This window comes from Teleopsis dalmanni, chromosome X (assembly GCF_002237135.1).
Source record: "Teleopsis dalmanni isolate 2A chromosome X, ASM223713v2, whole genome shotgun sequence".
In the NCBI taxonomy this organism is placed as follows: Eukaryota; Metazoa; Arthropoda; class Insecta; order Diptera; family Diopsidae; genus Teleopsis; species Teleopsis dalmanni.
The window spans coordinates 1,192,398-1,262,339 of record NC_051848.1 but is presented as its reverse complement, the minus strand read 5'-3'; the positions used below and the strand labels follow the sequence as shown (position 1 = coordinate 1,262,339).

At 32.6% G+C, this 69,942-nt stretch overlaps 3 protein-coding genes across 3 annotated transcripts; all 3 read left to right on the top strand.

Annotated features, from left to right (window-relative positions):
* Window positions 1-32,722: 32,722 nt before the first annotated feature.
* LOC119687323 lies at window positions 32,723-33,835 on the top strand. The gene has a single exon (XM_038101602.1). It carries the CDS (start codon window positions 32,723-32,725, stop codon window positions 33,833-33,835), a length of 1,113 nt encoding a protein of 370 aa, XP_037957530.1.
* Window positions 33,836-55,846: 22,011 nt separating this feature from the next.
* On the top strand, window positions 55,847-59,923 carry LOC119687322. The gene has a single exon (XM_038101600.1). It carries the CDS (start codon window positions 55,847-55,849, stop codon window positions 59,921-59,923), a length of 4,077 nt encoding a protein of 1,358 aa, XP_037957528.1.
* A 61-nt stretch (window positions 59,924-59,984) lies between these two features.
* On the top strand, window positions 59,985-60,941 carry LOC119687320. Its single transcript, XM_038101598.1, has one exon. It carries the CDS (start codon window positions 59,985-59,987, stop codon window positions 60,939-60,941), a length of 957 nt encoding a protein of 318 aa, XP_037957526.1.
* Window positions 60,942-69,942: the final 9,001 nt, after the last annotated feature.

Below are 69,942 nucleotides of genomic sequence, written 5' to 3'. Positions count from 1 at the left end.
TCGAATTTGGTATCCCAGCAAAACTTATACGGCTATGTAAAATGACGTTGAGCAACACCACCAGCTCCGTTAGAATTGGAAAGAACCTCTCCGAGCCGTTTGATACTAAACGAGGTTTCAGACAGGGTGACTACTTGTCGCGTGATTACTTTAACCTAATGTTGGAAACGATAATTCGAGCAGCAGATTTAAACCGTACTGGCACAATATTCTACAAAAGTGTAATGCTGCTTGCGTATGCCGACGATATTGATATCATTGGTCTGAACACCCGCGTCGTCAGTGTGGCATTTTCCAACTTAGAGAAACAAGCAAAGCAAATGGGTCTTGTGGTAAATGAGGACAAAACAAAGTACTTTCTGTCAACAAACAAATCTCCTGAGCGTCTTGGGACCTACGTCACTGTTGACAATTATAAGTTCGAAATTGTGAAAGACTTTATTTATTTAGGAACCAGCTTAAACACCAAAAATGACGTCAGCCTAGAGATTCAACGAAGAATTACTCTTACCAACAAATGTTACTTCGGGCTAAGTAAGCAATTGTTATTTCTCAATTGCCTCTCTCGACAAACAAAAATCACGCTCTACAAATCCCTTATCATACCTGTCCTGTTGTATGGTGCAGAAGCTTGGACAATTACCAACAGTGATGAGAAGGCGTTGAGAGTATTCGAGAGAAAAATTCTTCGGACTATGGTCCCTTACGCGTTGACGACGAGTATGGAATTAAATGGAACGATGAGCTGTATGAGCTATACCGCGACATTGACATAGTTAAGCGCATAAAAATTCAGCGGCTACGCTGGCTTGGTCATGTCGTGCCAATGGAAGAAAGTGCTCCGGCTAGAAAGGTATTTGATTTGGTACCCGCAGGTGGAAAACGCGGTAGAGGACGTCCGCATCTTCGGTGGAAGGACCAGGTGACAAACGATTTGGGGGCGCTCGGTACTACCAGCTGGCGTCAGAAAGCAACTAATCGGGCTGACTGGCGGAGGCTACTCGACGCGACCAAGGACGACCCACATTTGTAATGGCCAACTAAGTAAGTAAGTAAGTTGATTTTTGTTTAGCTTATTATATTTATTTCAGTACGATAGCTTTTCCGGTTCTTTTTTTTCGATTTTTCAAAAATATTTATCTGTTGAAATTTTCATTTAATTTCCATTGCTAATAATTAATATATCTTATAGAACACAAGAGTCATGATCGAATTATTAGCGATGGAAATTAAATGGAAATTTCAACAGATAAATATTTTTGAAAAATCGTAAAAAAAAAACTGGATAAGCTATCGAAATGAAATAAATGTAGGAATGTTCTTTTGGATTTTTAATCAAAAATGAACAATTTTTGAAAAAATAATATGGATAAACTGGATTTTTTTTATCAAAAATGAACAATTTTTGAAAAATAAATATTGAAAAATTTTGCATCTTGATTTTGATCATTTTAAAAAGGTGATATATTTGTCTTTAAACGAAAAATATCTAAGGTTAATTTTTTCTTCCCGATAATGGCGTGTCTTTTTATGACGAAAGAAACTATTTAAAAGTTAGACGGATTCGAATAGCAAAGAAAGGACAAAGACAAAAATTTTTTATTTTTTAATTTATTGAAATTTATTGAAAATATCTGAAAAATATCTTTATTGCCACCGGACTTTTGCATACGATGATATATATATAAGAGTAAAATAAGGTTAAAAAAGGGTTATTTTTTATAGGTTTTTTATGATAAATATAAAATAATCGGTTTCGAGTTTAAATTGTATTTCGTGATATATTTCTGATCATTTTACGTTTTCACTTTTTTCAATTGTGTGATCTGGAGGGAGTTAAGACATTGATTTTTAACATGATTTTGTGTGAATTCCACGTATATGATTTTTCAGATTTTTACTTTATTTAAGAGCTTGTTTTATTGCCTTTCAAACGCATGTGCGTGCAGGTCCATCGAACACTTAGTTGTTTCTTAATAATTTTTTTAGTAAAAAAATTAGTTTTTTAAAAAATTTGGTTTTTTTATTTTGTGAATATATTTTATGAAGTAAATACCAAATGAAAGATTATTGATTTTTCTATCTAAATCACATATTTCTTATTTCAAGAGAAAGCTTTAATTTAGCTAATATTGACAAATTAATAAACTTTGAAAAATTTCGTGTTCCAATTCCGGTTTGAACCTCCCAGCATCGTCGCTATCTTGGCGCTGGTCTATTTTTCCTTAATTTGAACCGGCAGTTGTTTAAATTTCATTTTGTTTCTCACAGTGTTGTAAAAAGGTTCATTCTTAACAGTTATGTAATTAACATTTGTTTTACAGTTACTAAAGGTTTATAAAACGTTTATGTATAAGGTACATTATAAAGCCATTATAAAGTTAAAATAAAAGCATTTTAAGAAATTTTTATGAATAAGGCCGTAAATATATAACTTACAATATATCAAATATAAAAAATATTAATTATTCTTTTATTTGTTTACTTATTTTATTTTTTACTTTTTTGATTTTTCTAATAGGTTCTTGAAGTCTAAAATAATTTTCTTAATATAATCACCATACTTAAGCTTTAGGGTGTTTTCAGCCGTTTGTTCCTCACACATTAAAATTAACTCCTTATTGAATGTGCACCAGTTTTTGTCTATCTTGGTTGCATCATTTTTAACATACACTTTGTACTTACGGTCTTCGTTCAGGATATCCACTTTTAACTGCAGTAGCGCTTTCTTGCATTGTAATCTTTTCTTGTCTAAGTCCATCTCTATTGTCTCTATCTCTATATGTCCTGATAAAGTTTTGGATTTTTAAAAACTTCTGTTGCCATGTCTTCAGAACCCATTTCTGCTACTCTACTTATTGGTAAGCCAAAGTTGGGAAAAACCAATTAAGAAGTTATTGGACTTTATCTATATATTTTACATTTCTACATCTACAGTAGTACATATGTATTACTCTTAATAATTTAATCGGAATTGTTTCTTAAGAAACCTCAATAAGTTTGAAGTTATTTGACACGATTTTTTTTCAAAACTCTGAAGTGTTGGCAAGCTACTTATTTTGTTTTTTCGTGATGTCTTCTAAATTCATTTCAGTATTTGATTTTTTAGTCAAACTCGTCAATATTTGGTTTTATTTAAAAGATTTCTTTTTGAATGCGAGTACTATATCTTAAGTAGTTTAGCAATATTATATGGAAAGATTAATGCAACTTTTAGTCCTTCCGTTTTGTAGAGAGTCCGTAGTCCGTAGTTTTTTTACGTGGTTTCTTGCCGAAGCAGTTTAGTTTAGGATTCCGGTATTTTGAACACATGTATCAAAATAAAGCCCCATTGAAAACAACTTTGCTAGTCTCAATTGAAATTATATATGGATAACTTCCACTTTTAACTAATTCTTTGATTTTTTTGAATTCGTGATCTACTGAACTGCAAAGTGAAAATAGAACCACCCAAAAAAGTAACAAGTATTCCATAACGTACTAACTGTCAGCAATTGGGGCATACTGAAAGCTATTGCAACTGAGATTCGAAATGCGTCAAATGTGCTATTGAAAACCACACAACACAATGTCAAAAACCACGTAACAATGAAGCTACGTGCGCACTATGTCATGAAAAGGGACACACAGTTAATTATAAAGGTTGCTCAGTGTACCAAAAGAAATTAAAAGCACAATAGCTTATCAAACCTGAAGTTGTCCAATGACAATCTCTACAATCTGTTAAGTTGCAAGATCATCATAATTGTGCAAATCCTCCACTAAGTTATGTACAGACTGCAAAAATGTCTATGGAGACACATAAAGGGATAAAAACACAAACTGCAATAATAAGTGATAATGAACCAACTAACGCCGATATAATGGTATTGCTTAAAACAATACAAAATAGCATTAACAAGTTAAATGAAAGGGTGAACAAGCTAGAAAGCCAGTCTCCGCCAAACAAGAAAATCAAAACGATTCACCATGAGTAATAAATTCCTCAGAATAATAATATGGAATGCAAATTGGCTCAATCAAAGAACTCATGAGCACGTATTATTCTTGAGAATAAATAATATAGATATTGCTTTGATATCCGAAACCCACTTTTCACAATTAAATCATACTAATGTTAGGGGTTATTGCGCTTACTGGACTACACGTCCAAGCGGCAGAGCCCGTGGAGGTACTGCTCTATTTATTTAAGAAAATGCATAGCATTTCCAAAAGATGAAAGAAAAGAGCATTATATACAAGCCACAGTTATCACAAATCAACACAACGGAGCTGAATTAAATATTGGAGCTGTATATTGTACGCCACGTCATACCATTAGCAAAAAGCAATACTTAACCATATTCAGAAACCTTGGACCAAGATTCATTATTAGAGGAGACTACAATGTCAAACATACTGCCTGGAGGTCTCGGCTGATTACTTCTGGTAAAAGCAATGAACTGCTCAATGCCATAAATGAAGTAAAATGCAATTATCACTCATTATGTTCCCTTATATACTGGCTTACAGATAGCAACAAAATTCCTGATCTGATAGACTTTTTCATTTTGAAAGGGATATCATCGAATTTTATAGCAACAGAAGGGTTGGAACATCTAGCATCCGACCATACTCCCGTTTTACTAACCTTAAGTTTAAATGTTATTAAAAAGAAGAGAAAACCAAACCTTTCCAATAAACACAAAATTTGGGCTCCATTTAGAGAAAACTTAGATAACTATATTAACTTGAAGGTAAGACTCAAGACACTAAAGCAGGCCTTGAGAAGCACTTGTATTTAAAGAGTTATCACGCAAATCAATTATCATGATGACATGTTTATTCAACGCCTGTCTTCGGTTGCAATACGTATCAAAATGTTTAAAAATAGGAAAAACTATCAGGTTAAGAAAACCAGATAAGCCACCAGAACAAGTCAATTCTTTTCTACCGATATCTCTGTTACCAACAATTTCAAAACTATTCGAGAAGCAAGATAATGTCCTACTAGGTCCTATTCCCTATATTCTCTACACTGCTGCTGATGATACTGTAAAAATGGCATATGAAAACACACAAGAAGCAGCCACAAATTAACTGCAGGCAGCACTCAACAATATCAGCCGTTGGACCGCTGATTGAAAGATTAAACTAAACCAAACTAAATTCACTCATGTAACATTCTCACTGCGGCGTACAAGCAACAATTTGAATACATATCTAAATGGCATACAAGTTCCGCAGGCAAAGTCAGCAAAATATCTTAGGTAACATCTTGATAATAAACTTAATTGGAAACATCATGTCAAACAGTAATCCGACCAAATCAAGAACAAATGTCGACAAATGTATTGGCTAATTGGACATCGTTCTCAACTCAATGTATATTGTAAAAGACTGATTTATCTATCTGTCGTGAAACCGATTTGGATGTATGGCATACAGCTATGGGGCTGTACGAAACAATCGAACCGAGATATCATACAGCGAAGTCAAAACAAATGTTTAAGGATGATTACAAATGCTTATCGATATGTAACAAACCAAGAAATACATGAAGACTTGAAAGTTTCAAGAGTCAAAGAAAGCATACAAAAAGTAGCTGCTAGGCATGAAAAACGATTACTCACTCCCATCAATGTAGAAGCTATTTGACTGCTAGATATTACCAATGAACTAGAAGATTAAAGCGAACAAAACCTCATGAATTAATATAGATAATGTTGTACTATAAATTATGTTATAAATTATTGTATTATTATTATAAATTATTGTATTATTGTAATATTATTTGTATTATAAATTATAAAACATTGTATCATAAATTATTTGTATGGGAGCTGAACACAGGTTCAGTAAACCCACGGCCATAATGACTCTAATTTACGTGGCGATAACAGTTCAGGTGTGGCAAGTGAAAGTCCACCTGGTATCAGTTGTGCTCCAAAACAATACAGAGTGGTGGCTTATCAATTTTAATGGCCTTTTACGATAAACATGCTTTAACTCAGGAACATTATAAGCTATATCCCAAAGGTGAAGTAAGGCCGAAGCCGTAAGACAAGAAAATAATAAATGTAAAACCAAAGAAAGATATCAATGAACGATAAATATTGTATAAACAGAACATGTTTAAGAAAAATTAGAGAAAATAAGAAATAGTTGTTAACAAGTGAGTGACACTTAGAAGATACTCGTAAAAAAAAAAATACAAAATAGAAGAAAATTTGTTGAAATAATTTCTAAAGATACTTTGTGTAGAAAAGTGGAAATTCTCTTTTCATATGTTTTACTTATTATCTATTTTACTATATTAACTTTTCGATTTTGATTTCTATTTTCACTCTCTCACTTTACTATTTTTGTTTTAATATTAGTATCGATATTTCATTCATTCCGTCAATAAAATTTTAGCGCTCATGTCAATGCATACTTAATTTATTCCTGCCAAAATTATGTTTTTACTGAATTATAATCTTAAACAAAATCTTTTTTTATTTAATTCTCCAAAGCACACAAAAGTCCTGCTGCGACCATCGTGTTTGCATTGTTTGCATTTATGATGTTCAGAGTTGCTCATATGAAATGACATGTTGAATTTGAAACAAATGTGGATGTATCCAAGCTGACTACACAACACTTGCACACGCATTATCTTTCAGGTGTACGAATCCATTTGAAATAATCTCTGAATTTCTTGGCTCGTGGCGCCTTATATTAAATCTCGCCCGCTTTCCACGCGTCTGCATTCGAGTGTGTATGCATAACAGATTATTTTTATTATTATTTAAGAAAATTGGAATTCTGTTGATTGAGAAAAATTGAAAATTTCCTTTAAAATTCAATGCCGCAGGTAATAACTGTGCTGATAGGTTTGTACTTTTGCGCCCATAAGTATCTTATGCATCCGCATTTGCCATACAGCACACACATCAGTTCCTTGCGCACATTACGTTACGTTGTCTTGTAACGTTACGTTGGAGTGACTCAATGTTACTGCGGGTAACTTGGGGTAACTAAATAATATCTTTTAAGCTGCCTAAATTGTTGTTTACGCGGATACGCAGATACGTAGATACTCGTAAAAAATTCCATTGAGGAGCACATATTGTATCAGAATAATGACTACATGTGGGGTTCCGTGGGTGTAACTTTTGTTTGCATCACTTCAAATAGACTAGGTGGGAGCTTTTAAAAATCATTTAAGCATAATATTCCCGATACACATTTCTACATGTGAATAAACAAATATGTACAAAATTTATATCAAATGGAAACAATCTTTAATTTGAGTACATTATTACTTTGGCACTGGGGTTGAATACCGGTAATGAGAATCGCAATGAGTGCTCAATTTAAAGGAAGACCGAATGCACAAATGCATGCCATAAATTTAATATTACATACTGTGGTAAGATAATATTCATTTTAATTATGGATTAATTAATTATTGCAACCAATGTATTCGAAAAAAAGTTCGTCAATTTACATTGTGATGTATGAGCTCGTTAAGAGATAATGTATCTGCATAAAGGTACCGCACCAGATACGTATATTAATTAAAGCATTATGAGTGAATAGGAGTGGAATACGATGGTAAACAATTAAAAAAAACTCCTGAAATTATTAAAAACTGTTTTATTTTATATTTTATATGCTGCAAACACAAAATTGTTATTTCAATTCAATTATTTGCTATTGACTTGATAAATTTTTTAGTTTCATTTAAAAATTTTTCTTTTGAAAAATCCATAATAAATAAAATAAGTATATAAAAAGCTCATATTAAAAAAATGTTTTGAACTGAAACTACATAATATAGTTAGTTATATGGCAGAATACACTATAACTGCAATTTCACAGTTGTATTCATATTTCTAAATCCTTAAATTGTTTACAGAAGGCGTTTTGATATTTGAGTTAAAATGTCGTTATTTTTAAAAATCACACTTCCAGACTACATGTGACACTATAAACTGAGTTTTTGAGAATGTCTGTTGACCAGGGCATCGAACAGAAATTTTTTCCGTTTCCGTTTTTGTTCCCGTTCAAGCGAAAAAAAATATATTGGTTCCGTTCTGGTTTTCGTTCCAGCAAAAACATGGTTTTTTTTCGGTTTTCCGTTTTCGGTTCGGTTCCGTGTCAATATTAATAGCAAAGCTATTTCTGAAAATCATGCTATCATCTAAATGATCATTAGATTCATTTTCAGCTTCAATAAGAAAATATTCTTCTGTTTCTATTCCTAATGTATTTACGAAAGAAATCATATTCACTCTATTATCTGTAGTAATCGAATAGATTTGCTGGGTATCAATATTATATTTTTCTAAGACTTTTTCGACCATGTTTTTGGTATAAATTCCCATATGTTTATCTTTTAATTCCATCATTCCCGACATAAACAAATTTATTTTACCGTCTAGTATCAACTGTGCATTGATTCCCAAAATTGATTTATTTAGTCAAGTAGCTATGTCAACTTTTAAAGAAATAATTTTTTATCTAAAATTGTACGTATTTTAGTTATAATTTTAGAAGCCATCTCAGATATTAATAATTTAATGTTTTCGGCATTAACTGAAAAACTACTACCCATAGCAGTCACTATTAGGTTCATTATTCGTTTCAATCCTGAACACTCCAACATTTCAAATGAACACCCATTAATGGTAATAAGTTTTAGTCAATTTAAAGTATTTTTCAAAAAAATAAATAAATAAAAAATCAACAACTGAGGAAACAGATGCACAGATACCAAATTTATAGGTTGCTAAACCGAAATAAATCGATACATTTTGTTTGGTTCTGTTCCGGTTCCGGTTTTCGTTCCAGCAAAAATATCGGTTTTTTCGGGTTTTCGGTCCGGTTCCGGTTCGGTTCCGGTTCGATGCCCTGCTTTTGACAGTTATCTGTAGATTTTTACTGCCACACTATTCCAGATCGCCTATTCATGGGGCGCCAGGCCCCATGATGAAGACAGCCTAATGAAGACTTGTAATGATGACTCTGAAGAGGAAGACCATATCACCGAAGACGATGATACACTCTCACTAACGAAGAATTTGGTTTAAGGGAAGACCTCTCCACAAAAGTACAACTGCTGCGAACAGCTCAGATGATACAGTCTGCCCTGAGCAGAAGGGAATCAACGGGTATGATTACTTTTGACATCGCCAAGGCATTTGACAAGGTGTGGCACGACGGCCTTATAGTTAAAATGTCTCGTTTTGGTAAAAATTAACAATGAGAAAACTAAAGCCCTCGTAAACGCAGGCAACATCCACCGAGAGTGAGAGACGGTGACATCGCGATTAATTGGGAAGACAGCATTAAATACTTAGGAATCACATTTGACAAGTGGTTCACTTGACACAAGCACATACAAGTCAAAAGAAGTAGTTGCGCAAAAACACTGCACTGCTTACAACCGCTTTTTAAACACAACAATCTTAGCGTGAAGAATAGAAAGATGATCTACAGCCAGATAATTAGACCAGCACTACTTTATGAGTGTGTCGCGTATAGCAAAGCTGCCGACTCTACTATCAAAAAGCTACAAGTGGCTCAAAGTCAGGCTCTCCGAAGGTTCTTCAAACTACCATGGTACATCCGCACGAATGACATGCTAAGAGACCTTAGAATAGATCCGGTCAAAAAATGCATAAGGGCAGAGCTCTGAAGCTATATGCGAAAACTAACAGGCTGCTCTACTTAGCACTATCTAATCTCAGAGTAATCACTTACTACACGGGATGGTATGCAGATCTTAGATCAATCATTGAATAATCACGAAGATTAACAGGAATGCTCAAATCAGTGAGGTGGGTGGGACTCTGCAGAGTCCCCCTAGCAATCATTGACTAACTCGGATAAGGCTTAACATAACTATCCCAGATATGACATCCTTGGTTTCGGATATATCCATCAAGCGAAAAACGAGGTTCTACATTAAAAAAAGTTAATGCGAGAAATTGTCACCGCTTGTTAGTAGGTGGTCCCAATTTTAAGAAGTGCAACGGTTGTTAAACGATTTGTATTACAAAATGGCAAATATTAGTCCCGTTTGAAAGTAACTGTATTTTTGGTCGTACAAATGTTGTTACAAGCTGGAAAGTTTTTATAACTTCTTGGATATAACTTCTTATAAGTACCTATTTATGTCTTTTACAGACATGTATTTATTTACAATCACTTTTTGTCACAATCCCTAGAAGGATTAAAGTTTGAAGTATAAAAATTGCCCTATACCTACTTTTGTTTTTTCTAAACTAAAGTACTTTTGGAATAAAACTATTATGGAATAATTAATTAAAAATTATCATTCATAGATCTTTTATTTGTTATTTGCAGGGAATAAAAGAATGAAATAAAGATAAATAGACCTGATGTACCAAATTTTGAAAAAGTTGAACATAAATATTTTACAAAGTCCCCGCGTAACTTTTTTGCTTCTCGAAAGCAGTTAGTATGTATTTAGTGTAACTGCTTTCTCTAAATTTTTGCTTAATTTTCTCTTATATGAAATCTTCTCCCTCCCTAGAACAGAACAGCTTGTAACCTTATTTAAGAACTTCATTAACGTGCGATAAATTCAATTTATGTTTATCAACTATTTAATGAATATTCACCCTCAAAAATAACTACTTGTTCAGAGTTACTTCGTAGCCCTGTTTTCCATATAAAAAATTAATTCAAAAATATTTATCATTTTTATTTATGTTGCAATTATTCTGTTTCTACAAATGCATAAAACCATTTTTATACAGAAAATTTATTAATCATATACAGTTACATGGAAAAGAGGAAAAAAGCAAAAAAGACGAAATCAAAATTCAACATGCATTCGCTGAAGTATGAGTACGAGAACAGCAAATGTCATAAAAATAATTTATTTTAATAAAAAATTCTTTAGGGAAAAGTGTCATAACTGTTGGGGGCAGAAACAAATGAATATGATATATAAACTGACAGTAATCAAGGACAAACTGTCATATTTTAAGGACATAATAACCTTAGCCAAGATACAATAAAAACGAAAATGAGAACAATAATGTAAAAATTTCAGACCAAGTCACAATATGAGTAATAAACACAATACCGTCAACCCCTGCAATAAGAGAACACGAAATTTATTTTTATGTAAATTTTTATGGATGATATTATGGCGTTTATGTTGGTCATTTGGTCAATTTGTCAGTCAGCCAGTCAGTTAGTCAGTTGTGAACTATCATAGCCATAGACCAGCATCAGATGAAATGAGAATAGGAATGGCAATGGAATGTATCAAGACAGAATAGCGAATGCAATCAAAAATGATGTAATATTTATGTATATTATTCTTATTAAATATTTAAGCAAATGACATGAGCCACACTTTCACAATATACACAAGCTTCAGTAAAGTGAGTCACTGCAATTTACTATCCGATCATTATCACAATATGTTGTTTCTGAGCAGACATCAGCGAAGACAAAACCATGTAATCATTCATTATTTATAGGTCTCTCCGTAAACGGCTTCAACGGCTTTGAAGAAGAAGTAGTTTCTTATAACTAAACAAAATGTATATTAAATAAAATTATGAGATGAAAAAAAGTGTATTTATCAAAATCATCAGAATGGATATTTATAGTAAAATCCTTTATTAGCAAACTCATACATAGTTTATATAGATTCTTCACTTATATACTGTCAAAGTTTAATTGTAATAAATCAAAGAGAAGCAGAGTTCTTGTGTTTGAAATGAGAGCCTTTTAGGTTGTCGGTACAAGTCTGTTGAGTGACTTTTGCGTTCCCTAAATTATGAGTCTTAATTTTTTTTTTATATACCCGTTTTACCCGTTTTTATAAAAACGGGTATTTTTATATAAAAAAAGCATGGTTATAAAACTTTTCAACCAAATCGGTGATACTGATTGAGATAATATGATCCAAATACTGACTTTACTTGAATCAATAACTTGATGTACGTACCATTAGAGCAGTCTCCCATCGTATAACTATGGTTAACCCGCTGATGGAATTCGAATATGCGTACAATGTCAAAATATGTCAACAATTTTAGGATCGTATTAAGTAATCTAAAATCTTTTACAAATGTTTATGCGATATTTAAGATATTGTTCTACATAAAAAGATTTTTTTTTGTTATTCTTAAATATTATAAGTATTATTTTGGAGAATAAAAATGCCTTCACTTACTTTAAATAATTTAAATAAGCCTAATTTAAATTACAAACAACATTTTTTTGTAGATACATATATTAAATGGAAGTCGTTTTTAAAACAAATTAATAAACTTTTTGGGTTGATCGTATAAACCATATCATATTAGAGCTCTACTGTTTGCTGACGTTTTATATATACAAATTCTGAATTTGGATAGTTGATGTAATATTTAGGGTGTTCACGGAGCACTGGTTATCGGGTTATGTGGTGATCACAAAGAACAAACTGCTGTTCTTTGTTTTTGTCGTCAGTTTAAAGAAATTTCAATTTGAATTTCAAAATCAATTGTACCAAAATGCCTAAAAGAGTAGTAAAAATCAAATTAAAGACTTGTAAATAAAGCTTTTCAAGACCTTCAAGAATTTATCGAAGGTATGTGCTTAAAAGCTTAATAGTTGCAAAAATCAAAGACACAGCACACTTGGATCAATGGCACGCTCTCATGAAAGAATGTATGAACTACTAGGGGATGTTAGAATAATTACATCTTTTCGACAAGGGGATGAACTGAGTGTGCCGAACAGCGCGCGCTTATTTACTGGAGAAGAATGGATTGCAGGTGACTCTGCGTACCAGTTGACTAAACATTTCAATTCGCCCTATCGCACCAATTTTTCTTTAATTAATATTGAACTAAGCAAATTCAATAAAAGACACAGTCATTTCTACTAACCTTTGCAAAATTTAAATGTTTATTTACAAACAAAACCACCTGCAAATGCTAGTGATGCCAATTTGAAATTCACAGTTTGTGGTACCATTCGGTGAAATTAATCTTTTTTGTGATACCATTTGCTTAAATTTTATATTATTTTTCAACACTACAAATAACCACAAAACCACATAAATTTGTAAACATAGACAGGGGTCGCGCAAAGTTGGTTATTTTTATTCAGTGCATTTTGATGTTGCACAAATAAGTACATAAGCACGTAACCCGATATCCAGTGCCCTCAGAAAAAGTTTTACTTGATCCACTAAACTAATTAGTCACATTACTTAAATGTTAAGTATTTTTTATAAAACCAAAGTTGAGGAGGAATTGATGTAATTAATATTTAACTGAGACACCATTTAACAAAATAAAAGTTTTTCAATTTTTCGTTTATGTTAAAAGACTTTTTACTTGGCAATGTCTACTTTAGTTCACCAAAGAAAAGTTTTTGAATAGAACAGCAAAATAGTTGACAGTTGACTAGTTCATTCCTCAACCTTGCCGCCACGTGCGTTTAGAGATGCCAACGCTATTACATTTGCCGCTTCCTTTGCAGCATTATTTGCTCGTATTTTCATTTTTAAACAAAACTTAAAATTGAAGAGAAAAAAAACAGAAACAAAAACAAAAAAGAATTAGTAAGTGCGGATAAAAAGACAAAGCGAAAATAAATGAATAAATAAATAAACTTGACTTATGCCATAAATGACAACAAAAGACAAAACTTCAAAATAAGCAACGCAGCTTTAGTACACCTTGCTGCTTGTAGTAGTAGTACGCTATTTTTTTCACAATAAGGCAATAGCAATGGCAGGGGCAGCAATATATGAACGTAAATAAATTTATGCACGTAAATAAAAAACAACAATGACAGCGTAAAACAACAAAATATAACAACAAAGAATGCAGACAAAACAGTCAGCAAACACGTTATACATAAATAATGTTGACTGATGCATGCAACAACGACGACGTATTCTTTTATATATACATGTGTGTGCATGTGTCTACGTGATTGAATTACTTTTATATTCGCCTGCTTTTGTAGTTGTAGGTATAAACATCCCAGTAGCAGAAATAAGGAGTAAAAAGGCCTTTTTAAAGGTATAAAAGTATACTTACAATTGTTTTGTTACAATTTTTACGTACAATTTTCCACTGTTTTGCACTATTATTTAATATTTATGGTTCAGTTGTCTTTTCATTTATTTTAATTAGTTTATTTAATTATTTAATTAGTTTATATATTTTTATTACTTTTAATAAGCACTATTTATAAATTATTTCACTAGCGATCAGCTTACTTTCGAATTCACGAATGGACTAATTTTGTTAGAATTTCATAACTTGCAATAATTTAACTTAACAAAGAAGAGACAGTAGTCTAGACTACAACGAAATAAAGCAAAGGTAAGCCAAAACGAAAAAAAAAACAGATATACTTAAGTGGCCTTTAGACATCAACGCGCGTTGACAAACACACGAAGTCTTCTCTCTCCATTACACATTAAATTTACCAACAATTTTTTAAACACGCCTCCAGCAAGCAATGCAAAATTTGTTCACTCATCAGTATTAAAGCAATCGCTGAAGTGTCTTCAGCGACTGCTATGCGTAATTTCCTTACGAAAAATGATGTTTTACATTTAATTTATAATTTTAATTTCTATATTCATATATTTATTTTTATGATTTCAATTTATATATTTATTTTTATATATATTATATTTTATATAATTTAATTTTTTTTTTTGGTATTTTTTAATAACAAATTTTCCGTAGGTGCACAATGCAATTAATATTTAAAACAAAATTTTTATTGTAATTTAATGTTTGGTTATTTTTTTTTAGCCCAAGGTTATTAATATTTTAATTCTTCTTAATAAAATGTTTTGGAAATTAAAAAATTTTACCTAGGTAGAAAATACAAATATTTAAAATTAAATTCATTCATATTTGCAAAGCATCGCATCCTAACGACAAATCATGCGTGCATTTAAACGATGTTTACGCTTCCATTTCTCAAAATAAATAAAATTTTGCATGCCGACCAAATCCGACTGTATATGCAAAAACACGAGCATGTTTGAAGAAATATCAAAATGTTTTGATTTTCGTCAACACATTTCTTAAAATTTCAAATGTTACTATTACACAAACAAATTTCGCATTTCACAAAGTAGGAGAAAAGTAGGAGAAAAAAATTCTCTTGTGAGAGCGATTTTTTAGTATATTTGTTGTTTTATCTTGGGCGTGTTTTAAAAATTGTTAAAAAATTGTTTGTGTAATGGCAAGCGCGCGTTGACAACGAACGTTGCTGTCTAATGGGCCCTTAAAAACAAAACATGCAAATATGATTTGAACACCACTTGCGTGTACGCAATGCGCATCAACTCCTTTAGTGATGCCTTCTTAGTAAAAGCCTTTTTAAAGTACTTTAACAAAAGGCATGTGAATTTCATTACACCTTCTGATGGAGTGCTTTTAAAAGGCCTTTTTTTGACAAGGCCTTGAGTATTCTGCTACTGGGTTGTGTTGCAGTGCTTTTTAAAGGCCTTTTCTACACAGCGAGTGTGTAAGGCCTCCGATATTGGCTTATCCAGAACAAAAAAGGAATAGTAAAAAATACAAGTGTGTAAGTACTACTTACTGCAGAAAAAGGCCTTTAAAAAGGCCTTTTTACTCCTTATTTCTGCTACTGGGAGTATTCTCACATTTACTTGTGTAAGTTAAGTTAGTACAATAGCACACATTGTTAAATGCAGTGGAAGAGATGGATTGTAGTTATTGCTGATGTTTCCGCCGCTTTAAGCAGTCACTTGTTATTATATTTGTTTGCGTTTTAATCTATTGTTGTTGTTGTTGTTGCTGTTATTGACAGTGCTGTTGATTTTTTTAGATCTTATTGCATTTCATGTACCTATATGCACATAGCTAGTAAAAAATTCTTTTTTTCCACTTGTTTTTAACTTTTCTGTTGCATTTTAAACAAGGAGACCCACAATAAAGTTGATGCGGCATCATTTGCATCATAAATTTAATATACAAACATCCACATTCATAAATCGCCGTCTCTCCAGCAATTATGTCCACACATATTACAGTCAATGTGCAGCAAAAGGAAAGTTACTACCGATTGTATACATTTGCGTAGGATATTGTCAGCAACAAAAGATCAGTGGGCTTTTATTTGGTTCAATTACGAAACTCGTAAGGAACATAAAATGGAATTGGAGGTTTTGTTGCATTTTTATTTTGCGATTTCGCAGTAAGCAGTATTATTACCTTTAAACACAGATTTATGACTTGGATGAGATAATTCAGAGTACTTTACTTTAAGTTTTGAGTATTTTTATGATTTCGTCAAGAAAATTTGGTTTCCTTGTATCGCAACAAGGCACTAAAAACTTAGAAGAGGGAATGAGTTAAGTGAATATGTCTTCTTGAGATAATCAAGTTTTCTTCATCGCAGAGAAACAAGTACAAAAGTACAAAAAATTGTATAGTATTTAGGAGAAAATAAAGAATGATGACTAAAGAATGTTTGTTCATATTTAGAAAAGAGAACATTGCATTGAAATCGTCACAAATGGGAAATGAAAAATCAAAAAACTTTATAATTTCAAGTTTAACAAAGAATATTTTCCAATTATTTTTTTCACATAATGAGATTTATGTTATGCTCAATGGCTTAAATCAATTTATTTACTTTCTGCTTGAGTGTTAATGTGTAGAACTCACAATGATGATCACTGTGTCCTATGTACTGGGGAGTAAAGATAACTGCACCCAGTGGTTTAATTGTAACGTAATATATTACTTTAATATTGTTTTTTTATCTTTTGGTCTTATTTTTACAAGATCGATCTTTTTCATCTTCTTTACTTAATAAAACATAAATCAGTGTTTGAAGCACTTTTTCTAAATAGTGCCTGAGACTACTTGGAGGATCTGCTGTAACAAGAGCTCCATTAAATTCTGATTTTATAAAATTATAGCTTGAAGCCCAACTACAATATCTTTCATTAATATATAAATGTCTTTGCAGACAATTGAAAAAATAATTGTCAAATGGCTGTCAGTTGCATGTTTCTATTGCTGTTATGAAGTGTATGAAGTGGTTAAAATATGATTAAGTCTAACGACGAATATTATAAAGTGTACTTGGGTAAGAAGTAAGCAAATGGTTATAAGTTTTGTACTAAAAAAATTGGGCAGTACATATATCGCGAGCAAAGATAGCGATTAACACTAACGATGTGGATTAAAAGTTCCACACAGATCCACCATCCTCTTCGAGACAATGCTTGGAGTGCTACAAAGTTTTAACTACACGACCGCCTTATATCTCTTAGGAAGAAGAAATCCTTCCCAATGCATAAAGAACTGTTTTAAGCTTAATTGAGATTAGAATATAGAATGTGCTGAAACAGTTACTTGTCACGCATAAATGCTTAAATTTGCAATGTTTGGGCTATTTGAAACTCTGTTACACAGTTCCTTCTATATAAGTCGAAGGTTGGAATTAAGAATTTGGTTTTACAACTATTTTCGCGTTTTGCAAAAGGGTATGTTCACGTAGTTTATGGTGAATGTAAGCATAAACTCTATTATATGATCGATCCAATCACTTTTGCCAGCACCTACCCAAGAGCAAAAGAACTTGCCGACTAATTTAACTAAAATTAAAATTTAATATTATTTCAAATGTATTGGAAGTAAATTTCCAACTTCTTCAATGCAAGAGATGAAAACTGTTGCCAGCAGTTGCATCAAAACTAATAGGTTTCACAATATTCCCAAAAAATAATTCCCTAGTAATTACAAATGCAGATAAGAAACTTTATAAAAGAAACCATGGTCAACATTTTGGCCCGAAAATTGTTTTTTTTTTAATTTTGAATTTTTAAACTAAAATGAATCAGAATTTTGATTCTCATATTAAAAACTTGTACAGCATATGTATTAAAATTATGAAATATAAGGATAGAGCATAAGCAAAAATAAGAAAGAATAAAAATCTAACATGAAAAAATAAAAAATTAAAAAATAAAAATATAAAGAAATAAAAATAAAGAAATATAAAAGTAAAAAAAAAAAATTAAAAAAATTGTAAAGTCTTTCATCGTTTGCTTTAGGATCGGGGTGTTTTACGTTTGCCGTTTGCTGACAAATGTAAATTCTATATATTCTCAGTTTCGAGTTATTGATTTTTTCTCAGAGCTGGGCCCTGTTGCACCAACACTTTTCACTTTTCACTTTGCAAAATTTATTAGTGACTTTTTTTTGCAAAGTAAAAGTGAAAAGCGTTGCACCAAAGACTTAACATAATTTACTTTGCACTTTGCAAATAAAAATTTCACTGCAAAGTCTTTGCATAAAATGCAAAGCAATGCGTTGCACCAAAAAATTAGATCACTTTCATTTTAGATATTTAAAAATTTCACAATGTTAGCTATTATAGGAAATTTTTTACCCATGTTTTTTCTTAGTTCATAATTCGGAAAATTTGAACGATAACAGACTTATAATAATAATAAACTGATCATTATAATAAATAAGTGTTCATGCTTGAACAATAATTCACAGAAAATATTTATATTAAATGTATTATAAAGTTTTTTTAGAAACTGAAGTCTTTAATTCACAATTTAAAAGTATTGTCCGGTAATATATCCCTTTAATTATTGCAGCTAAATTTATTTCAAAAACAGCAATAATATTTGCTTAAACTAATTTTCTATTTCTATTTTTTTAAAACTATTTTTATTTATTTATTAATGATTTCTTTCATTTTACGCATTTTGTCTTTTATTAATATACATAAGAAACTTTTGTTTTGTGTAAAGCAATCATTTGCAAAATTTGCAGGGTGAATTAATCATTTGCAATTTTTTTGTAAAGTTTTGCATTTTACTTTTGCAAAGCGCAAAGTAAAAAGTATTGGTGCAACAGAAATTGCAAAGAAACCAGTTCTTTGTCAAATATTTCACTTTTCTTTTCATACTTTACTTTTCATTGAAAAGTACATTGGTGCAATGCTTTGCATTTTTAGAGTGTTTTCAAAACTTTGCATAACTCAATTCTCAAATTAATGCTTTATGTTCTCAATGAGGGCCCTGCCCAGGGCCCTGTTGCACCAACACTTTTCACTTTGCAAATTTTTATGAGTTTTTGAGCATTTTTCTCTCATTGAGAACATAAAGCATTAATTTGAGAATTAATTTGAGAAGTAACATTTTTAAATATCTAATTATCCGTATCTAATTATGATAATAAAAATGTATTTCTAAAGACAATAGAAGAAAAAATCACAAGTGCCTGGACTTGCGTTGTTTTTTGAACCTTGTTTGAAATGTAATTAAAAATAATATAGTTCACTAAAATTAGTGATAACAGACAACATATTATTTTAACGTTGATAGTAAAATTAGTTAAGTTAGTTTTAAGATGATTTTGTATAAATTAAGAAAAATGTTCTAAATAAAATCAGTAATTTAGGCCCTTTATGCGTAGGTTTCTTTTGTATTAGGATAATACACAGCGACAAGTAAACAATACTTTAATAACTTATAGTACTTTAAAATTAAATAATAATGACAGCTTTCAACTAAATTTTTATATAAAAGCAACTTATTATATTTGTTAACTTTGTTTTTCAATATAATTGTTGTTAAAACAACTCATACTCATACTCCTTACATATAAATTCTTTTTCTATAACTTTTCAAACAGCAAAATAAATTAAAAGCATAAAAATTGTCTTTATAGATATACACAACTTCTTTATCTAGGATTCAATGTCAATAAAAGAAATCATATACAAAAATTTTGTGTTTTGTATTAATGTATAACATATAATTGTACTAAAATTATACAAATATTAAAAATTATAATAATAAAATTTATTAAAAAAAATATTATTTTAAAAACTTTTATTTTAAACAAAAATATGCATAAATCATGTACTCATAGCATCAAAATATCAAACAAACAAAAAACAAGTATACATACAGAATCGAAATGCTTTCAAAAACCAATACAAAATGAAAGTAATCTAATTTTTTGGTGCAACGCATTGCTTTGCATTTTATGCAAAGACTTTGCAGTGAAATTTTTATTTGCAAAGTGCAAAGTAAATTATGTTAAGTCTTTGGTGCAACGCTTTTCACTTTTACTTTGCAAAAAAAAGTCACTCATAAGTTTTGCAAAGTGCAAAGTGAAAAGTGTTGGTGCAACAGGGCCCAGGTTCCATTTTTGTGAAGAGGAATAAAGAAAGAAATTACCTATTTTGTTAAAGTAGTCTTTTCTTTATGAAGTCAAACTCTCGTTCAACTATGCTGATATGTCAGACTAAGATAACTTAATGAAATGAGCTTCCATACTACTAGCAAACGAATCTACACCCAAATTTTCACACTTCCATATTTCCGATTTGATATGCTATACTAGTAACTTCGTCTACCCCTTCATTGTGCAGTAGTACACTTCCTCGCTCAATGAATATGTTGCAGGTATACAAATTTAATTTAAATCTGAAAGCAGCACAAGTAAATTGCTTTAAAATATTTGATTGAATGTTAAATGAAAAATTTATAAGGAACTGCGAATAATTTTACAGTTAATGGCCTTGTGCGCAAACTTGAACCAAAATAATAATCTTTTATATATTGGTATGACTAATCGGAAAGTGGGAATTGATGAGGGTTGGTGGTGATTGGTGGGGCTCATCAAGGTTTCTCTTTCTATTCATGGCGGCTAGAATATTTCGATTTTATTATATTTTAACACAAAATTAAACTATTTTGTAAATGCCGACAGTAATTGTGTTAAAGAGAAAATAATTACGTTGTGTTAATATTGCACAACACAGCATCAAATTTAAATTGGAATTTTGATAGATGCGAAAGGTCAAAGTTGAAAGAAAGTTATTGAAGCCTTGGAAAGATTTCAACTGACATGAACAATTCATTTTGTTTGCAACTTTACTTTAATTATGATTTATTGAATTACTAATAAGCGGCCAATATGATTAAAAGTGAAGTGATTATTAAACGCTGAAAATGTGATAAATTACAGCAAAATTAATAATGACTTTTTGTTGTTATTTAAAAGTAATAAATTTTAATTACGGAAGAAAACTTTCACGTTCCTTTCTTGTCCATTAGGAGAAAATTTTATTTTAAATACTTTTGGAAAGCATTTTCTTAGAAAATTATAATTGTTATAAATGATACAGATACAAAAAAAAAGTTATACTAAATTATACTCACTCTCTCCAATATATTAAAAAATGCGTTATATTTAATATCTATTAAATTTATTACTAATTAAATCGAAAAGTTATATGGAATTAACCACTTCATCTATTTATTCAACTATAATTTATATATCGATTCATATCTTTAAAAATGTTTCGCTTAAGTAGATAAGACAAATAGTTATATCTTACTAAAAGAAAGGTTAAAATAATTTACCTTTTTAGTAAGAGCCATGTAATTCAAGCAGTCATACAATAAATGATCTAGGCAATATTACGCTCATTTTGGTCATGACCAAAATGCATCTGCTACAGAGACTCAGACAACAATTGTGTAAAGAATGAAATTTTTGTTTAACAAATTTCCGCCCACATAAACTTTTCACTGAAGTTACACTGGATAGTTGTTGTATAAAATTTTCTTTTAGTTTTATTCTTATTTAATTTAATAATTTACACTAAAATAAGAAGTGTATGATGCTCTTTCATACATATGTAATAAAGTAAGCTGAAACGGTTTTCTTATGATGTCATTCTATATTATTAAGAATTAGGCTTAGCTTAAACGTTAAAACAAAGAAGTCTGCAAATTTGTTCCGCAGATCTTGAGATTGTGAACGCTTATACTACAAACCTAAGAAAATATAATAATTGCTGTGCTAATTTGCAAAAAATGTATCAGCACTTGACCCATTTCAGTTTTTGCGCCTTTAATAAAAAACATTAAGTAAACCATTGATAAACCGTTGATGGAAATTGGATCAGATATTACAAACTGATTATCTCTGTTTTGATATTTCCTGGCTGAAACTTAAAAGGTACGACCTAACTGTTTGGTATGATAACGTTTGAAAGGAGGCTCAGTACAACTGAATTACAACTGAATGATTGATTACTTTACCAAATTTTCCTCATTTGAATTTAAGTTGAGATGATGGTGCCAAAATACTCTATATTTTAGTCTGCAGCTAGGAAGAGTGTATATGATAGAAGAAAGCATATGCCAATGGATAATCTTACTATAAAAAACTATTTTTAAAAAAAACCTGCAATAATATTAGAAGCAGAATAATCTTCCTAAAGTTTACGCCTCGCCATAAACTCAATGACAAATAATTTAGTAACTAATGAAATCACCAAAACTTCCTTGTTCCATTCTCTTAGCTACTCATTAAAATTATATTGGAATTTCTATAGTCATCTTTAATTAATTTTTAAGGAGTAACATTGTTAAGCAGACCAGTAGGTTCTGCAAGAAATCATGGCTATTTTGGTATAAGGTTGTAATGAACCTTTTTGCCGAAATTTAGCTCGGCAGAACCCAGAGTCGTTACAAGACAATTTCTTCGTAACCCGGAATCTTCTCGTAGTGTGATACATTTAAACCATGGGTTAATTTTTACTCTTGTTTTTATTTATTACATATTTTCCTTTACTTTACAATATATTTATAATCTACTAACTACCAAAATTATATATAATTTTTAAAATAGTTTCTGAAATAGGAAAATTCGATTGGTATGGGGGGGGGAGGGGTGCCCAACGCTACCGACTGGGCTACGTTGGTAGACTGGGAATTAACGTTACCGACAAGGCTACGTTCCTTGGAATCAGCGTTACCGACTGGGCTACGCTGGTAGGTTGAAAATCAACGTTACCACCAAGGCTACGTTGCTTAGGAATCGGAGTTGCCGACTGGGCTATGTTATTTCTGCGATGCACATTTTATTAAAATTCGGCAAAACAAATAGCGTTATGACTTAATTTCTTTTAAAGGAGAATTATTATTTCTTAATTTTATTGAAATAATAACTTAATTTTATTGATACTTTATATTAACTTAATAACTTAATTTTATTAATATTTTATATTAACTTAATAATAACTTTATTTTAGTAATAGTTAAAATAACATTTTTAGTTTTCATTAACTTAATAATAACTTAATTTTATTACTAGTTTTTTTCTTATTGTTGTCGCGAGGTGGTAATAGTTGTCACAAGGTCTAGGCCAATGTGGACGAAATTTGTCACAATGAAGTCAATAGTTACTCATCCTCCAGAGGGGGACATCTCTAAGTTTTTGCTTTATGATTCAGTCATTGGCTGATTGCCCATCATGCTTTCAGGGTAGGAGTACTACCTTATGACTATAACAGAATTTATTGTGTTAGGAAAAACAAAAAAAACAGTCGAAACTTTTTGCAGTTGCTAAGCTCTGCATAGAAACATAATGAGTTTCTTAGTGATTTATGCTTGTATTCTCCTTACGAAACTATTTCGTATTAAAATAAATAGTGTTTTTCGCGTTATTTTGGCTGCGACATGGTTCCAAATGTAAAATGATTTAAAGTACATTAAACTATGAATCCATACAATCCAAATCATTTAAACTGACTTCCATAATAACCTAAGCTGAGTTCTTTAAAAAGATTCAAATAAATGTTTTTAACAAATTCAAAATTACTTTTCGTACAAACTCAATAAATATTTAATGCCAGTTTGCATTAATATTTTCATATAGAAACACATAGCGGAGTCAAAATGAAGTTAAATTTTAAAGTTTAAAATGACAATGTATAATTTTTTTTTTCAAAAATTAAAACCATAACATGATTTTGACATTTAACGTAAAGTTGAGTTGCAGCGTCATTAAATAATACTTACTTACTTAGTTGGTCTTTACAGATGTCCTTGGCCGCGTCGAGTAGCCTCCGCCAGTCGACCCGATTAGTTGCTTTCTGACGCCAGTTGATATTATCGAGCGCCCCCAAATCGTTGGTCACCTGGTCCTTCCACCGAAGATGCGGACGTCCTCTATCGCGTTTTCCACCTGCAGGTACCGAATCAAATACCTTTCTAGCCGGAGCACTTTTTTCCATTCGCACGACATGACCAAGCCAGCATAGCCGTTGAATTTGTATGCGATTAACTATGTCAATGTCGCGGTATAGCTCATACAGCTCATCGTTCCATTTAATTCGATACTCGTCGCCAACGCGTAAGGGACCATAGATCTTCCGAAGAACTTTTCTCTCGAATGCTCCTAACACCTTCTCATCACTGTTGGTAATTGTCCAAGCTTCTGCACCATACAGCAGGACAGGCATGATAAGAGATTTGTAGAGCGTGATTTTTTTTTGTCGAAAGAGGGCTTTATTTCTCAATTGCTTACATAGCCCGAAGTAACATTTGTTGGCAAAAGTGATTCTTCGTTGAATCTCTAGACTGACATCTTTTTTAGTGTTTAAGCTGGTTCCTAAATAAACAAAGTCTTTCACAACTTCGAACTTATAATTGTCAACAGCGACGTAGGTCCCAAGACGCTGTTGCTCAGCGTCATATTACATAGCCGTATAAGTTTTGCTGGGATACAAAATTTAGACATAGCGACATAGAGTGTGCTTCTAGTCATAGTGTCAAAAGCAGCTTTGAAGTCGACAAATGGGTGGTGTGTGTCGATTTGTTTTTCTTGAGTTTTCCCCAGAATTTGACGCACTGTGAATGTCTGGTCTAGAGTGGATTTGCTAGGTCTGAAGTCACAATGACAAGATCCAATCAGTTGGTTAACGATTGGCTTTTATCTTTCTTTTATATTTCTACTTTATTATTCATTCAAGTTATGTTAATTATTATTAAAGAGTAGACGTGAAACTTGTCCAACAGCCGGTACTGCGGCCAGAAAAGTCCTATTGTACCAGTTTCACTATTGAAGTTATGATAATACATTTGCTTAGTTTTTTAATATCTAAAAAAAACTATTAGCACATACTACTGAGAATGATAAAACAGTGTTGCCATATTGGTTCATACACAACATTTTTCTCTCCTCCACCTGATTATGGTGTGTAAAGCACTCTAGCCTAAGACTAAGAAAGTCTTGTCGACCGTTGTATAGCGGGAGTCACGTTAGTCGTCTCAGGCGTACTTTCAGCTATTGGGTGTGGTGTTGAGATTTCTTGATAAATTGGGCGTTGCCCATCTCTCGAACTCATTATTAAATCCTGATTTCATATAAAGACTCCTATCAGTGATTGATTCATTGTTTTCTGCTTGAAGCGGGTCCTCCGTGTTATCACCACTGTTTTCGAACGAATATTTTGATGCACGATATTCTTTCGCTAGTGTATTTCTAATTGTTCCCTTTTTAGCTCTTCGAATTTGATTTACGTGTCTTTTAACTTTCTTTTCATTAAAAAGTATACCATAGTGAAGATCATCCAATCGTGTATTAATTGTTCCTTTGAGCTATTTATGCATTCGTGGATTATCCGATAAGAAGTATACGCTTTGGCCCGGTGCGAATTACCTACATCAATCACCAGATTGACACTGCATGTACTGCTTTTCTTTCACCTTCTTTGCAATTTCCTCTGACGGAATAGATCTTAGCGTGTTCGCAGATGTCGTCCCAAAAACAACTGAGCTGGCGAGAACCCTGTTGTTGAGTGCGGGGCATTTTTGTATTGCCTTCGGAACTCGTACACATTTTTCTTTAAAGTCTTAGTCCTTTTGGGTATTCCCATTGGTGACTATCGCATTTCATCGGCTTATTCGCTTGTCTCGCGCACCCATCACACTTGTTGGCTATATTCTCAATACCTTTGTCTATTCCTGGCCAATATATAAAAAAACGAGCAATGCCCTTCATCTTTACCATTCCTAAGTGTGATGTGTGTAGGTTCTCTAGTAATTTTTCTCGATAATATGGAGGGATAACGACCCGAGTTTAAACGTCAAGCACTCTGATGATAACACATAACTCGCTTCTGGCGCTTTGTAGCCTTCTCTCTTTAAACAGCGGCTACTTTCCAGTAATCTGATTATCTTGCCGAGATGCTTGTCCTTTCTGCTTTCCATTGCAATACGTTCTGCTTTAACAGGCAACTGATTTATCTGGCAAATTACGAAATTATCGAACTCATCATATTCATCTGAATGAGTCGCTACTGTTTGTTGCAATTGATTTATTTGTTGGGATTGTAGTATGGAAGGAAAGCGCATGACAAATAATCGGCATTTGCGTTTGCTTTTGAATTTTTTTATATAACTTCGTAGTCGAATCTGATTAAAAATTCTGCATAGTTAGACATTCCACTTATGCATAGTACTGGAAGCGACTTATTGGGTTGAAGAATCTGTGATAACGGCTTATGATCCATGATCAATATCCAATGACGTACAAGTATACAAGTATTTTGACACGACTTTTATATTTCTATTTTATTATTTATTAAAGTTATGATAATGCATTTGCTTAGTTTTTTAATGTCTAAAAAAACTATTAACACATACTACTCAGTTAGAATGATAAAACTGTTAAACTTCATAACAGAACCTTATATGTGATATTTAAAAGACTGATCCCGCGGTAGTTGGCGCAGCTTGCAGGATCACCTTTTTGTGGATTGAGCAAAGCACACTTAAATTCCAATCGTTGGGCATACATTCATCCGACCAAATGTTGCGAATTAGCTGTAGCATGCATTTTGATAGCTTTAAACAGCTCAGCCGGTAAACCATCGGCACCTGAAGCTTTGTTGTTTTTGATCGGAAGTTCAAAATGAAGTTATAGCTGTTTTAACTTCATTATGATCGGGAGGCTGGACGATTATTTCTTCGTCAACGATTGAAAATTTGGGGTCAAATATTAAGCATGCTTCGGACATCTATCACCAGAATACCGTTTTCATCTTTGCAAGAATTACCTCCGGGTTTATAACCATTTGTCAGGCTTTTAATTTTTTGATAGAATTTTTGAGCCATATTCCTATCGTCCAGCTTCTCAAGCCATTCGTACTCACGTCTTTCTGTTTCCTTCTTTTTTCGCCTGAAAAGACGTTTCTCTTCTCTTCTCTTTTCCCGATATCGTTCTCGCGTCGCAACTGACCGCAGGGTGGCTGGATATGCTGCGTCTTTCTCTGTGGTGGCGTTGCGATACTCTTGGTCGTACCAGCTGTTTCTTTGTCTACGGTGATAGCCGATCACCTCTTCTGTAGCGGTACGCATAGAGTTAGGGATGTGGTTCCATTGAGCACATATATCGCCTTCAGATGAATTTCCTAGATACTGGGAGAGTAGAGTAGCGAGTCATTAGCTGTCTGTTGTGATTGCAGTTTTTCGATGTCTAGCTTTCGCGGAACGTCGAATGAGACAGCGTTCATTTGCTTATTCATAGAAAATTTCCTTGGTGTCGTCATCTTTATCTTCCGTCTGGGCATGCGTCATTAAATAATACAAAGCAAAATAAAAAGTATTTATTTAAAGCACAACTACAGCTTTCTATTTCCAGTACAGTTGTTAAGTTAATGTTATGTTATGTATGTTAAATTAGTTTCTCTTATACTTATACTTATTTTTATACTTATACTTTAATTTCAATTATTTAATATGTATTTACAACTAACAAAAAAGCTTTGAATAGCCGCAGCTTTTCATTTGTTTTGTTTTTGTTTGCTATTGTTAATAATATGTTTGAAGAATAAAAGTCAGTGGTATGTGAACTACTCAAGCAAAAGGTGCGTTTGGATTTATATAAAATCAAAGAGAATAGAAAAAACTATTAAATTAAATAGTTTTCGATCATTGGCGACCGTGACAGGACACGACCGTAGTGTTCCTAGAAACAAGTGTTTGAAATTAACTTAAATTTATTTTAAAGACTTAAGATAAATTAACTATCAAAAGTGTTTCAAATTAAATTCAATTTACATTAAAGACTTGATATAAATAAAGACTAAAGGTGTTTCAAATTAATATTAAAAATAATAGTTCTTACATCAGTAATTGTTTAAAACTTAAAAATAAACAACAGTTGTTCAATTTTACAATAACCTTGACAATCATTCAGGTTATTAACCTTCATAACATTAGTTGGTTTTTTTTTTTTGTTTTATTTTCGGTTTTGCATTTGCTTTCGGTGATGCAAAATTCTAATAATGCAGCAGCGAGCCGCGCTGCCGAAAACAATTCGACTGCAGCGTCAAATTCTCTGCCGCCATTGCCTTCATTAGAAGAATTAAAACAGCAGCGAGCATCTACAAAAGGCAGTATAACGCGAATTAAAAATATTGTTGAGAACAACAAAACTTTATCGTCAACGGAATTGGAGTGTAGACTTGGGATGCTAGATGCATATTATAAGCAGGTATCTTACTACCAGAATCAGATAGAGCGATATTGTTCTACAGATTCAGCGCGCTCTGACATCGATGAGCTGTACGTAAGTACAAAATGTTTAATATTGTCATTAGTTGATGGACGGAGGAGACAAAGCTACCATGAGCAAACTTTCTCGTTACCGCAGCTGCCGTCAAACAGATTGCCACATTTAAAGTTGCCTAAGTTTGACGGCAAATATCTTGAATTCAAAAATTTTATACATATTTTTCAAAACCTTGTAGATAGTGATTCGCTCTTGACATCAACTGAAAAATTCAACCATTTGTTATCGTGTCTTCAAGGCGAAGCGTTAGCTACAGTAAAGGCGTTCTAGATAACGGAAGACAACTATCCGAAGGCTCTCCAAAGACTCAAAGAGCGATAAGACAATGACCCTCTCATATTTCTGGAAGGCATTGCAACACTTTTTGATGAACCACAATGTATTAAGCCTGATTCAACTCAACTTCGCCAATTAGTGGACAACATTTCGGCTTTATATAGTTCGCTTAAGTCACTGGGATCACACGAACAGATATGTGATGCAATCATGATTCATTTGGTGATGATGAAAGTGGATAGTGAGACGAAACGTAAATGGAATGAATGTCACGACTATACGAAACTACCAACTTGGCTGGAATGTTGCAAGATGCTTGACAGGCGATGTCAACAATTAATGGTACTAGCAAAGGCCAAGCCAAAGGCTACAATCAACCAAGAGTTGCAGCATACTAGTGTTCGTAAACCTTTCAAGCACATCTTAATGACGAAACAAAAGTCTACAAGTCAGATTCATTGTGTATATTGTTTAAAACCTGGTCATTATATTACTAATTGTCCAAATTTTTTAGCTCCATCAATTGAAAATCGATGTCAACAGGCGAAGCAAATCCAACTATGCTTTAATTGTCTCCGGAAAGATCACATTAGCACACATTGTCCATCAACGTATTCATGCCGAATGTGCAAAAAACGACATCATTCACTTTTACATAATACTGGTGCATCATCTAATATGGAACCTTTATGTGAGCAAACAATATTACCTCTAAGTCATGTACACACTAGTACACTAGTTCCAGACGAAACTTCTGCTCGGGTAAAATCAGTGGTGCTTTTGGCAACAGCAATGGTGTTAGTTAAAGATGCATCTGGTACTTTTCAACTCTGTAGAGTGTTATTAGATTCATGCTCGCAGGTCAATTTAATATCGGAATCGATGTGTAATGCACTTCATCTAAAAAAGTCACGAAGTGAAAACAGTCTTGTTGGTGCAGGAGCTGCATCAATAAATATTAAACACAAAACTATAAGTACGATACGTTCAAGGTTAAACAGTTTTGAAGCAGTACTTGAGTTTCTCGTTACCAAAAGAATTTCTGGATATCACCCTAATGAAACACTGTCGTTAGAAGAGTTGCAAATTCCTGAAAATCTTCAATTAGCTGATCCGACATTTTCCAAACGCCAAAAAATTGATATGTTACTTGGTGCAGAAGCTTTCTTTTCACTGCTAGCAGTAGGCCAAATAAAACTTGGTGAGAATTTACCGACTTTACAAAAAACTTTGTTCAGCTGGATTATTTTATCCCACATCATTATGTAATTAAACCAGATAGCACAACTACTAAATTACGTGTAGTTTTTAATGCTTCAGCTCGTACATCATCACAAGTGTCATTAAATGAGTTATTAATGGTGGGCCCTACAATCCAAAATGAACTTGTAATAACATTATTAAGATTTCGATTACATCAATATGGAATAACGGCTGACATAACAATAATGTATAGACAATTTTGGCTACATCCAAATGATCGCAATTTTCAACTAATTTTGTGGCGTGAGCATAAATCGCAAAATATTTTAGTTTATCAACTGAATACTGTTACATATGGTACGAGTTCTGCGCCATTTCTTGCAACTCGGTGCTTACACTACATTGCAGATAACTATCCTTACCGTAAGGAAACAGGCAAAATGATATTAAAAAGTAATTTTTATGTCGATGACATGATCTCAGGAGTAGATGACTTGGAGACATTGCAAGCCATCAAAAATGAAACTACCGAAATATTGGATTTTTACAACTTATCGTTAACAAAGTGGAATAGTAACAATTTTAACATCACTGCACCAAATGTTAAACTTACAGATATTGAGACTGCAAGAGATATGGCATGCCCACTTGGAATGTTATGGAATACGAAAGAAGACTATTTTTGCTTCACTTTTCAATCAACCAATGTACCAGCAAGTCATACTAAACGAAACATTTTGTCATTAGCATCATCTTTATATGATCCTTTGGGTCTAATTAGTCCACTTATCATCAAAGCTAAGATTTTGTTACAGCAACTATGGATAATTGGATGTGATTGGGATGAATCCGTACCTCAAGAAATTTACACAACATGGAACAAAATTCTTGCTGATTTGCATCAAGTGGTACTTCTTAAAATTCCTAGTGTTATGATCTATATCTAGTCTGATACAGATTTTAGCTAATCCGGCACTTGAACCAGCTTAGCTTTACTCTTTATGTTATCCTCCGTACCTAGTCTGATACGGATTCACTAATCCGGCACTTTAACCAGCTTAGTAATTCATTTACGCAATCCGGCACATGAACCAGTTACGTAATTTATAAATAGCTATATATATATGTGAATATATATATAGGTATTTATTTATTTATTTTATTATTTATTGATTTTCAAATTCGGCACATAAACCGACTTTGCTCAAGGTTCTTTTAGGCACTTAAACCAAAAGAAAACACTTGGTTGAATTCAGGGTTTGAAATTGAATTAGATGTTTATTAAAAATGTTGTGCTTTTATACAAAATTCTTAACACTAAGCTGGTATGGTAAAGGAGGAAATGCACCTAGTTCCCACGATTTGTTATCCGATGGACTTTGAACATTCAAGGCCAAGGGCATTCGTGGGAAATATGTGCATTACCTATGCTTATACTATTTAATGCAACCAGCAAGCTGATATATGTATTTTGCCATATATCAACCTGCTTCACAAATTTGGTGACTTAAATGTGTTATCACTGAAGCCATGCGCCAACTCATATTGCACCTGTGGGAACAACAGAATTGTCGCAGCGGTTTGCCTATTGCTGCAACTCACAACGAACACACGATAAAAGAAAATGAACATAATGCTTATCAACCTTGCACAGTGGCGTGTGAAGATGATCATGTTACGTCTGGCACGCTGCTAGCGTGCGAATATTTAGTTGTGAGAGCCAGCAACATTGCTAAAAATATTTGATAACACAAATAAAACCAACAACAAAAACAACATAAGAAGCTAATTTAAAGTACTTATGTATACATATAATTAATATAATAATAATAATGCAATTACAATAATTGATACAATTGATTTTTATAATAAAGTTAATATAAAACTTAACACCTAGGTTCACTCGAATCAAGAACTCAATTAACATGCAAGTACATGGCTTCAGCGACGCATCAATTAGAGCATACGGATGTTGTATCTATCTACGTTGTCAAGATAATTTTGGCAATGTTAGCGTTCATTTACTAACTTCCAAATCCCGAGTTGCTCCTGTGAAAACAAGATCATTACCACGTCTTGAATTGTGTGCCGCCCATCTTCTTGCTGGATGCTGGAACAAGATTAAAGCTAATTTATTATATTATATTAATAACATATACTTTTGGTCTGATTCACAGATTACTTTACATTGGATTAGTTCTCATTCTTCAACACTAGCGACCTTTGTTGGTAATCGAGTTGCTGACGTTCAAGAATGGTCGGTAAATGCATTTTGGCGCCATGTACCAACCGATCAAAATCCAGCTGATCTCGTTTCTAGAGGGTGTACCGTCCCAGAATTACTGTCATCAAATTGGTTCAAAGGACCTTCATTTTTAATGTTGCCGCTGCCAAACTGGCCAGAACATTCAATAAATCAACTAACAGTTGACGAACGCAAGTTAGAAACTCGCAAACTAGTGTGCATTTTGGAAGATGTCAAGCCTCCGTATTTGCTACAGAGACTTCATCAGATAAGTAATTATAACAAATGTCTACGTGTGGTTGCGCTGATGCTAAGATGGCACCAATTCAATCATTATTCGTGGTAGATGAAATACAACGCGCTCTGTTGCATATTGTATATCTTATTGAACAACACTATTTTCACAAGGATATAGTACTTTTACACAACTCAAAGCAGCTACGGAGTAAATTAGCCTTATTGGCTCCATTCCTAGAAACATCTGGCAGCCTTACTTTAATGAGGGTAGGTGGTCGTTTGAAGAATGCCAACATCTCACCTTCTACTTCTATTACCAAAAGAGGACCAATTTGTTAAGCTGATGGTCATGCATATACATCGAATTAATTATCACGCTGGTCCACGTGCACTTGTTGCTCTCATACAACAACAATTTTGGATTACAAATTGCCGATCATTGGCTCGAACAGTGGTAAACCAGTGCACACACTGCTTCCGTTACAAACCTAGATTATCAACGCAAATAATGGGCAATCTACCGGCAGATCGGGTAACAGCAAATAGACCATTTACATTTACAGGAATTGATTTTGCCGGACCGATCCCAACGTATCTTAAGATCCGGGGAAAGGTCCCATATAAATCATACATCGCTGTATTCATTTGTTTTCCTTCGAAGGCTGTGCATCTTGAAGCAGTTTCCGGCCTATCGAGTGATGCGTTCATTGCTGCCTTAAAACGTTTCATTAGTCGACGTGGCATACCAACAAAAATTTATTGTGATAATGCCACTAATTTTGTAGGCGCGGAGAAAAAGCTGAAAGAGTTTCAGCATGATTTTTATGATGCAAATTACATATCAAATATTAATAATTTTTGCATATCTAATGCCATTCAATTTTGCTTCATTCCTCCTAGAGCTCCGCATTTTGGGGGACTGTGGGAGGCGGCAGTTAAAATAGCCAAATCACATCTGTTCCGGACGTTGCATGGGACAAAAATGACGTTTGAGGAGTTGACAACTGCTTTAGCGGAGATAGAAGCAGTCATGAATTCACGTCCTCTCAGTGCGGCATCTACTGATCCCAATGACTTGGAAGTCCTTACTCCTGGTCATTTTCTCATTGGATGTCCGCTCAGAAGCTTGCCTGAGCGTGCTCAATTAGAAAATGACATATCAAATATTCAAAGATGGCATCGGATAACGGCAGCAAAAGGAGCATTTTGGAAACGACGGCAACATAAGTATATAAAGGAATTACAACAGCGATACCGGTGGAAAAAGCCAAACGATAACGTTCAAATAGGCGATTTAGTATTGATTGCTGAAGACAATTTACCGCCGATGCATTGGTTAACAGGCCGAGTAGTAAAGGTTAATTCCGGGTCTGACGGACACGTACGTGTGGCAGATGTTCAGACTCAGCATGCAGTGTTTCGGCGGCCAATTACGAAGCTAGCTGTATTACCAATTAATTGAACCTGACGGTCTCAATGGGGGCCGGTATGTTAAGTTAATGTTATGTTATGTATGTTAAATTAGTTTTTCTCTTATACTTATACTTATTTTTATACTTATACTTTAATTTCAATTATTTAATATGTATTTACAACTAACAAAAAAGCTTTGAATAGCCGCAGCTTTTCATTTGTTTTGTTTTTGTTTGCTATTGTTAATAATATGTTTGAAGAATAAAAGTCAGTGGTATGTGAACTACTCAAGCAAAAGGTGCGTTTGGATTTATATAAAATCAAAGAGAATAGAAAAAACTATTAAATTAAATAGTTTTCGATCAACAGTGAAAATTTAAACTTCTGAATTAAACTGACTTCACCCTCAAGCGGTAAAAGTTACATTACACCAGTTTTCAGATTTCATACAAAGTATGTCTGTTCTTTTCCGTTGTTCCAGAGCAACATTTTTGGTCTCGTTTATTGTTGCTAATAAGAGTTTTTACTGTATTTTGTGCACTTTCATAATCTATGAATGGTACTATTATGCGGCCACATCAGATACTAATAGTTTTGTTTGGGTAGGCGAACGATGTGTGTCCATCGTTATCGAAATTTGACAACTGAAAATTGACTTTAAACGATAATCATGTTTGAAGTTTAATTATTAATTTTCGTCTAACGATTATTATATAATAATTTGAAGCCAAATCAACTGCGAACAATAATTGAACTTAATTGCAACAAATTTGAGCTGTCAGCGGCAATCAAAGTTTGTTATGCATATTAAAATGCAAATACACAATGTGACAATCAAATTCTATTTCGGCAACGTGAAAGCTACATCAATAAAATCATACAAAGCACATCAAATCGCAACACGAATTAGCATGTTTACAAACATCGTGTTCCAGTACCAGTGGCTCAAGCTTAAATAATACAAGTAGTATACCAATGCACCATCAAAGTACCAGTGTAGCAATGCATAATTGTTCTCTCTGCCACCGGAACTGGTGTTCTATCTGCGTTGTGGCAGAGTACATCTCAGCTCATTGCCTCTACACTTAATCAAGCCAAATGGAAAGCATGTTAACACAATATTATGCAACAATATAATGAAATAAGCTGTACAATGTGCTCATCAAATTCACATCCATGTCACACACTGGCACATGTATACATGCATAGGCACATGCATCACTGATATGCAACTCCACTGCGCTGCACATGTTAACAAAATTATGAAAGCTGATTTCAAAATATTTTCTGTTTTTCGTTCTTTTTCGGTGTTGCGGTGGCAAGACTTGGAAGCCGATTTTGTTGCTTATTGCGCGTAATTCTCTAAGCGGTTTTGCGATTTTTACTAATGCGTCCGTATGACTGCGTCTGCTGACAAGCGCGCACAAATACCGTTAAATCTTTCCAAAAAACAAAAAAGAAAACTCATTTAAAGGATGAAAATCGCAGATAGTTTAGCTATTATTACATATATGTAAATAAAGCATTTCACATTAAAAATTGGCAAAAATGTATAAAATATATTACAATTATAATATTTTAATGTGCGAAAATTATGTTTTTATATATAAAAGATGATGTTTTTATTATTAAATTATTAACTCTGACCCTGCTGTTTTGCTTTTGGATACTACATTTGTTTCACATTATTTTTAAATATAAACAAAATTTTTAGATATTAAAAAAACTTTAAAAAATTTGCTGTAATAGTTAAGATAATAATAAATTAATTTTAAAAAACCCCATTTTCAACACACCTAAATATTATCCAATGGACTTGAAACCAAATTCCCAACCGATATGGAAAAAGCCGTAACCATGCTAAACATATTTAAATGTTAATCGCCCTCAGCATAGTTACGGCTTTTTCAACCTCCTTCCAAATACTTATATTATATTAAATGAAATTCTGAATATTAAATAATAGTCCATATGCACTTCATTTATAGTGTGCGACAAGCAAGCCTTTAAGCTTTTAAGAAAACATACTTATGTTCTATTGCAGCACGATTTTTGTTTACAAATTGTCTATTTATTTATTTTTCTTTCTTGATTCGAAAAATTTTCTTTTAAAATACTAAAACCTCTAATAGATTATATATATTTAGTCAGTGCAAAATAAGCTTCTTTCATAATATAAGAAGACCCGTATTTCGGGAAAAAATTTTGTAATTTTTTTGCTCATGGGGTTTTAAGAATTGGCATTGTAAACACATTTTCTAATGGCCATACCTCCCGCTATATAAACTTTAATTTTATTGCGTTTTAAAGATAATTGATTGAACTTTTAAGAAATTGTTCAACCAATTAAAATTGTAAATATTTAAGTACTAACCGTTAAATTAACCGCTGAATTTCAAAAAAAAAAAAAAATTGTTTTCCTTTTTTTTTTCATTTTTTACGTTTTATTTAGATTTAGTTTTTAATTTTACTGCAAAATAAAAATATTTAGGGTAATGTTATTTTTTGCAATTTTTCAAAATGTTTTTTGTTTCCCGCAAAACACATCAAGCACATGCGTACTATATTTCCATTGAATGAATTTTTAAAGAATATGCTATAAATATTCTTATATAATATTTCTGATTTCGATTAATAATTAAATTTTACATAAAACTCAAAAATTTCAAGACGATATTTTCCTTAGTAATACTTTTATAAAATTTATTTATCCCTCACATAACACCAAACACATGCACACGATTTTTCAGTAAAAAAAATAAAAAAGAAATATGTCACAAATATTTTTTAATGGTTTTAACATTGATTTTATTAATACTCATTTAATTATTGATACATAATCTGTAATGTCTGAAGAAGAAAATATTTTTGCCAATAATAATTTTTTCGGATTGGGAATAAAACAGTGATATTTTAATGTCAATTAATTGATGTAGTTGTTTCGAAGCGGTATTTAGTGGTAACTTCTTCTGCTACGTAGTCTCTTAATGTTGAGAAATGGCACACAATATTTGGCAAACATTTCTTAACCCAGTTAAATAACTCCTTCGGTGTTTGGATTAGATTATGTATTCGTTGAAGGCTAGTTCTTTAGGCATTCTTCTTTAAGGTTCTAGCTAAGCCGTCGGAAGGTCCTTTGCCGTGTGAACTTGTGAAAAAACGTCGTGTTGCCTTTAAACCAAAGTTCGCTTTGCGAAGAGTTATATTAATAGAATTCTTTTTATTTTTATGTTGTGATCCCGATCCATCGGATAAATATTCTTTTAATTGAATTCAATTCTTTTAATGAACTTAACAGCGTATTTTTGAAATAAATGTACGGTAATTGACTTATGATGTAAACGATCAATTATGCAGACAAAAGTTTTTATATATAGTTGTTCATTTTCATCATGGTATTATATTGCAAACGGATATATTATTGCCTGATCATTATACCACAAAATGTCTAGCACAGAGTATTGAATCAGAAAAGCATAATATTTGGAGAAACCACACAAAACAATGCATTCACTTTCTGCTAAGTTGATTTCCGTATTCTTCAAAAAATTTTGCATGTTTTTTAACGATAAAGGAAAGCAACATCAATATGTCTAAACTGTCCGTTAAGGATTGCAAATATGCTTTAACTGGAGATGTCAAAGGCTTTAATGTGGTTCTAGCTTGACGAACCCATTACTTATATGTAAAAGTTTCAATATTGTTGTCATCAAAGATTTCCAGAACTTGTTGATTGATGTTTCAGTTCAAGGACATTTGGCGTAAGTTCTTGAAAAACATTCTATATGTAACAGTTACTATTCGAAACATGTGGTGTAGGTAATCTTTATAGTAACTTAACGGATCTATAGTATATGCAGTCGGTGATTTCGTATACACTCCATTTATCATTAATTTTACGTTTACGTGTATGTATACGACTTGTTCGTGTAAAAACGCAATACTGTAGTCGTAGAGATGCGAATTTAGAAAAACCACAATTGAGGTCTGGATGGTTTAGTTTGAAAAGATTATACAGCTCTTTCAATTTACTTAGAATAAGTCGGTTTTGCATTTTCATCAATTTTTATGGATAAGCAGTCTTTATTGCTAGGCATTATTTGACTGTTTTCATTACATTTGTTAAAGTTGAAAACTGTTTCAGTATCATGTTTATGTAGCGATTTTTTTAGCAACAGTGATCATATACTTTATAGCGTTTAGGAAGTAAGTCCAATTAAGCATTACACCCAATATTTTTATTTTCATTGTTCCATCTGCTATACCTGTAAATTTATTCTGTTGATTCTTTAAAATTAATGTGGGTCATCTTCTTCATCGCTATTGTTAGAGTCATTGGGAGTAATATTAAAATTTTCAAATTCGTTATTTAAAAAAAGAGATTAAGCAAAACTAATTTATTTAATAGAAATACTTCTGAAAATTATTTCGTCCTAGAAAGTTTCATTTTTATGCAAAATTTAATGGTAAATTCAATTTAGAAGTATGAAGTGAAAATTTTTGTGTCATTTTTTGTGTAAAATTGATTTAATGGTATTGTGGTGCGTATGAGTGACTTGTAGGACCCCTGATAAATTAATTTTTTTTAATTACTTCTAGTTTTCAGAATTCATGTTGATGTGAAATATCTGGCATTGTTTACTTGACTTGTTTGTGTTTTCTTATCCAAATTTTATAATAAGATCAAATAAAAAAAATTTGCCCAATAAAAGCATGCAAAGCAAGCCACAAGTAAACATTAGTTATGCCATATCCCATGCCACATCTTCCACTTTACATTTGTTTTGCATTTCTTACTTTTGTTTTGTGATCGTCTTATGCTGCGTTTCTTCGCCACCATCCATTTAGATTTAAGCTCCGCGATTTTAGTCGCACTTAGCAGCGATTATGAAAATTATAATGATTTCGGTTGCAACTCATACTTCAGGTGCCGTAAATCAATCATTGTGAGTGTATTTGTATATTGGGCTGTATGAGTGCATATGTGAATCAATGCATATATGTATTTTTTATGATTTGGGGTTTCTGTGCGCACTGGTGTCTGTTAAATTTTATTTATGGGCCAACATGCTAACACATTAAGAACACACAAACTTAAAAAAAAAGGGGCAAAACAAATAATGAAATCAAAATATAGAAAACGAAAAAGGAATTTACAAAAAGGGCAAATAACAACAACAACCAACAAACATTGCTGTATGCAGTCTCGTTTAAACATAACTGTTGGCATGTTTAGTCTTTTAGCATGTGTTATATTTTGCATAGCAAAGTTAGAAGCGAGGACCGTTACTGAAGTAAAGCTAAAATATTAAAATGTATGATAACGCAAGACGCAGAAAACAAACAGGCAAAACAAAAATTAAATACAATAAGTAGTTAATAAAAATTAATCAAACTTAAACAAATGAAATTAATATAACTAAAATAATGACATAATTAAAAAGAAATGAAGTACAGAATTATCCGTTTTCTGACTTTAATGCAAATAAAACCCAGCAATCGCAAATGGATTAAACGGCCAACAAAGTTATGCACAAATAACTCGAATAAATCAACACAATATCATGGAAAATTCCGAATTAAAATAGTTCATTAGCAACTTAATTATCCAAACTGTTAATAACGTAATAACCAAAATTGCACCACGGCTGATCCCGTTAAATATTACAAAAGAATTTTAATAAAAATCTAAAATGTATTGAGCTGAATGTTAACTCACTTAAAAGCAAATATAAACAACATTGCCTTATGGAGTTTCTAGATGAACACAAACCTGACGTTGTCTTTCTAGTGGAAACTAAATTAAATAAAAATAAAAAATTAACAATCTCTAACTATAACATTATAAGAAATGATCGCGAAATTAATGATGGTGGAGGTACAGCCATATTATTAAATAAGAAATTTAAATATGAACTACATACAACAAATTTTAATTCGGTATGTTTTGAATATACATCAGTAAAATTACATCTAGAAAATCAAAGTCGCATTTTTTTGACATCGATATATAAACCTCCGGATAAGCATATAAACCTTAATGATCTCAACTTACTTATAGATTCATTTAAAAAATCTCAGTTTATTATTGGCAGTGATCTTAACTGTATTCACTCTTTTTGGGGAAATACAAATAACAAACCAGAAGGCAATAAATTACATAAATGGTTGGTTGATAACATAGACAAATATAAAATAGTATCTCCACAATCAAATGAACCCACATGCATCAGATCTAACTCAGAATCATTCATTGATTTATTTTTAATCGAAGATGGGCTCAAAATAAATTTTGAATCGGCAACGCAAAAGCTTCAAACCTTGATCTTTGATTCAGATCACAGAGCAATAATTCTTGAAATTACTTTGACTAACAAAATAATTTACAATGATGTCTCAAAAATATACAACTGGAGCAAAGCTAAATTTAAAAATATTCAAAAACTAATAGATAAACGCTTAGATGAACTTTATTTGCCAATTTCTAATAATTTAGAAAATGACCAAATTGATAAAGCTGTTTACAAAATCAATGAAATTTTTGAACAAGCAATAAACCTACATGTACCAACAATTACAATAAATAATTCAACTTTAATTACATTATCTGAAAAATCACTAAAACTTTTTAAAACAAAAAAAACTGTAAGACGCCAATTATTTCGAAATAAAAACTCACCAAATTCAGACTACCTCAAAACACAGTTAAAACTTATATCTAATATGACGTTTAATTCAATAATCAACGATTACAATATTTACTGGGAAAATAAATTCAAAAATCTTAAACTTGATAACAATGTTTTTAAAAATTTTAAACAAATTTCAAACTATAAAAAACGATTAACTATGCCGAAAACACTCGTAGTAAACAACAGTAATGGATCAACTGTTTCATCAGACACAGACAAAGCTAACGCTTTTGCTAGTAATTTTGAAAAATCGCACTTAATCACAATAAATATGGGATATCATGTTTTCGATGAAATGGTAAACCAATTTGTCAACAACAACTTTAGCAACGAATGTATCATAAATTTTGCAACAACAGATCAAAATTAAGCAGGAAACTTTCATACTTTCCCCGACTCCCCTTTCATCAAGGTATCGGATGTTACTTATGCAATTAAATCTAGAAATAACAAAAAATCATCAGGCAATGATAAGGTCTCAAATTTTCTATTAAAAAAAATAGCTAAAAGTGAAAAATTTTGTAAAACCATTACTTCTTTGTTTAATCATATTATAAATAACTGTTACACGCCTAAAGTTTGGAAAGAAGCAACATTGCTACCAATCCCTAAACCATTAAAAGATGAAAAAATTATCAGCAATTACAGACCAATCAGCAAAATTTCATCTTTAGCGAAAGTGTTTGAGAAAATCCAATATTTAAAAATAGAAAAAGAAGCTGAAGAATTAGAAATAAATCTAAATAATCAATTTGTTGTAAGATATTTTAATGCGCAATACTTGGATACTTAAGCGTATTTAAGATTGAAAATTATGTGGAAAAGCAAAGTGTTGTTATAGTGATACAGGGTGTTAACTTTCAGGCGTGGCTACTTGTGGAAAAACACGATTAGTCATCGCTTCTAATTTGACAGGCATGAGTTCTAAGCCTGACACTTGCAGTTCAAACAAATTATATACGGGCTATAAACTAATTAAGAAATTCGAATATTTCCTAAGATCACTGATGATGAGTACTTGGCAATACGCGGAACAGCGTTGTATGGTCAAACAAATTTCTATAAATTAATTACATTTTTATGTTTTTTTTTTCTTGCTTTGCTATTTAAAATCCCCTAAATTTTAAATAAAAATAAGTTTTTTGGCATTATAAGAAAGCGTAGCTTTTTCGACAAAACTGATTAAATTTTATATATTAGTAACTATTATATTGTTGGATTAGAATTGTTGATTTGTGTTTCCAGAAAATCGTCAAAGTGAAAGCAATAGTCTTTCGACTGTTTCTTATGGATTTTTACTTTTCCACTGCAACAAATACAATAATTTCCTTTATTGATACATTCATCAAGCATTAACTGAGTTTCATAATTCAAAAAAAATTAATGTGAGATCTAACTATTACACTAACTATTTTCGTTATGAGTTTTCATAATTTCAAGATGGCCAACGATTGTTAAATGATGAATGGTAATTGTACACATTTTGTGGGCTTCAAACCAAATTTATAAATAAGACTAATAATTTAAATTTATGTTTTTATCATCGTAAATTTCGTAAAATTTTTATTTCAAATAAATCATTTGTTTTTTGATTAAAAGTTTGATCCAAAATTTTAACTTCGTAGTTAAAATTGTTTTTTGAGTAAAAATCTAGTCCCAAATTTTTACAATGTGATAATGAAATTAATAGGCTATAAAAAACAATCAAATAAAAAAAAGATGTGTTAAAAAAATTCGAGAATATTTAGTTGAAAACAGTAAATGAAGGAGAATATGTGGAGAAACAAACTAAAAAGATTACTTTTGCCTTCAGTCTTTTATGATTATACAATACATCAACCATGATTCATACTTGTTGTGTTGTTATTTATTATTCCCACTATTTGCTGTACTTCTTCTTCTTCTTCATTATTATTATATTATTGTTAAGATTTGCAGAGACAATTTATTGTGCTTAACTGTCTTCCCTCATTCATACTCATAAACCTTAAATACACATACAAAAAGATAACACTCAAAACTTTTATATGAATGTGTTTCCCTTTTTATTTTTAATTTTCTATTTGCTGTTGTTGTTTGTTAATGTTGTTATTGCTGCTATTGTTTATTTGTGTTCGGTTTTAAGTTATATGTGTCTATCTATCTGCAAGTGTGTTTATGTGCAGTTATTATTACTTTGGCGGGTTGAGATTACGGTCGTACTCGTTCGAATACATGCGTGCGAATATGAGTGTGTGCTTACTATTGGCCATGACTCTTTAAGTCATAAATCATAAATTCTTACATTTTGAATATATTCTTTCGCTGTTATTGATGTTGTTGGTGTTGTTGTTTTGCTACACGTTGTTATTAAAACGAAACACTTTTTGAATTGTTGCGTTCATACTTGTACCTTCCGGATTTATGGGTTGGACGGAGTCTATTTAATATACATACGCGGTCGTTGTAAGTCCATAATTTGACCGAATATGAATTTGCATTTATGGCATGGCAAAGCATTTTTAAAAGCGAAAAACAACAAATATTGAGTTGTAATAAATATATAACAATACATAATTTATGACAGTTAAATGTGGCCCTCACATTAATATAATTAAATTTTATAAGTTGACATGAAAGGATATAAACAATTCTCATACGCTACGTGGTGGAATGCTGTAATGCTGTTCAAAAAAATTTTTATGATATATTAAAGAAAATCTAATAATTTTATGCCTTCAAATTTCGTTTTAAAAAACTGCTATTTGAGTGAAAATTTAATTTTTGTTAACTGGAAATTTTTTTCTTAACTTGATTCTTGATTCTTCTTCTTCTTGAGTTAGTGCTATTACGCACTTTTACTCTACAATGGCTGGGGAGCTTATCTCTACCCCACACTAGGCTTTAACTAGGCTAAAAAAAATCATATCATTTATTTGTCTTTTAGTTGATGACGGACCTTAAATCAGCATATATGATTTAAGAGTCCAGAAGTGGACTTGAGGATTGTTAGGGCGGGGTTAATTAGCGTATCAACTTTAGTGAATAATTTTAGAGCTCTGTCTCTGATATATTTTTTCACTAAGTCAATCCTATGATCTCTATGTATGTCTGTTGATCTAATGTACCATGGAATCTTTAACAGTTTTCTTAAAGCCTGGTTTTGAGCTATCCATAATTGCTTTAAGGTAGTATTTGAGGCTTTGCTATATGTAACACAGCCGTACAGTAGTGCAGGTCTAATTACTTGCGTATAAAGTAACTTTCTGTTTTTAAAGTTGAAGTGATAATTATTAAATAGCGACTTTAATAAATGTAGAATCTTAGAGCAGCTATTCCGTTTGTATTTCAAATGTTTAAACCAATTGAACCGTTTGTCAAAAGTGACCCCCGGATATTTTATGTTATCCTCCCACTGTATCTCCGTGCCGCAAACACTCACTCTTGGAGGATGCTGTCTTCGTTTTCTAATTATAAATATAGTCTTGGTTTTGCCATTATTAATTTTAATCTTCCATTTTTGGAAGTATTCCACCATAAGCTTTATATTTCCCTGTAAAGTGATGCTTACATTTAAGGCATCCCGATCTGAGTAGATCAAGCACGTGTCGTCTGCGTAAATCGCCATTCACGTGGGACTTAAGGTGGGGATGTCTGCCGTATATACATTAAAGAATGTGGGAGACAAAGGCGACCCTTGAGGTACACCTGCTACTATTGATCGGGCGGACGAAAGAGTGCTGTTAATTTTAGTACGGAAGGACCTTTCTTGCAGGAAGCTACCAATGATTCTAGTCAAACCACTAGGTTTCCCGAAACGGGCCAATTTGACTATTAGACCAACATGCCAGACCTTGTCAAAAGCTTTGGCTATGTCAAATATAATCATCCCGGCTGACTCCCGTTTACTTAACAATCTTGAAATTAAACACATTGATTCCAAAATTATTCTATCGATTAAAACTGCGTCCAAATCTACTACAAAATATATGTCAATAGTTTTATCAATTTAATCAATTAATGCAAAACTTCTGGCGGGTAGTTATTTTTTTTACTTTTGGTTTGGCCTTTTGTGTAAAAATTTCCAGGCACAAATAAATCTTTAAGTCCGCTTTTCATATCAAATAATAACATATAATATCAATTAAATCTAAGAAAATATTTTCAACTGAAGTACAAAAAATGGAAATAAATTTGATGCAAGATTCAATTCAATCATCAAAAGCCGAATTGGACATGAAAACAAGAGAAGCATACTTTTTGCACCTAAAGTTAGCGAAAGAATACCAAATGCAATTCGACTTTCGAAAGAAAAAAGTAGTCTGGAAACCATAGCCACATCGCTGAAAATAAAGAGAACCTCAGCAACAACAGTGAAAAAAGTGGAACATTTCTTCAACCAGTAAACATAACAATTCACCGAATACCAACTAAAACTACTCAATGGATTAAAACATTAACGAGAACTCCAACGTAGAAACACTAATTGTCGATATAGAATCCACAATCAGGATTCGAACCAAAGAGTTCCCTCTATCACTGAAAGACCAATTAGCTGTCAGAAACCTCACTGCAGGTTTCATCGAGTCTACCAACACGCAACAAAAAAGAATAAATAAAGACCAAAAACTGTTAAAAGAACTAAAAAATAAACCAGTATACTACATAAAAGCTGACAAAAGAAATGCAGTAGTCAAAGAGAAAATCGATAACGACCCCTATAGGAAATTAAGAAACAATCCCCAACCAGAAATGGTCAACAGATCCAACAATTTCGTCAAAAAATTTAAATTTCGATAAAAAACAAGTGAAGGTACCCACACCCTTCCGTGCGAGGGTGAAATGAGAGAGATTATAACAGAAGACAGATCCCCATGCCAACACATCGCCAAATGGTTGGTAAACGAACTAACCAGTATCCTACGCAGCTCGCACAGTTTTACTGTCTAGAATTCCAAAGAATTTCCAGAAAAACTAAAACTGAAAAGCATCGCAGGAGATGAAGACACATCATTCGACGTAAAAGCGTTATACCCAAGTGTTAACGTGAAAGAAGATATAAGGATCCTTAAAAAGCTTCCCAATAAGAAATTCAACAAAATTAAGATAATGAATTATATCCAGCTAACACAACTCTGCATGGAGGAAAAGCACTTCACCTTCAGAGGCAGATTCTTCAAACAAACAAAAGGCGCCCCTATGGGCAACCCCTTACCTTCTCTCTTAAGCAAATTGTTCATGAGCAGACTAGAGTCCAGCTTAAAAGAAAACAATAATCTACCAAGGGTAAGGATCAAATATGTAGATGATGTGTTCGCAATCGGAAGGAAAAACAAGCTACAAGAAATTTTAGAGAATCTCAACAGTGCATACAACAACATTGAATTCACACACGAACGAGAAAACAACGGCAGCCTACCATTCTTAGACCTAATTACGCAACACAAAAATAGCGTTTTCGAATTTAGTGTCCACAGGAAACCAACGAATACAACACGTCACATTACCCCTTACACAACCAGCCATCAATGAAGAAACATACGTTAAGGAAATAGCGAACATCAACGGATACTCCCAGAACAGGCAACTATATTCCAGAAACGAGACGACATTGACAGCAGAAAAACCAAAACAAAGACGTGTCGCCAAAGTATACAACAACACCGTCTCCAAAGTTCTTAAAACCATGTTAAAAAAATTTAATATTAACATTGCTTACTCCAGTAGATCACACCAACTCGAAACTCTGTTACCATCCGTAAAAGATCCAGTTGACCCCTTCGAAAAATGCGGAGTATACAAAATCAACTGTGGTTTCTGCAACAAAATATACATCGGACATACAAAAAGACCCTTATCAGTGAGACTTGTAGAACACCTAAAGGAAGCAAGAGGAGTACCGAAGAAAATAAACCCCCACATAAAATTAAATGTCGCCAAATATATACTAAAGGAAAATCACCACAGCAACAGGGACAATGCCCCCATGGCTTTTTAGATACATCTCAAAACACCAAAAACCAGTAGACCTAACTACCTGTATGTAACAATAAAACAAAACCAGTCCAAACCTCGCCACCATTTCTTACCTGTCACCCCCAAGGATAATAACCCTACCAAATTAGTATTAAGAAATAACATGTAAATAGTATACAAACTATTTTGTAAATTGCTAGATGTTTTTAATATTAGGAGTTCTACTGATAGAGCCAAAGGCGAATTTGCCGAAACACGTTCAGAAATACACATAACATAGCATTCGAAATAGAAGTTTAAAATATTAACAAAAACAAAAACTGCCATAAAAAGAAATTCCATTAATTTTTCCAACTTTTGAATTATAGTGAAGTAAGTGGTTTTACAACTACCGGTTTGCATTCGGAACTTACAAATTTGTTTAAGGCAATTCAAAAGCTTTTTGGAAAAACACATAGAAATGGGTTTTAGGTCAATTAGAAATAAATACTTTTTCAAGTATTGTATGTTTCTTTGAGTTTAATGGAACATCTATATAAAATTTCTTAATGACAAAAAATTATCCGGGCAGAGAAATTGAGTTAATGAATTTATCACTGATTTTATATTGTGCAAAACAAAAAACGCCGATAAAGTCACTTATAAGATGGAAGTGGGAATATTTGGTAATTTAGTATATTTAACACATCTAGCCGAGACTTTAAGTTTACATCAATCAGTACAATCATTAACTTTCTTAATATTTTGAATCAGTTCTCACAATATCGATGGATAGACATGGTACAAGTTGGTATCCTCAGATACTGGATCATCAGACAATAAGAATAACTGAAGTTCGCGTAACAATTCGCATAGTCTGACACAGTTCTAAAGTTTTACAATCGTTCTTTAATAGCACTAATATCAAACAGGAAAATTTTTATATAAGATTACAATGTTCTTTTCATATAATCAGATTTAAGGAAAGTATCTTACAGACTTAACAAAAACACATAATAATATACAGAATTTTCGAACAAGATCGTTTTCAAGTTTCGAAATTATGCAGCAATGTCAAGAAAGTATCAGCAAATATGCAAAGAAATACAAAATATATATTATTCCTGCAATTTTTTCCTCACATTAAAAGTAGGTCCTTATTAAAATAATACACTTAAGTCAACGCATATAGGTATTAATGATAGGGGATGTGGCACTGCGACCGTCGCACAGTGTGACAAAACAAAAATTAGGCGGTCAAAATTAGATACTTTCGGAATTAGTAAAGATATTGACAAGAAATTTTCTTAAAATATAGCTCTTGGATTATGATCTTTAATTTTAATCTAAAATTTAATTTAAGCCCAATCGGCCTACCAGATCATAATCTTTAATAAACCCCATTTATTTCAACAACAAATTCAATATGTAATAATTTACAAATAGTCCATCGATATATGTCTAATAGCAGAAACGCACTTTACGAGGGAATCATATATAAAATTTAGAGGTTATGAAACTTACCACACTACTCACCCGAATAACAATGCACGAGGGGGAAGTGCTATTATAATAAAGGAAACCATCAGTCACTATGAAGAGAAAAATATCAGCTGTAGCGAGTTTCAAGCCACAACTGTTACAATAAAAGTACAAAATCAAAAATTATCAATTATTTCGATCTACAGTCCTCCAAGACATTCTATTAGTACAGATCAATATATAAACTTCCTTTCTAAATTTAAAAATAAATTCATTATTGGCGGCGATTTCAACGCTAAACATGTCCATTGGGCTTCGCGATTAACTACAACTAAAGGCCGAGAACTATTAAAAGCCATACAAGCCACAGGATGTGATGTCTTATCAACTGGAAGCCCAACATATTGGCCAACTGGCCCAGCGAAAATACCGAATCTGATTGACTTTTTTATAACTAAAAAAATACCGAAAGAACTCTTACAAATAGAAAATGGATATGATCTCTCTTCTGATCATTCACCTGTACACCTCTCTATTAATAAAAGTATAGGCATAAATGAACCGAAGCCTTACCTAATAAATAGATCTACTGACTGGGATTACTTTAGGCTGCACCTTGAAAACACTCTTAATCTTAACTCTGATCTCAACTCAGCGACTGAAGTGGATAACGAAGTTCTTCTATTTACACAGCAGATTTAAAAATCAGCATGGATGAGTACTTCTCAGTTCTCTAAATACCAGATTAGACCAACTCTTCCTAAAGAAATAAATAAACTAATATGGGAAAAAAGGAAATTGCGTAAAAAATGGCAACAAACACGATCACCAACTGATAAAACGGAATTAAATAGGAAAACTGCACAACTACGAAAACTTATCAATAATATTAAAAACGATAAGATACAACAGAATCTAAGAAGCCTTCCCTATGAGAAACGCACAGATTACTCGCTGTGGAAAGCCGTGAAAACAGTAAAACATTCTATAAAACATAATCCTCCTATTAAAGCAGATGGCACATCATGGGCCAAAAGTGACGAAGAAAAAGCAGATTTATTCGCAAAATTTCTTAAGGCAACATTTACACTAAATGATGATGGAAATAATCTTCTTACGTCTAATTTAAATCCATTAAACCAAGCAATACAACCAACTTCGCTAAGAGAAATAAAAAATGAAATAAGAAATATGAAACTAAAAAAGGCTCCTGGTTGGGATCAGATAACCGCTGAGATCTTAAACCAATTCCCTAATAAAGGAATAATCAACATATGCAAAATAATTAATGCAGCTCTGCGCTTAAGACACTTCCCAATTTATTGGAAATTGGCGGAAGTACTTATGGTACACAAACAAGGAAAACCTGCTAATGAAGTTTCATCGTATCGTCCAATTTCTTTATTACCCGTTTTATCAAAAATCTTTGAACGAATTCTCCATAATAGAATACAGATTGTTCTCACAGAAAATCAAATAGTTCCGAGTCATCAGTTTGGGTTCCGAAAAAAGCATTCCACTGTAGAACAAATACATAGAATATGCGACAAAATCGAAAGAGCACTTGAAGAACAAAAAATGTGCACTGCAGTTTTCCTAGACGTATCGAAAGCCTTTGATAAAGTTATGCACAAAGGACTTGTGCATAAGATTGAACAGTGGTTTTCGAGACAAATATCCGAAATTATGTGGTCCTACTTATCTTGCCGATTTTTCAGAGTGAAATATAAAGGTGCGTACTCAACACTTGAACTAATTGAAACCGGAGTACCGCAGGGAAGTATACTTGGCCCAATTCTGTACCTAATGTACACAGCCGACCTGCAAGTCCCACCAGAAAGTGTTATTGCCACGTTTGCAGATGATACAGCGATCCTTACCACTGGAAACACAATAAACGAATCAACGGAATCAACGCAGCAATTCATTGATCAAATTATTAGTTGGACTAAAAAATGGAAAATTGAGCTCAACCAAACGAAATCCGTCCATGTAAACTTCACAAACAAAAAAAATAATTATTTGCCGATAACTATGTGCAGTGCTCGAATACCATACTCAAACACAGCTAAATACCTTGGCATGAACTTAGATGCTAAGTTGAAATGGAAAGAACATGTAAAAAAAAAACGAGTTGAACTAGAATCCAAATACAAAAATTTATATTGGCTTCTTGGGAAAAAATCACCCGTCTCTCTAAACAATAAATTAATGATATACAAGCAAGTCTTAGCTCCGGTGTGGACGTATGGAATCCAGTTATGGGGATGTGCACCAAAATCCACTATTCAAAACTTTCAAAACAAAGTTTTAAGAAACTTAGTCAACGCTTCGTGGTTTATTAGGAATACTGACCTCCATCGGGACTTGAAGATCGAATCTGTGGCTGCAGTAATCCAGAAGTTCGCGGTAAAGCACCAAAAACGATTACAACAGCATCCAAACGAGACAGTCAACCATCTGTCTAATACATCTGGCCTGCTGAGAAGACATAAACGAACAAAGCCTTCAGATCTACTCCCGAATTTGTAGTCTAATAATAATTTAGATTACTTCTATTAGCACTAAGTCTTTGACAACTTCACAATTCTAATAAGTATTCTGAAATGTAACAAAACTGCTTGATAGTTCTTGTATGAACTAGTCGTAGTCAAATGAAACATGTATTTATATTATTGTATATATTGTGTTTCAAATAATAAAAAAAAAAAAAAATATGTAATAATAAAAAATATGAAAATTTCAATAATAAATAATCTATTTCAAATTTCAACTAAATCAGTTGAAAAACAACGAATAATTCAAAGTTTTTCTTTTGTTAGGTTCTACAATCGTGGTATCTCTTATTGTTATAGGTATCAATAAGTGATTTGGAGTGTGTTAATCCTAGTATATTTTCCCAGTAATTCTTTTCATTCTGATTCTTTTTTATTAAAAAAGGAGCGTACTACGTCATAGTCCAGAAAATGGTTTCGGCGCCATCATCGGTGTGGCAACTCCTTTCCAGGATAGTTTGTCCGCGCATTCCTCGTACGCCAGTGTGCCCCGTCACTCAAAGAATCGACACCTGATTCGATTCGCCAAGCAAATTTAGGTTATTAAGGTAGTCTTACATAAGTTTTAAGTTCACCTGATGCGAATGGTCGCCGCTTGGCTGTCTGTTAGTATTTCGATATGTTTACCCTGGTAACTCCGTTCAACATCAATGAGTATGCACTTTAAAAATGCGTGAATTGTTATATTCATTAGCTGGTAGGTTTGATTGATGCACTCCCAACTTCTTATGTTGTTTAATTTAGTTTTAAAAAGGTTAGTAAAGCCGAACTTAGGATTCATCATGTCCCATGGCATTGAAATTTAGACACGCTGCTGGACAAGATTTTCGAATTTTTTTCTTATATCGGTAAGGGTGTGAGTTCTAGAAGGACCTCCATGGATGCTGTTGGACAAGTCCGCATGTTTAGTGCGTAAGTGTTATTCTGCTGTCCGGTTCCATTTTCTTCAGATAAGTGCCCCTATGATAGGTCTGATGATCGCCGATTAGACCCATCGCAGCATTTTTGCTGTACCACCTAAATTTTTACATGCAATGGATTTACAAGTCATAAGGGTCCTAGTAGCTTTCTTCGTGACCTCTTCAATGTGGTACTTCCAGTTGAGTTTTTCGTCGAGATGCATGCGCAAAAACTTAACCGTTTTCTTTATTTCAACCTCAATTCCATCGAGTCTTATTGGTTTCAGATGTTTGAGATTGTATTTTTTTGCAAAGGTTCCAGCTAGATTTTCAGCTTGATTTATAATAAGTCCTTCTTGTTGCACCAGATTTCTAGTCCATATTGGATTCTGTACTGTACTGTCGTTCTCATGAAGTTATCTACAACTTTTTCTAATGTTTTTAGTATTAAGGTTGTGCAGTAAATGGGTCTAAAGGATTTTGAATGAAATGGATCCTTCTTACCTGGTTTTGGTAAGAAAATTACCTGTGCCTTTCTCCGGTCGTTTAGTGTATACCCAAACGCAATGCCAGCCTCAGTTATCTAGTTATCGTAGTTTATTGCCTATTGAATTAGTGCCGGAAGTACACCATCTATACTAGTCAACGCATACCTCCATCATTAAAATATTATTCCAAATTTATCTCTTGAATCCAACTTCAGTATTCATTACGAATTCTCTTAATCTATGGACTTAAAATGGATACATTAATGTGGATTGTTTAGGTTTTGGGAAAAGAAAGAAATTGACCGTTGTGGTATTAGTGGAAAGTGTAATAAGTGCAATAATAACGCACCTTGGAAGACACTGCGATATGATAACGCAAAATTCATGAGATTTCTTTCAACAAATTTGAACCCTACCCGGTGATGCTATTATTGCAAACGCCGCATAATCTTTCGATAATATACTTTACATATTGTTTCACATTGTGGCACGTACTCTGAGTGCGCAACACTGCTCTAAACGAAAAAATTGACATCATCATCACTTTATATCGAATACAAATTACTATTTTTGGGTGTCAGCTTATTTGGAAGGTAGTAATCCAAAGTTTGTTAACTGGTTTGCGTCTCCAATCACTATCTCATCACCAGGTGCAATGCATCGTATGAATGTATGGTCGGAACTGATTTATTTTATCACAATCACAATTGAGTAGAAAATTCATGTCTTTCAGCACACCTCCAACGGTACAGAAAAACTTTTGTAAGACACAGAAGTTTTAGCGGATACCTCTCTCTGATTTTAAAAAAATTGCTTCGATACCATTTCCTTTACTTTAGCGATGTTGTAAGGATGGAAATTTTGTACAAATGTCCAACTTACATTCAATGGCTTTATTGTTGTTGGTGAATCATCTGCAAGAAATAAAGTGCATTCAAATTAACATCGAGATAATAAATAAATACTTACCTGGAATCATTCCCCAGCACACTCTTCAATAGTTAGATGTTCCTATAAATGAATTTATTAAATATAATTATCATTTAGTGAAATTGGGAAAAATTATAAATACCTTTGCAGTACCACTTCACGCACGTCACTTGGAGTTACTTAAACAAAAGTAAATTTCGTTTATATAAATAATTTTATTACATTAATTATTAAACTTCGATTTCTTTTACTAATTTTATTTATTTTAATAAATTTTATTCAATTTAAAAAAGCACACACTTAAAAAAGTAAAAATGTAAACAAACATTTGCAAAACGTCAAAAAGGTCAGAATGCAATTTGCTGCAAAAAGATGCACAAGGAAGCTTTTGTGCAAAAGTGTTAAATTGCATTAAGTTCAACTAAGATCAACTCAAAGCTTTGTGTACTTTACACAAACAGTTCAAGTGGATGCATATAAAAGACGGCGCATTTTTCTAAAAATTTAGTGTGTCTCGTATGATCACTCGGTGGCATTATATGTCAACATATAAAATAAATAAATATTAAAAATTGTCTGACATTGTGGCGGTTTTAAGCCAAAGTGTATAACTTATTTAAAATATTTATGCAATAGTTTACGAGCTTAAGGACTGTTTTAAGTCAAGGAGCTTGGACACTTTTATATATATATATTCCGTAAAAAACAAACAAATAAATATATTGTTTTATCCACTAACCCTTTTGTCCCAAATAGGTACGCAGTGAGCAAGTAATCATACAGAGGTACAAACCACGGAAACCCGGCTAGAGATCACAGAACACCCCAAAGAATATAGTCCGTACGCATTGAGCAAGCAATCATACAAAGGAACCAACTCCAGTTGCAGCAGAATACCAGAAGATCATTACTAGTACATCTAATCACGCTTTATCTACTTACTTTATTTAAAATCCTATTTCATTGAAGTATGAACCTCAAATTTATTGCACTACATTTAACTAAATTGCTTTTTTTTGAATTGAATTAATAAAATTTGGAATAAATCTACATTTAAAATTTAACCGCATTACTTTTATTTTGGGAAGTCCTGTTTCCGTGATTATAAATTTATTGTAGCGAACCCTTGAAAGAGACTGAGGATACCCCAGCATAAATTATAACGAAACGAGAAAATCCGTGTCGTTACAATGTTAAGTTTGATAGTTAAATTGATCCATCGTAAGGCTAAAGTAACATTTTCAGTGTTTCGGGCAACAAAAAAATATCGACAATTCATTTTAGCGGTATTCTCAAATAATCGAATTGCAATGATTACATAAAAAGCTTAATATATAGTTCGTTTCTGAACCGAATGCAGAAAACCTGATGACTGGACTTTTTGTCGTTGAATTGCAGTTCCAACTAATCGAAACCGAGTCTTTACAGAGCTTGCCTACAAATGATGAAAATTATATCATATAAAATAGTATTTTAATAAAATCGATTTTGAACAAAGACATGGTTAACAAAAATTGACAAGAAGGCAGGTAAAGTTGTCAGATAAATAAACCACAAAAAATTATCATTGACTACAAAATTAAAAATAACACCTTCCTTCTGAATTAATAAAATTTTAAAAATAAAACGAAAACAAAAACCATAGTATTTATTTTAACTTTGAATTTTGAACTTCAAAGTGCATTTTCAATTTTTTTATTTATTTTTTATTTTATAATATTAAGTGCATTAAGTACATGCTTTTTATTGCACTATCTTAAAAACTAACTTTAAAGCTAACAATATATTCATTCAAGTATAATATATTTAGAAAATTACAAATATTAGAACATATAATAAAATTGAGTTAAAATATAAGTGTGCTATAACTTCAAATTGGATATTATTATATAATGATAAGGAAGTATAGAAATTAAATTAAAATTAACATTTAATGTAAAATAAAAATAATATATTAAATTAGTTCAGTTAACAATAACTTTTTAAAAACTCTTAAATTACATGCATTTCGGGTTAAACTTGGTAAAGCGTTCCATAATCGCTTGAATGAATAAAGAAAAACCTAGTGGTAGCAACAAAATTAAATCTTGGAATTATGAAAAGAAGAGATCTTGTGGAACGCATAGGCTGCAAGCAATTATAAAGGTACTCAGGATATTTAGTAGTTTTCAAATTAAACAGTAATAGGAAGATTCGAAAATTTAAATATTGCTCAATGTCACAACCCAGTATAGCGTTTCTATAAACTGTTAGATGATCAAAACGTTTAAGGCCATAGACGTATCTAGTACTGCAGTTTACTACAGTTCTCAGTTTAGAAAGGGACTCGCAGTCAAGTTTACAGTACACCAACGCGGCATAAGTAATTATAGGCAATATTAGTTGTTTGACCAATAAGCCACGGACATGGAAAGGGGTATACTTAGCAGATAAATTCAAATATCTGAGGCAAATAAATGATTTCCTAACGACATGATTGATATGATCAGAGGCATGTAACTTTGAATTCAAATTAAATCCTACACATGTAACTGATGCACTTTATTTAATAATTGTGTTCGTACACTTATCGATAAAGGCTGAACCAAATGAGCAAGTCATAACATTAAATCCAAGCCTTTATCTGCTTTGACAGTTGAAGGCATGGAATGATGTTGTTATTGCTTCGTTTGGTTAGTTTCCTTTTCCGTTTTTGTTTTTTTGCTCTCTCTCGATCGTGTTTTTGTGGCCGCCGCACGTAGAAGCATCATTGAAGTTCAATTATACGAAAAATAGAAGTATTAAATAACAAATAGAAAATTGTAAATAAATTCTAAAATAAACATACATGTTTTTGTGGAAATTGTAAATAAATTCTAAAATAAACATACATTTTTTGGCGCCCAACGTGGGGCTCGAAGTTGACGGGTTGTCGTGTCATATTTTTGTGTGCAGTACCAGTTTCGTTGGCTGCAAAGTAAAATTTTTTCGTTGTTCGTTGGATTTGGTTTGTATTTTATCACATATATAAGATACAAATTTAATAAATTGACATTTAACCAGCTTCGAGTTTATTAATAACTACGTTCAAAGTTGTAGATATGGCTGAATTGAGTGCACTAGTCATCAAACGTAAGGTGATAAAGACCAATGTTACTAGGATAAAGAATTTGTTATCATGTGAGATGTCACATGCGGAATTAGAATGCAGGTTAAGCTTAATCGAAGCTTATTTCAAACAGTTGTTAGCAATACAATCGGATATTGAAGCGTTGAACGACAAAGATAACGCTCGTGCAGAAATAGAAGAACTTTGCATTTTAGCGAAAGCAAAGGCTATTGAACTTTTAGGTGACGACTTTAATCGAAGTCGTGGAGAGTTAGCGTTACACATTCCAAGCAGAAGCTCGAACAATTTACCAAAACTCAAATTGCCAAAATTTACAGGAAAATACGCAGAGTATCAAAACTTTATATCATCTTTCAAGCAATTAGTTAACGAAGACAAGTCACTCTCAAACATAGAAAAGTTTAACCACTTGATTCAATGTCTTGAAGGACAAGCACTTGATACCATTCGTTCTTTTCAGGTTACGACAGAAAATTACGAAAAGGCTCTGAACAGATTAAAAGAACGGTATGATAATAAAACTTTAATATTTATGGAACATATTATAGATCTATATAGTTTGCCAGACGTACACAAAGCGTCATCAATTACTTTGCGCAGTTTAGTTGATAGCGCATCAGCTATATTCAGTTCTCTCAAATCACTTGGAGACGACAAAGACATATGTGATGGAATGTTGATTCATTTACTATTGAACAAGTCCGATTCTGAAACGCAAAGACAATGGAAAGAAAAATTAGATTTATCAGTGTTACCTACGTGGATTGAATTTTCTCAACATTTGGAAAGAAGGTGTCAATTTTTAGAATCCGTTAGCCCGGATACAATAGAGAATACAAAACAAAAGCAAAAAGGTTACGTTACCCTCCAAAATAACCGTTCGTCGTTTCATACACGCATCCGAGATAAAAATTGTGTATCATGTAAGAGCGGGGACCATTGGCTAAGTGGTTGCAAACGATTTAATGAAATGGATGTGTCGCGAAGATTTGACACTGTTAAAAAATTGGGTATTTGTATAAACTGTTTATCAGAAGGACACATCGTGGCTAAATGTCCATCAAAACATTCCTGCAAAATATGCAACAAACTACATCACACACTTTTACATCGCTCAGATATCTGTAGACAAAACATGATGCCTTCAACATCCAATAGAGTTGAATCAGCATCAATCAATGCACATATTAAAACTGTAGCACACAAGGTAATTTTGGCAACAGCAATTATTCTGGTAAGGGACTCGGTGGGTGCATTTAAAGTAGGAAGAGCATTGTTAGATTCATGTTCACAGGTGAACTTAATGACTGAATCCTTCGTTAATATGCTGAACTTACAGAAGAAAAAGACATCAGTAGAAGTTGTCGGTGTTGGGTGTATGTCCTCGAAATTAAAGTACGAGACTCAAACGACAATTCGATCGCGATTTAATGATTCAGAATTTGATTTGAACTTTCTCATTTCAAATCGCCTGTCTGGGTATCAGCCTGACTCAGCATTAGATATTCGCTCTTGGCAATTACCGTCGAAAATCAATTTAGCTGACGAGCACTTTCATAATTCCCAATCCATTGACATGTTAATAGGAGCTGATTGCTTCTTCGAAATGTTACGCAGTGGGCAATTAAGGTTGGGCCGTAATTTACCAATGTTACAAGAAACAGTTTTAGGTTGGATAGTGTCAGGACGGTATAATTCTTCGAAACATGTTATCAATAAGTCATATCATATAACCAAAGTGGACACTGATATCGAATCAATCAATAAAAACTTAGAGTATCTGTGGTTATTACAAGACACAGCCAGTATACGTAAGAAGTGGAACGAAGAAGAGCAACTATGTGAAGATGCATTTGTAAAAACTACTACCACTTTACCAGATGGTAGAATTGAGGTTCAATTACCGTTTAAAGAATCGCCTTTATTACTCGGAGACTCGTACAATGTAGCATTAAAGCGTTTTCATTCGTTGGAAAGACGTTTATCCCACAATTGTGATTTAAAGTATCAATATACCAACTTTATGAAAGAGTATGAGCAGTTAAATCATATGACGGAAGTGCAAAACGTAAATTTGAAACAGCCTCATTATTTTATACCTCACCATTACGTACTCAAACCAAGTAGCACAACCACGAAATTACGAGTGGTGTTTGATGCATCATCAAGTACAACGAGTCAAAAATCATTAAACGATATTCTTCTGACAGGACCAACTATACAATCGGAATTATATTTGCATGTTATGCGTTTTCGATTGAAAAGATTCGCATTAAGTGGAGATATAACAAAAATGTACAGAATGATTCGAATACATCCTGACTGTCGTTCGTATCAGCAAATTTTATGGCGAGAGACTGAAGATAATCCGATTCGCGTGTTTCAGTTGAATACAGTAACCTACGGTTTATCCGCGTCACCTTTCTTGGCGATAAGGAGTCTTCAATATATCGCGGAAAAATGGGAAACCGAATATCCAGTGGGTTCACATGTGCTAAAAAACCATTTCTATGTGGACGATATGTTAACGGGAGCTGATGACTTCCATGAACTACAAATAACACAATACGAAGTTACGTCAATATTAAAAAAAGCTGGTATCGAAATTGCAAAAATACAGTCAAATCATCCATCGTTCATCACCAATAACAATGAATTAAAAGACTTAAATTTACATGAACCAGCAATTACAAGTACGCTTGGCATAAAATGGGATTCAAATCAGGACCAGTTTTTATTTTCATATAATCCGAGCAAGACATACACGTCGTTAACCAAACGTTCAATTTTGTCGATCTCGTCGTCTATCTTCGATCCGATGGGATTGATTGCTCCCATAATTATTAAGTCACGAGTGTTATTGCAAGATTTATGGATTATGAAGATAGACTGGGATACAGTAGTTCCGCAACAAATTGGAATTAAATTCGAAAATTTCATTAACGACCTAAATAATTTAAAATCGATTAAAATACCTCGATATGTATTACAAACAGATATCATCAACATGCAACTACATGGATTTTGTGATGCTTCAATTCGAGCATATGGATGCTGTTTTTATGTGCGGGTTTGTAATCAACAAGGACATATTTCAGTAAATTTATTAACGGCACGAAGTCGGGTGGCTCCGGTAAAGAAAAGAACTCTACCTCAATTAGAACTTTGTGGAGCGCTTATACTAGCTCAACTATATAGCAAAATTGCGCCGATATTTAGCAATATACATTTCCAAACATTTCTATGGACAGATTCGACTGTCGTATTACACTGGTTGCAACACCATTCCTCCACATTAACAACGTTCGTGGGAAATCGAATTTCTGAAGTACAAGAACTTACTGCAACTTGTTCTTGGAGACATGTTCCGACGTCAATGAACCCCGCTGACGTAATATCACGAGGATGTTCAACTAGCGAATTATTGAAATCCAACTGGTTATCAGGGCCAGCATTTCTAAATCGAGAGTATGAGGAATGGCCAGATTCATGTATAAGTAACACTCAATGCAAACGAGAAGTAGATGGTGCAATTCGGAAAATAGTTATGATATGTGAAACACCCACAAATCAAGTGCTACAATTCATAGATCGGACCAGCTCATATCTTAAAGTACTTCGTGTTATTGGTTGGTTACTTCGTGTGCGTAACCGAGTTAAACAAAGGGGTCCTGATCATCAACATAGTTTCACTAGTGATGAGTTACGACATTCTTTACATTGCATCATTTGGATCATTCAAAGCGAACATTTCTCTAATGAAATTCATTGTATAAACAACAACGTGGAAATTAAGACTTCGTTGAAAACTCTTAGTCCCTTTATTCAAGAGGTGGATGGATTTCCATTGCTTCGTGTTGGTGGACGCCTTATGCATGCGAGTATTTCAGAAGAAAGAAAACACCCTTTTTTATTACCAAGACATTGTCATTTCGTTGAGACTTTGGCTAGACATCATCATATTGAAAATTATCATGCCGGGTCTAAGGCGTTTAATTTCAATTTTACGACAACGATATTGGATCGTCAATGCCAGAGGATTAACTAGGAAGATCGTACATAATTGTATCAGCTGCATACGTTATAAACCAAAATTGTTAAGCCAGATAATGGGAGATTTGCCTGCTTCCCGTGTGACGCCAGGCAAACCATTTGAAAAATGCGGAATTGACTTCTGTGGGCCTATTTCTACTTATTTGAAAATTCGAGGAAAACAGCCCTATAAATGTTATATAGCAATTTTCGTGTGTTTCACAACTAAAGCCGTTCATATTGAAGCAGTAACAGATCTGTCATCAAATGCATTTATTGCAGCGCTAAAAAGATTCATTGGTCGCAAAGGACTACCTGCAGAAATTTATTGTGATAACGCTACGAATTTTGTAGGAGCCAATACAAAATTGGTTGAACTTAAACGAAGCTTTACTAGTGAAGCGTATAAAAATCATGTCATTAATTTCTGTTCAAATAAATCAATATCCTTTAACTTTATTCCACCTAGAGCACCACATTTTGGAGGTATCTGGGAGGCCGCCGTGAAGTCTGCAAAGGGGCACATGTATCGTACGCTGGTGAACAGCAAGTTAACATATGAAGAGCTCACTACCGTTCTCGTAGAAATCGAAGCAATCTTGAATTCCAGACCGATTTCACCTGTGTCGTGGGATGCGAATGACCTCGAAGCTTTGACACCAGGTCATTTTTTGATTGGGTGTCCCATGAACTGCATCAGTGAACCAAACATTAATCAAAATGTAGAAGTGTCATACCTCGAACGATGGCGGCGCATTAGTGCAGTGAAACAACAATTTTGGAGCAGGTGGTCAAACGAGTATCTCAACGAACTGATTCAGCGCAATCGATGGACTAAGGTTAGCAATAATTTACAGACTGGGACGCTTGTTTTGATTCATGAAGAAAACATGCCACCAATGGTATGGGTGACAGGTCGCGTAACAAAAACCATCCAGGGCAAGGATGGTAAGGTTCGTGTTGCCGATATCCAGACAAAAAAGGGGATCGTTCGTCGTCCAGTTCAAAAACTTGCTATTTTATGTGATCCTTGAAAGACTAATCTTTCAACGTCGGCGGAATGTTCGTACACTTATCGATAAAGGCTGAACCAAATGAGCAAGTCATAACATTAAATCCAAGCCTTTATCTGCTTTGACAGTTGAAGGCATGGAATGATGTTGTTATTGCTTCGTTTGGTTAGTTTCCTTTTCCGTTTTTTGTTTTTTGCTCTCTCTCGATCGTGTTTTTGTGGCCGCCGCACGTAGAAGCATCATTGAAGTTCAATTATACGAAAAATAGAAGTATTAAATAACAAATAGAAAATTGTAAATAAATTCTAAAATAAACATACATGTTTTTGTGGCAATTGTAAATAAATTCTAAAATAAACATACAAATTGAGTTTCCATATAATAACGAATTCAATGTTGGAATTCACCAGACATGCATACCAAATTACTTTTTAAATGAGACTTGCAATAAATTGCCACCCCGCCTCCTCTCCTTTGCCTCCTATCATGGCGGTATAAAATATAATTGTTCATTGAAAGATATAAGCTACTGATGTCGCTATTAAACCAAATTTCCGACACGCATATGATATCAATAACGGAGTTTACAAAAACAGTCTTAATGTAGTCAAATTTCAGATGAGTTAGGCTTCTAGCATTAAAATGCACCATATTTAGACCGCAATTTTGTTTACTAAATATATTTATCAAGGTTTTGTGGTCCATCAAAGTTGATAATCAGTCATTTCAACTTCCAGCCTAAGTTTTCTTTGTAAGGTTTTATAGATTAGATCCCTGGAATCATGGTCTATGTCGATATCATTCAGATTTAGATTTTTCTTGGCTTTGATACAGTTTACACATCTGTTAAAGCTGTTTTTACATTCTTTGTATATGTGGCCAACTTCACCGCATTTTGCACATACATGCTCACTTTCCTTACAAACAGTCGGTTTATGGTTAAAACCCCAGCACTTGTAGCATCGCATTACATTCAAGTTTTCGTACACTATGCATCGTTCCCAGCCAATATTAAGTCTACGAACACTCATAACTTGCTTAAAAGCTATGCCATCTAATTCAAGTAACGCGTTAAAGATGTTTTTATTTTTGAACGACTCATATATTTTCAAGACTTTTATATATTTAATCTCCATATTGTTTTGATTTCTTATTGCTTGGAGAAATTTATCATTTTCCAAACGCTCGCTCATGCCGGTAATAAGGATGTTAGGGATTTCGCATAGCAGGTGTCTCAATTTCATAGTTCATAGTTTCATAATTCTGATAAAAAAGAATAATATATAAGAAGTATAAAACTATAGATATCAAAAAATATATTAAAACAAAAATTTAGAAAAATATTGAAATAAAAAAATAAAAATATATAAAAGTATTAAAATGAAAAAATCGTGAAATATCGTTGCGGAAAAAGAAATCTAATTCGGTTTCCTCTTGTCAGGAATCGGAGAGATTTGTTTTTCCGCAATCCATTTCCGTTTTTCTATCGGTTTGAGTAGAGGAATGTGAATAGTTGGAATTTCATTTGCAGCCTCTTACTGCACCTTGTGACTCTTGCCGCCTTTAGTTTGAGGTGTATTTGTGTGTTCACATCTTTAGGCTTCCGAGAGATTAACATCGCAATTCTTTTCAGATCTTTTTCTTGAAATCTTCTTCTTGGTCCTACCAGTTACAATTTTTTTGTCCTTTTGACAAAACGGCGAAGGAGTGGTTACAGTGGTGTGCTTTTCTCCGCGGGCTAATTTCTCCGACTTTTTAACAATCACCTGCAGTCGCTCATACAAACCTTCCTACCCGACACGTTTCGTGATTTAACAAGATTTGTTAAAAATTCGGCACATAGGTGCCTCTGTATTTTGGGGTTTTTGATAATTTTTCATTTTCTTTGTAAATAATGCTTTCTTACAATGAGGGCTTTGGTGACTGCTCTTGTCATAATTATACTGCGAACCTTTTCTTTGAATTGTATTCTACCTTTCCGTGTTTTAGGCTTTACATTACGGCACTTCTTGTCGGAATGCTTCGATCTATTTCGTTCAGATTTACCCATTTTTAAGATTTGTTTTTCGATGTTTTTTTTAGCTTTTCCAGAAAGCAATATTTGAAACCAATCATTTATTTAAAAATATTTACAGCTTTAATATAGTTTTAAATTGAACTTGTAACTTATATAAATAATCAAATCTAATATAGTTTACTTTTTTTTAAATACATATACATTCATTTATTGTATCTTCTCTAATTAAATATGATGAAGATTTCGAATTTTATACATAAATAATTTTTATTATATCATCGAATATTAAACGACTTTCAATCATGTTGAATTTTTAATAAACTAGTGAATGAAGTTATACGCAAATTCTTATTTCTTTCTTGTTGATTAAGTTTTGTTGTAATCCTTCTTAAGTATTAATAATATCGTTAAAGAAATTAAATAGGTCTACTACAGTTTGTGAAGGTTTTCAAATCCTACCAATAGTAAGGTATGAATATAAAATTTGTATATTGAACTGATGCTATAGAATTTATTTCCCCATAATTTGAGGTAAGAGTACTCCATATACGCTACGACCACGAAAGGTGTGAAATTTATTTTGGAGAAGATGTGGTCACAAAAATAACGCTCAGTAAACTCCAATGGATTTGTTATCTAGTTCGAATAAGTGAAAAGAAGAATGCGACTACGAATGACAACAATTTTTAAAATAAGAGCTTCGCTCAGAATAGCGGCTAAGCATGTACAATCATGAATGCAGGGAACTGCTTATTCACAAATAAATTTTTTTTAGTTCTTACAAAGGATTTTTAATTTTTATATTTAATTTTTTTGGTTATCCATAAATGCTTTTCGCTGTTCTAGTCCTAGGTTCTTTTGTTGATTTCTCGTTTTGACTTGCAACCTAAATACCAAAATTTGTTTTGGATTTAATAGTCCATATAGCTTGGCATATTTCCTTAAATTATATATCAGTTTGCCTTATTATTATTAATTCAAACTCCTAAGTCTTAATGCCTCCTTAAATATTTTTGCAACTGTCATATTTCATACACAATTCTATTTTGATAAAGTTTGCAAACCATTATCCTGAGTCGATATTGACACAAATATTATTGGTTTCAATATCATAATATTGCAATGGAGCAATTTATTACAATTACAAAATTTTTAATTATATCATCCGTTAGATGGCAAAGATATTTCTATTGTTTATCACAGATACAAAAACGGGAAAAAGCAAAATAATTTGAATTGAATTAATCTACGAATGAAAAGCGGAAAATAGCATTTGTAAAATGAAAGCATTACAATTTGAAACAAGTTTACTATAAATATATTATATTTTAATTTCGTTTTTATTTCATTTTTGCAGATACATTTCAATGCAAATATACAGCAGCAGGTAAAGACAGCGCTGCAGCAGTCAGTCATATCCGACAGGTACAGTATCTGTGTACTTCTTGCTTATGTTAGCAATGCTAGATTCTTTCTCATTTGTGACAGCATTCCAAATAAAATATAAAAACATTTTTCTATATCACCGCCACTTCCGCGGCCAGTTCCACTGCCACTTTTACCGCTACAACCAACACAATAACACCTGTTGATTTCACATCAAATATTTTAACGTGAATCTACAACATTCACGTCAGTTGTAACGAATGATTGTGACGGATGTGCAACTATGGCTTGCATAAAAAGGCAAAGATAGTATATCATTTGCTCTGGCAAATGCTAGGCAATCAACAGTTAAGCTGAAATCTTTTTAGCAGAACAATTGGGATTTGTTATAAAAAGTATTTTGCTTTATAATATCTCAAAGATTTTTTCTTCGTTTTAAATTTTAGTTATATTTTCTTGCATATTTATTAATTTATTTATTGTCGTAAGTGTTTTAATCAAAAGCCGCTCTTTATGGAATTTACGACTGCATTCTGGTATTTTGCATATTTCTCGTTAATCATACGCACTGTGTGCTCGTAGTGCAACACAGACATATACTTTTAAGTTTATTGCCATTCTTTTGATGTTAAGTTTGTTACTTGATATTTGGCTTGGCCCTTTATATATCGAACAACTCGTATGCTTGCTATTTTTGAAGATATGACTGTGAAATTGTTCTTCCTGATTATGTGGGTGTGAGTATGTGTGGATAAAAACTCACTAATAAAATGAATTGAACATAACAATTTTACAAAAAAACATCAACAACAAAAATTGCAAATGTGCAAATTTAATTCATATCTGCTTTACTAAAGGGGATTGCACTTTCACCAGATGTAACTATGTAACTACTAGTTTCATCTTGTTTGTTATATTCTTCTCTTTTCTGCGTTTGCATACATTAGCTTTTGTGCAACAAGTGAAACGCGAAGAAAAGTTTTTTTTGAAATTGCAGATAAAAAATGAAAATATGAAACTTATTTAATTTATTGTAAATAGTGAAATTGAAATAAAAAGCATCGTTTGAAAAATTTTAAGAATCAGAAATAATGAGTTTGTAAAAAACAATATCATATAAGTTACCTTACATTTTATGCTTAATGTAATATTTGCACATTTATTTTAAGAAATATGTCATGTTAATTGCAAACAAAGTCAAAAAAAGTTAAAAAAAGATATTCATTTTTTCATAAAGTCTTCTCAATTGAACCTGTTATCATAACGTAAATACCCGTAGTCGGCTTTTGGCTTTTCCAGATTTGAACATTAAGTTAGTGCTGTATCAACTTGATAACATTGCTGAAGACGCAGTCTACATTTACCGTTTCTTTGTTCAACCACCCAGCCAGCGCAGTCGCTGAATTTTAATTCACAAAATTATTTCAATGTCGTGATAAAGTTATCATAACTTGCGATTTATTCGGATACGATAGTCGTCGGCAACTCGTAGAGGATCAAAGATTTTCCGAAAAAAATTTTCTCGCGAAAACTACCTGTGCTGCTTCATTATTTTATGAAAGCGTTCATGGTTTTACGAATTTACTCTTGAGTTTAACTATATTTCAATTTTTCATAATTTAAAAGTTCTCTTACATTTTCTTTTCAGTTTTCCAATAATAGTCCACATTTGTTCAAGACAAACTAATAACACCAAACCGTCTTCAACTTACTTTTAATATTTATCCACTCCTGTTCTATTTTTATTTTGAACTTCGATCGAACTATAATATAATTGTATAAAATGCATCGCACTATTTCCTTTATATTAACTCTCTTTAGTTTACATCAGAAAGCGCACTATATATATACTTTAGTATTACAGTATATATAGGGTGCATTTTTCTTTGGGGATCTTTATTAACAAGTTAACACCTTTTTCCAACATTTGTTTATCTGAGTCGAGGATATGTACTTAATCTAATATTCCTAGTCGTAAAAGGATTCAGTTAAAACAGTTAGCAAACAAGAAGTTTTTATGGAATGGTTTTTCCTATGTATTTATCCGCAGTTTTACAATTGAAGAACGAGTAATGATCTCCTGACTTCCGCATGAATTACTGTTTATGAACGTTATCTAGCAAATAAAATACAGTAATTGTCGCAATTACTTAGGAAAATAATATAAAATTAATGTTCAGAATACAAGTAAAGTTAAATACAATGATATATAAAGTGAAAGGGGTTGTTAATACATATAACGATATTAATTTCGGCAGACTTTTTGCCTTTTTTTGTAAAAAAATTTCAATAAGGATATCACACTGCATACTAAAGAATAAATTAGTTCTAATTCATTTTCAGAAAAGATTATTTAAAAAATAACTTATCATATCAAAAATAAATTAAGCTTGCTATTTTCTTTGAGTGTTAAGGATATTTAGAACACTTTAATCATTCGCCATCAAATTAAAACTAGTCAAAGAATGTAAAATATAAATCGGTTCATCAAATTGACTAACGGACATTACTTTTATATAGGTTTCCTGTTACTGGACCTTTAAATGGAATGAAAAAGCTGACAAAATATAGGTGCAGGTTTGTGTTCCTCTAAAGGCTATTAATAAGAAAATATATACAGGATCAACTGCGGAACGCAAAACAATAAAAAACACTTCACCAATTCCGAGGTTATTTGGTCAGAACCCACCATTTTTCCTATTTTTGTACCATCAATTGCTTTTTGAACTTCATCCAATATTATATGTGGACCTGAATCAACTCTTAGGTCGGGTGTCACGGATGATCCGTCGCAAATAGAGTTTGGATATAGCTTTCCCACATGCGAAGTCTTTCGTCTTTTTCTGTTATGTATTTACCTTCGTTATCCATAAGTGTGCTTTTTTTTCTTCTAACATAATTGTGTTTTTAATTGTCATAGATATTTCCACAATGAACATGTCGTGGGGTTGTGAACTTAATAACCTCGTTTCAATTTCATTTTCAACTCACATCTTCGAATCTGGGCTTTTTAATTTCTGTACATTGAGTTTACTCCACGGTTGAGGTGAGCTTGCCGCTTTGAATTTAATGTTGATTAACAGCTAGCAAATTGTGATCAGATGGAACATCCGCACCGGGAAAGGTTTTTGCAAATTTTATTGAGTTCCTATATCTTTGACTTATTGTTATAAAGTCGATTTGGTTACGAATGGCCCTGTTTCTTGTATTAGCTGGTGACTTCCAGGTATAAAGTCTTCGTTTTGGCAGTTTAAAGAATGTGTTGGAAACAATCAACTTATTACTTCTACAGAATTCAGCCAAACGATCACCTCTTTGGTTTCTTTTGCCTAGGCCAAATTTGCTAACAATTGCATCGTCCATACTTTGGCCTATATTGGCATTAAAGTCACCCAAAACCATCAGAGCATCTCTTGACTTTGTACTTCTTATCAATGATAGAATTCCTTCGTAAAGTATTTCAATTTCTTTATCAGGAGGTTCACATGTGGGTGCGTAAACTTGAATTATATTCAAAATTATTGGCCACCCCTTCATTTGCACCATTATTATTCGAGCGGAATGATGCATGACATTTGTTACCATATTTTTGAGTTTTTTTTGACATGATTACTGCAACACTATGTTTGCTTCTTCTTTCATCGTCGCCACTGTAGTACACATCATAATTGTCAATAGTACAGCTTCCGTGGTCTGGCCATCGCATTTCACTTACTCCTGTAACGACACACTTTTTGTCGCTGATAATGCTGGGGTATACTTAACCGTTGTCCAGGGGTCGTTGCAATAAAATTTTTATTTTGGAAGTCAAAGACAATGTGATGTAGTAATTTAATTATTTATTTAGGAGAATTTAAAATAAAATAAGACTTTACAATCTAATATAATTATAATATAATGCTGGTTTGCCAATTTGATGACTACGATTATTGGGAATAATCGTGCTTCGATGATTGTTTCGATTGTTGTTTCCACATGCCTGAAATGTTGCTGTCAGATGACACTACTCGTACTAGTCTTGGTGCTTTGTCAAAAGACGTCGTTAACTTGAGATTAGAAGTGTTATGCTGGGTTACAACCTTGGTAAGCATTTATTAATGTTAGAACGTATTACTACCCTAACTCAATCCTATAGAAAATACTACTAGTCAAGATGTATATGACTACCTTGGTTTGATTTACATATAAGACTACATATACAATCTACTAGTCAAGATGTATATAACAACCTTGACGTGATGCAAGACTACTAGTCAAGATGTATTTCTTGACTATACCTTGCCTATAGTTCTACTGACTTGTTTCACAAAGACGTATTACTAGCTTTGAGAGTTTCCCAACAAGTGCCCTTGCTTGTACAATGCGCGTTTATTTATACTCAAACGACCGAAGCTTTTCCTCTAGCGCATCGGTACATTTACCGTTGGTATTTTTGATACTTGTTGTCTTTTGTTACTGTTGTTCGCCTGGGTGTAATTTCTGTGCTCTGTGTTTTCGTGTGTTCTTGAATTCGCCGTGCTTTGTATTTAGTTCAACCACAGCTTTCATGTTTTGACGTTTCTTGTCTTGTTTACAAACGTGTTTTTTTATATAGTGCCAGTGTTTGTGGTTTATCATTTGTATTTATTTATTAATAAATAATAAAGAAAAATTAAAAAAACAAACAAAAAAAATAAAATAAATATATTAATAGTGACTAAATAAGGTGTGTATATTCTTCACTTATTTAAATACATTTCTTTATTTTTTTGTTAATTGTAATAATAATTTCAGATGTATTGCGTGTGTTGCCGATGCAGATGCGGTGTGTTACTTGTGAGTTATTTTAATATTATATATATTAAATAAAATTAATCCATTTTATTTTAGATTATATTATATTAAAATTCTTACAGTGAGTGAAATTAAATTATGTGTTGCGTGTTAAACATAGTGTATTGTGATGTGTAACTAAAATGTCTTCTGAAGTTACTAGTATAGTGTTGGTGTTGTTGCTTGTTTATGTTGAATCTATGTATGTTGGAAATATGTGAATACACTCCCAAAATACCAATTTCATGTTTCTGCATTTCTCGTATTGTATTATTAATTTTACCCCTTTCGAACTCATTCCTGAACTTTCAAATGCCAATTTTGTAGGATTTATTGTTACTGAATCTCATCTTAGTTGAACGGGAGATTCTTAGCACCTCTGCTCCATTTAAGGGGCGCCCGTACTCGGGGTAATTGTTTTGATTCTCAGACATATTAGGTAAATTGATTCATGTTTATTCATGTTAAACTTGGAAAAATAATAGTGGTGATTTTCCATTGCTTTCCATCGCTGTGCACATACCGTTTCTATGGATACCACTGCGCTGTCATTTTCCAGCACTATCTGTAACCTTTTATCGATACTGCCTTCGGAAAGCTTACAGTGGGGGTTTGTTACGAAGTTTACTATCTCCTGGCTATTTGGTCTGCGGGAGGACCACTCATTACTGGAAGACTTTCGCTATCCACCACCTGCGACGCTACCGGTAGGGTAACAGTCTCCTCCGAGGGAGTTATTAATACATTTTTAATATAATGCGCGAGCTGAATGATAAAGCATGTTTGGTCATTGCACTAACGCGACCC

Excerpts from the sequence above, each read along its gene's own strand:
- LOC119687322 (XM_038101600.1), top strand. The coding sequence starts at position 55,847 with ATGGCTGAATTGAGTGCACTAGTCATCAAACGTAAGGTGATAAAGACC.
- LOC119687320 (XM_038101598.1), top strand. The coding sequence starts at position 59,985 with ATGGGAGATTTGCCTGCTTCCCGTGTGACGCCAGGCAAACCATTTGAA.
- LOC119687323 (XM_038101602.1), top strand. The coding sequence starts at position 32,723 with ATGCATATACATCGAATTAATTATCACGCTGGTCCACGTGCACTTGTT.